Source organism: Culex quinquefasciatus, chromosome 2, assembly GCF_015732765.1.
Source record: "Culex quinquefasciatus strain JHB chromosome 2, VPISU_Cqui_1.0_pri_paternal, whole genome shotgun sequence".
NCBI lineage: Eukaryota > Metazoa > Arthropoda > Insecta > Diptera > Culicidae > Culex > Culex quinquefasciatus.
This window is the reverse complement of record NC_051862.1, coordinates 94828688-94900511: the sequence shown is the minus strand read 5'-3', so window position 1 is coordinate 94900511 and position 71824 is coordinate 94828688. Positions and strand designations below refer to the sequence as shown.

Below are 71824 nucleotides of genomic sequence, written 5' to 3'. Positions count from 1 at the left end.
CACCAAATTCTCCGTCTGTGCAAATAATAACTGCACACAAAATATTTGCATACTGAAAATCACTCGCTAGTTTGAAACTGATCTAAACTGGTCGAAAGCATCAAAGCTCAGTCGAAATACGCACAACTCTAGGCGAGCAGCTTTAATTTTTGGTTATCTTATGCTGATCAATAATTGTAACAAAACTTCGTGACAGAAGAAATAGCAACAGATAAACACGATCTACGCGATGGAAGATTGTAGGTGCCCAAATGGTTTGTCACCAGTTCTGGAGCAACATTTGAAAACGACGCATAAGCATTTTGACCGAGGGGCGTGACATTTCACATTTAATATATTAAGGAATAAAATTTCTCGCGCCATTTGATATTTGACAGCACCACACCTGCTTTGAAAACATTGATTTGCCTCGTGTCACTTTCGCTGGCAGAACTGTCAAGTTTGTTTTGATTTAGTTTTAGAAAGAAAAAAGACACGAGTTTAATTAGGAATTTTTATGAAAACTTGCGATTCGAGGACGGTGCCACAATTCTTTTGCTTGGAAACGCATCTAGTGGAGCATTGCGGAGGCGAATGCATCGGCAGTATGCCAGACGATTTGGAGTTCGACGAGCTGAACGACTGGGAAGAGTGCACGAGGATTTGGACCGGTTGAAACAAAGGGAAGCGAGGTTGTAGCTGGATCTGAACGTGTTGATGATGCCGAACATGCCAGAAACTCAGCGGCCACAGCATCCGACGTCACATCCGGCGATGCAGCAGCATCATTTGGAGAGTTCGCAGCAGCGGGGAGAAAAGTAAGGAGGGGATTTTGAATGATGGGAGATTGTTGATTAATTTTATGTTTATTGTAGGTGGCTCCTTCATCGGTCTTCCGCCAAACTTCCCGTTGTCATTCGACAACGGGAAGTTTGGCGGAAGTCCGATGAACCGGCTTAGATGCGTATCTGTTCGGCGGACGATTTCCCGGCATAACAAACCAGCCGACGTTGACGATTCCAGTAAACTTTTCTCGGCCGTTTAACATGGTTGCCGCCGTTGCACTGTAACCAGAGGCTGGTTCAGGAGGTTCAGCAAAATCATCAGCAGCAGCCCAAAAACTGCAAAATTACCCGCAGAACCAGAAAAAGGTGCAGCACCACGATGGCAGGCTGTACTGCTCCGGGGAGTACGAAGCGTACGCGATTGATCCATTGTTATAAATAAATACAAGTTATTTAAAATACCTTAGTATATTACAAAGCAATTTCATTCACCATATTTTGGTCATCTTGATGCGATATTCGAGCGGTCGTTGAGTACCTTTAACTACCGGGGCGTTTTCCGGCAGCGCTCGTTGAACAGAAGATCGTCCGGCGCGTTGGCGAGTTTGGGAGTAGACTGATCCTTCCGTCGCAGTCATTCCAGCGTCTACCCACCCACATCGGTTCCTATACCCACCGCAAATCCGCCCCCGTTGGCCAGGGTTTCCTGCTAGAGTCATTTTTCGGCTGACGGTTATCAAGAAAACTTTGGGGCCGCCCGAGAACCATTATGCCAGTTTTCACCCTTTACTGGTGGTGGTGTTGCTGCTGGGGAACATCATCGTTAAAGGTTTGCCGACGGGAAGGCTGTCACTACCACTTTCCGGAAACTCATTTGGTGGCTAATGATCCTGAAACGAGAAAGTATCAATTATGTACACATAAAAATAGGAGCAAACCTGCCGGATTGTGCACACGTTTCACCGAAGTTAGTGATACAATCACCTGCCGCAATCAAACGCTCACCTAGCACAACTCCTGCTGCAGGTGCTGCTGCTGATCCGGATGTCCACCACTGCCAACGCCGTCGCGATTGTTGTAGCAACCACCTCGGCTGTAGTTATTATTGCGACCGATTAGCTGCCCCCGCCACTGCCTCCAAATATTGCAAGAATATAGTGTCTCCGCCGCCGGAATGTCCACCGGAGTGATCTCGCGATGCACCATCACCGGGAGAAAGCATTCCCGTAAGACCGACTTTACGGCGACAAACAAATTGCACCAAACACAACAACAGCAACACTCGCAATGTCAAACTGTCAAATCAATGTGGTGGAAAAAGAGGTGGCGATGTTTTGATCGTAAACAAATGATAATATCTCGTTAATTAATTTCAAAAATCAAATCAAATTATTCGCTCTACAGCATTGCCTTGGCGTTCTCGATTACGAGATTCCTACTCGAAACTAAGTGTCCGAAGGTTTGCTTGTTGAGGCAATTGCAAACCTCTTTTTACACCTTAGCTTCCATCCACCCCGGGATTCGAACTGACGACCTTTGGATTGTTAGTCCAACTGCCTGCCAGCGACTCCACCGAGACAGGACCCAGGGAGACGACTCCTACACCTGGATTGAGCTAACGACCTAACCTTTTTAGGTTAGTCCGGGGCCAACATTTACTTCCCGTCCGACGGAAGGCGTGATCAGACAAATCTCGTCTCGAAAAATGCCACCGGGACCTTCTGGGATCGAACCCAGGCCGACTGGGTGAGAGGCAATCACGCTTACCTCTACACCACGGGTCCCGGCAGTTAATTAATTAAATTATTAAATTATTTACTATTGTCGCGCGTATTTACTTGACAGCTTGAACTATATTGCATTTCCGAGACAACAGGCAACTATTTAACAAAAAGAACCCGTTCTGGTCCTGGACGAGGCAAAGGACCGATTTGAGCATCGATTCGGGAAAACTATCAGCCAGGCATCGATTTCCCGCATACTTCACGGCGCAGGTTTTAGGTAAAGGAGGTTGCCTTATACCACGGAGAGATATCGTCATTTCGTTGGGACTTGCACATGCTCATGTTTGAGGACGAAAATTTCGTGGATAACCTGGGAGTTTTTTTCTTCTTCTACAAAAAGCTTGCACTAAGTAAGAAAGTCGAAGCTTACCCGAGCAGAAATAGCGTTTGGACCATGCATCACCACCTGCATGAAAATCTGGTAAATTATCTTCGACACCTTGGGCTCAAGGTAGTATTTCTGCCCGGCTATGCGCTTTTCTATTCCCCGATCGAGTTTGTTTTTGATTCGTGAAGAAAATGTTGACAAGAGTACATAAGTAAAACGTCAATTCCATCCTCACCAGAGTCGCCTCAGTCCTGCAAAAATTCTCGCACTACGACTACATGACGCTGTTCGCAGAGCGTGATTTTTTCTGTATTTGACAAAGCACTTAGTCTTAAAGCTCTATCTGCGATGTCGATCCAAAAATGTTGGATATTGACGCATTGCCGTGTTGCAACCTACTTCTAGGTACTTGAAGTTCCCGTCCGTGTTTGGGAAGTATGCAACGCAACAAGTCATGTTGCGTGGAAGCGTTGCAACAAAAAGAAAATCAATAAAATCACAGCCGCATAACGTAATGATTCGAAATCCGGACACTTAGTACCATATTATTTTTGTTATAGCTAACAAAATATCATGTAATAAGTTGAAAATGAAGAAATATCATCAGGATGTAGTATTAACAGTTAGTTTTAAGAGAATGCATGCAACATATGTCTTTTCTAACAATTTTTCATCAGAATTTGAAAATTAAAATGACTTGTTGTGCTTCGAATCTCGGACACTGATAAAAGCTGATTCGAAATCCGGACACTTTTTCTTCGAATTCCGGACACTCATTTTTGCTAATGAATCGCACAAATTTGGACTGAAATGTTAGTCAATGACATTCTTTAGGTCCCAAATAAGCTGTCAAATCAATCGATATTTTATATAAAAATTTGCTTGAATTTAAGTAAATCAAAACCATACATTTCTGCTTTGCCTTCCCTGTGCTTCGGACGCCTATGAAATATTTCGCGTGAAATGTTTCGCATTTTTGGTAAACTTATAATTTTATTTTATTTAACTGTTTTGAATTTCAAATCATAAAATAAATGTCACGCATTGTGCAAAACATTGATTGTTCTTGGGTTTTATCGCTAAGTTTAAATACGTACACTAACGATGAATTCGAGTGCATGCAAAAAAACAACAATTCGCAAACAGAACAGGAAAATGATCTTTTTGAAGAGACCTGAGAGAAAAGAGAGTCAAAATGTACATTTCTTTCCAATAGGCGTCTAAAAATTCCAAAAACTAACTAACTGTACTAGAAGTGTAAACGTTTTCCTTGGTACGTGTTTTTAAACTTAGCCGTGCAATGCATAATATTAAAGTTTGTTTGTTTTGTTTTAATTTCCTTGGGAGTAGATTCTTGGGGTTTTATTTGCCCCTTTTCATTTAATTTTCAACAGATTTATGGCATTTGAAAAAAACTAGTAGGATTTTGAAACAATGATGGTATTCTACTAAAATGTTGGATTATCAATTTAATAAATATGTTAACAAAAACATATTTTTAAATCATTTCAATCCAGTTTCGGAATAATGACAAAGAAAGAAAAGTTATAAATTTGGTCCACAACACATGACCAAATTGCAAGATGGCCGCCATATCTGCGAGTTTCAACTCGGTTTCAACGGCACGTTTCGTTTTGGTCGTTTCATGCTAAGCACACATACACACAGCTCGCGTAGACATCGTAGATCATGTTTTTCTTCGAAATTTCATCATTCAACTTCTCAATGCCCTACCCCTCCGCGTCCCTTCCGCTAACATCACCCCCTACGTGTGAACACATTCAACCCACCCCCCAAAAACACAGTCCCGGGGCTTTCCGACCCTCTCTCTCTCCCTCTTCCCCTCTCGCCTCCTTGGCACCGCAAAGCCGCGAAAACCAAGCCAATCAGAGAGAGAGAGAGCGGCGGGAAGCCGTTTAATACCCTGCTCTTTATCATTTACGAGGGCCCTCGACGGCGAGACTACCCCGAAGTTTTACCGTCTCTTGATGATATTTTTGTGTTTTTCACATTTATTTATTTTCCAAATGGGGTTTCTACCACTGTTGTTTACATACACACACAGCTACACCAGGGGCAATATAAAAATAAATACATAAAACGGGAAGACCTACATAACTCGTCTTTGTGTAATAAAAACTGCTTTGAAAGGTTAATTGAAGGACAGCCAGGAAGACTAACCAAGAGAGGAAAAGCAATTTTCTAACTAAGTTACGAACATAATTTGCAATTAACCTAACATTTTGCAACTTAATGACCCTGCTCATTATTGCGTGGTTAAGTTTCTTATCCATATTTATTTTAGCGTTTTCCAATTTTCAAAAATGTATCTTACAAACACAGATACAAACCAATCAAGAAGAACCCCTTCAATCAAAGAGAGATTTGAGACATGTGTTTTGTTGTTTTGCTCTCGTCATCGTGTCGTGTTTCTTGCCCATTTTTGTCTATGTGCATGTGAACAACCTCGTTGTCTTCCCATAGATCACGCTCCGCTTGAGTCGTACTGTACTTTTTTTAACGCAAGAGGTTTGTAACGATGCCAACTTGATACTTAACCGGAGCCTACCCGGCGAGACTAGGGCCCCACCGTTAACTTGACTTTTTTGTTACCAACCAGTGTATTGAGTGGGATTTTTTTTTCGGTTCGGTTGATTGTAATCACTGCCTACTTGTTCACTGTTACTGCTCTTCTTATGTCTTTTGTTTGATTCTCTGTTCAGGCTTACTTGGTGATGATTAATATTCACTGGTTTATTCACGTGGAGGTTTGCAATGTTTCAATGTCCAGACTCGATTATCCGAAGGCATCGGAAAAAATCACTTTGGATAATTGAATCACGGAAAAAAATGTAGTCGAGCACAAAAAAGACCCCAACGCTATTCCAAAGTGATTTAGAGTGTTAAATCTAAAATGGCGGTGATGTAATATTGAAAAAAATGCTTTTTTAATTGAATAAGGCTTTCTAGTCAGAAATTTACCAACACATTCAAAGTATGTTTACATGGCAGCTGGGGGTCTGTTTGCATCAGATTTGCTATCTTTTTCTAGCAAAAGCTTTTTTGTCATGCAACTAGCTGTTTTTTTTTTTTATCGATTACCCGATATGTCAGCCAACATTTTTCGCGGGGCTGTGACAGCTCGAGCTCGATCATTGTTTGCATCAGGACACTGACGAGAAGTGCGTCATTTTTGAGTTAAATTCGAGGGGGGCGTCACTCCGCGATAACATACTAAAACGTACAATAACGAGCTCGAAAAGCATCAGCGCTACTCATCGTGCTGAGTTATCGCAAGTTAACGCGCGTTAAAGCGAGTTAAAGCGACCAGCGTCTGCTCGACTTTTGTGCCAGGGAAATATATCTTGCAACATTGCCGTCGAGCAGTTTTTGGTCATGTTTGGCAACTCGGTCGCCTTGATCGCCTTGATACAACATTTATTTCAAATTGATAATTGATTTTGTCATAATTTTAATTTTTTTTTATCGTGGTACTTTAGTTATTATTTCGTTCAAATTAAACTAAAAGGCATATTTTGGGGTTTAAATTTGTTTAATCCTTTAAGATTTGCATTCATACACAAAAATAAGAGTGATTATTCTACTAGACTGAAATTACAATGCCTGAAGTACTCTTTACCTTTGAAAATGTGCAAGTTAATAGCAATTAAATCGATTTCCTCTACATTTCTCAAATAGGTTTGTTCGTCAGTTCGCTTAACTTTATATGATTGCAAATGTTCGTTGAACAAAACAAAACTAAGAAGAAACCCAAGGTGTCTACTGCCAGATTTCGAAAAATAAACAAAGTGCAGAGACGTTTTTGAAATTATGTTCTTTTTCACATGTTACACTTGCTGCATGTCCAGGACTCTTTTAAGAATGATACTTCCGAGTGAATTCCAAGAAATTTTCGATCCCCGGTCCCAGATTTTCCCGGTTGAATCGGATTTTTGCTTTAAATTGGTTCTCCGGCTGCTCATCCCGCCATCCGATTCAAGAGCTCCTTCGACTCCTTCAGCATTGTAGACACACATTATATGTCCGGAAATCTGCCCGAGATAAACAGCACCACTCGCGTGACCACTTAAATCGAATTTTGTATTAAATTTACACCAAAATATTATTTTCGCCATTTACTTATTTTGATGTAAACAATCAGAAGACACCAATACAACTTCATGCAAAGCTTTGTTGATGGTGGGCTCTTCACAAATACTAATGCACATTCCCTATCCAATGCATTGTTTATGATGGGCTCTTCACACATACTAATGCGTGGGCTCTTCGGGGTTTTGGTGACTGTCAAACGTTCTAGACATTTACAGTGGTGCCAGAGGGTTGGACAAACACTAAAACGCGTTTTTCTCGGATTACTTGATTTTGCATAATAGCCGAATTTTCAATTATGGGCAGTGTAACGCTCCATACATTTTTTTAAAATTTGTATGGAAATTTTGTGACGAGGGGGGGGGGGGGTCTAAAAATCTGATTTTCTGCGTTACGTAATAAAAGAACGCTCCCTGTGCACGGCTTACTTCTGGTGCTGCAGAATGTAGCGGCCGAATGTGGCGCTGCGGCCGGATGTGGTGCTGCGGCCGGATGTGGCGCTGCGGTCGGATGTGGCGCTGCGGCCGGAAGAGGCGCTGCGGCCGGATGTGGCGCTGCGGCCGGATGAGGCGCTGCGGCCGGATGTGGCGCTGCGGCCGGATGTGGCGCTGCGGCCGGGTGTTGCACTGCGGCCGGATGTGCGCCTGATGCCGGTTGTGCCGCTGCTGGATGTTCACAACAAGAAATTGCTGGAATCTCCTGAAGGTGGGAATAAAATATTAAAATTATGTTGAACAAATCCAGATCTTTGATAAATGACCTGCTGTGTGTTGAGGCACTTCGTTCGATCGGCAAGAAACGGTGGCTGAAGAAGTTCCTCCACCTCCTTCCTCTAGATGATTTTCAATGTTTCCAAGCGGTAGCCTGTTGGCGTCCGCGCACATTTTGGTTTATTTGTTTACTTTTTGGCTGATACATGGAAACACGTGCACGCGAAAAATTATCCAGTGATAAGTATGTTTATCAAAGCAATAATTAAGTTTGTCGTTTCGATAATTAAAGGTTATCAAAATGATGAATTATTGTAATCAAAATGATAATTATAGTTTATTAATGTCAATAATTTTATTTATCAATTTGATGATGCCGAATTCTTCTGCGTGCTGTCTCTCCTCGTATTCTCCTTTTCACGTTCTCTATCATGAACGTCCGGATGACCAATGTCCTTCAGCGTTCGCACCGCTTTTGCCATGGCCACCCCAGCTCTCCTTTCATCCAGGCTTCTCGAAAAGCTGCGCAACAACGGCTTTGTGAACTGTGACGTTTATCACGTTGCTGGACTATTATATCCACGGTCTCAGCGGAGCGGAATTTTGTCGAGAAGGCTCGGTTTCTGCACGATGTGTATCGGTTTATACGTCAATCTGCAGTTTCCTCCGGACAATGTGATCTCCACAAATCGACTAGTGTCATCTAAGACTGCCCAGGTAGCTTTCACCACCGCCTTGCCGGCGGTGCTGATAAGCACCTCCCGTTCTACGTAGCTGGAAACCTTTTGCCAGAGGTCAGAAACAATGCTTTTGGTGTTATTTCCTTGGATGACGATTTGTTTTTTGTCGAACTTTTGACGCTGGTTTTTAAATTCTCTTCCATACAAAGTGCAACTGATGTTGTAAGCCGCCTGGAATAAAATAAAAAGAATAAATATGGATGTAGATGTGTAGTTCACATCCATGTTACGGAAGCGGTGGGGTTTTGGGGGTCTAGATAGTTTTTAAAACAAGGGTAGTAATAGGCATCAAGTCACCTTGGTTCGTCGTCCTTGAAGCGCCGGCTGATGCGAGCGCTGCGTGACCGGCAACGGCGGGACTCAGCTTCAGACTCAGACTCAGACAATGACGGCGCCGGCTGATGCGAGCGCTGCGTGACCGGCAACGGCGGGAGGCCTGGTGACCTGCTCCGGGGGGACTCAGCTTCAGACTCAGACGATAACGGCGACGGCAGACGCGAGCGCTGCCTGACCGGCGACAGGTACTCTCGCCGTCGCCGTCGGTGACATGCGCCGGGGGGACTCAGCCGACGATGACGGCGACGGCAGACGTGAGCGCTGCCTGACCGGCGACGGCGAGAATACTGGTGACCTGCTCCGGGGGGACTCAGCCGACGATGACGGCGACGGCAGACGTGAGCGCTGCCTGACCGGCGACGGCGAGAGTACTGGCGACATGCGCCGGGGGGACTCAGCCGACAATGACGGCGACGGCAGACGTGAGCGCTGCCTGACCGGCGACGGCGAGAATACTGGTCACCTGCTCCGGGGGGACTCAGCCGACGATGACGGCGACGGCAGACGTGAGCGCTGCCTGACCGGCGACGGCGAGAATACTGGCGACATGCGCCGGGGGGACTCAGCCGACAATGACGGCGACGGCAGACGTGAGCGCTGCCTGACCGGCGACGGCGAGAATACTGGTGACCTGCTCCGGGGGGACTCAGCCGACGATGACGGCAACGGCAGATGTGAGCGCTGCCTGACCGACGACGGCGATTTGTCCAGTTCTTTCCAGGTTTTATTTTGGAGCTGTGAAAAATAACAATTACTATTTTTAGCTAGTTATTTAAATATCGCTTTCCCTTCTCTTGCGCTCTTGAAGAACTGTTGAGAGTGAGAGGGGGGAGTTACCTGCTCTTGCAACGGAATGACGGAATGAAGCCAGGACTCCTGCAGCGGCGGATTGATAGGACTCTGTACGAGCATAATGACGGATACCACCCGATTGGAAGGACCTTGCCCGGACTCCTGCTGGTCGTTGTCGGTCATCGTGGTTGTATTGGCGTGCTGCAGAACCTGGCCTGCGTGACTCCGCACAGCAAGCGCCTCGTTGGCGGAATTGCACACGGCTTGCTTTGGCGATGGATTGACCTGTGGGCGCTTGGTCGCTTGCTGGTTTTCGTTGTGCGGTTTGAGAGCCTGATCGATGAGAGATGGGAAAAATTTAGCGAATCGTTCATATGAACCGGCTCCAGCAAAAGAACGAATGAGCGACCGCTCAGGGACAATGTCCATTAAAGTGACAATAGAGTGTTACCAGGATTAACAAGGGGGAGGACGGGAAGGAAATGGTGGTTTTGAAGGTTACCTGATGACGCTGATTTGTGGCCTTCGTGGTTGTAGTATTGGCGGGCTGCAGAACCGAACTCCGCACGGTTTGGTGAATGACGTTCTTCGGCGATGGATTGCCCTGTGGGCGCGTCTGGCTGATATGCTTCACCGCTAGCTGCGAGTACATTTTTTTTGTTCGATGCCACTATCCACTGCGACCAGTAGGTTGATCTATTGCGGACTTGCGATTCTATTTATAGAATCACAAAGGCTTCATCTGTTATTAGGCAAATGGGACACGCACACACGCTATTGTTGAGCAAGTGTGTCGAGCGATCCAAAGCCGTAACTTTGCCGCCGAAGAGGTTTGAATGTTTTTTTTCCTTCCTCTTTGGCTCAGCCTTTTCCACTCTGTACTGTCCAAATGTATCGCTAGAACCGAAGTGCACATTTACGTTTTACTTATACCCAGTCCCCCACTTTAAACTCTGGTTTCTGAAAACTCGTCCCTTTCAAAGCACATTTTTGCGATCGGGCCGTGGAACTCTGCAGACGCAAATATACAGAGAACAGTATGGTCCTTCTACATGTGAAGAGTACAGGGGAAAGGACTTGCCAAGCCATGTGGGTTTGAAACCACGACCTTCCACTCATAAAGCGAAACCTGTAACCATTAGACCACAGGAGCTCGGTAGCTGCGAGTACATGGTCTTGTTTGGGAAGTGATCCTCGAAGACGGTGCCCAGGGGATAGCAGCGTTTGATATCGGTGAGGCTGACGACGGCGATGGTTTGACAGGCGTACAGTTCCCTACGAATGCCATGGGCCTTGCAGCAGAACTTGAGATAGGACAGGTCCCAGCTGGAAAGGTAATCGGCTTTGAGCTTAAGATTATCAGTCTCTCCCCGAAGTAGAACAGGTGACACCATGGTGTAAAAAAACTGTCAATGAATTATTTAGATAAATTAAATTTAATATATTTGAGAATAAAAAATATAAAACTTTGTCGTTTTTACAGCAAAGTGCTATCAGAGTGCTTATGACCGTGATTTGAATCAAATCATTATGTTCTTCATTTTTTTTGTTAAACGTTTAAAAGTTTACGAAATGTCAAGTTTGCTTATCGTTCTTAGCTGGGTGCTGAAAAGACAGAATGCGTAACGTGATTTCCGAATGATCCCCACTGCTCCTCCCTTATACAACTGAACTACAGCTGTAAACATAAACAAAGTAGAAGGCTTTGTTCAAGCTCAAGCGTGACATATTTTTTGCTGTTGTAGTGACTCATTTTGAAACATTTGGGATCTGATGATACATATTAAAGTTTTCGGTGGAAAATTAAGTTCTTCGTGCTTTTTTGTAGACTAAACGATGGGCGGTTAAAAGAGTTCTTCTTTGTTTTAAACGTGATGAAATATTGCGTCAGAAGTGGGGGAATTTCGTGAATCAGAAGAGCAACCGGATGGAAGTTACGAGATTATGTATCTTTGAAGCGCAGTGATAATACAGGAGTAAGATTATTCAATGTTATTTGGCAGGTGCCATTCACAGTTACTGATAATTCGTCTTAAACAATTTGTAAACATAGGTTTTGAGTGGAAATGTTAGCAACAAATTAAGACAATCTCGATTTCATCCCTTTTCTTAAGACTGACTCAAAACTCTCGACGCCCTCGACTTTTTTATTCCTGACAAAATAAATTAAAGATCGATTACAATACTTGCCAATTCATGGCATCATTTTCCAAACAGTAAATTGGTTCCGCTTTGACAGTTCTAAATTGAGGCCGCTTTGCGGACAACTATTCTGCACCCAGGTTCTTAGTGTTTTCACGAACAATTTTCAAGAGTTTTTTTTTTATTAAAAATGTCTTAAAACATGTAAAACACAACAGTTTATAGGACCTTTAAAAAACACTCTAGATTTGTTAATTCAAATGTTTAAATGTTTTCACAAATTTTAGAAAGTCTTTGGAAATGGATAAATATATTTAGTAAGGAATTTCTAAAAGAACAATTCTAGAGTTTTTTTTTAAATGTCCTATCAACATATGAAAGACAATAGTTCAAAAACTCTAGAATTATTGATAATCAAGTTTGAATTGAGGAAACCCCAGAAAACTCTCCCTTTTTAAATCAAACTCACAGAAAAATAAAAATTTCTATTTAACAAAAGCTTCGACCAAATCAAAAAAGCAATTTAATGATTAAAAAGTTGTTAAAATTCCGTACAAATCCGTATTATGCGTAAAATTCCCTACAAAAATTCCGGCCTGTTAAAAATCCGCGAAGAGGTTCGAAAATCCGTATGATAAGGAAAAAATCCGTACAGTTGGTAGCCTTAATCATAGAAGATGATGATGTGACCCAATAATCAATAAATTTTGTTTAATGGTGTGATGTATTATGCATTCTCAAGGCAATCAGTCGGAGTATGCGGATGAGACTATTCCCGGTTATTTGGTGTTGAGTTTAGCATAAATGATTTAATCTTAGACAGCCGGCTGTGAAAAGATAAAACGAAATTAAATGCGAAAACGCGAAACCGCCCGGATCGAAATACACGCACAATCGGGGGGACAACAAAGACGGAAACGGCAACGAAAATTCCGCGTAATGACCGCGACGCACACCGTTCAAATTCTCCAACGCAACTGTCAAACATCCCGAAACCGCCCGGATCGAAATACACACACAATCGGGGGGACAACAAAGACGGAAACGGCAACGAAAATCCTGCGTAATGACCGCGACGCACACCGTTCAAATTCTCCAACGCAACTGTCAAACATCCCGAAACCGCCCGGATCGAAATACACACACAATCGGGGGGACAACAAAGACGGAAACGGCAACGAAAATCCTGCGTAATGACCGTGACGCACACCGTTCAAATTCTCCAACGCAACTGTCAAACATCCCGAAACCGCCCGGATCGAAATACACACACAATCGGGGGGACAACAAAGACGGAAACGGCAACGAAAATCCTGCGCGAGGACCGCGACGCACACCGTTCAAATTCTCCAACGCAACTGTCAAACATCCCGAAACCGCCCGGATCGAAATACACACACAATCGGGGGGACAACAAAGACGGAAACGGCAACGAAAATCCTGCGCGAGGACCGCGACGCACACCGTTCAAATTCTCCAACGCAACTGTCAAACATCCCGAAACCGCCCGGATCGAAATACACACACAATCGGGGAGACAACAAAGACGGAAACGGCAACGAAAATCCTGCGTAACGACCGCGACGCACACCGTTCAAATTCTCCAACGCAACTGTCAAACATCCCGAAACCGCCCGGATCGAAATACACACACAACCGGGGGGACAACAAAGACGGAAACGGCAACGAAAATCCTGCGCGAGGACCGCGACGCACACCGTTCAAATTCTCCAACGCAACTGTCAAACATCCCGAAACCGCCCGGATCGAAATACACACACAATCGGGGGGACAACAAAGACGGAAACGGCAACGAAAATCCTGCGTAATGACCGTGACGCACACCGTTCAAATTCTCCAACGCAACTCACATGGAGTGAAACTTTCGCAGCTTTCATGGTAAACTTCACACAGCAACTGGACATGTAGGTTTAATCCATGGTGCAATAGGGTGTAATATGGTGTTGTATGGAAAAAAATAAAGTTGCCCAAATTTAGTGAGCACAGCTTTTTTTCAGTCCCTTTTGGGGTCCTAAACAAGTCTTCAAAGTTTGGGAACGATTGGTTTAGTCCTCACTTTGCGCAAAGCGATTCAATTGGGTACTAAAGCCCTATGTTTTTATGTACAACGGTAAAAAACACGATTAAAAACCATTTCTGATCACTTTTTTTCATTTTAATGCCAATTTTTTTTTTGACAAGACAACATTTTTTCGATGGATCAACTATGGTCCCCTTGGAACGAGCTGTCAAGTAGAACCTTTTCTGTCAAGAAGGACCGCGAGATTATTTTTTAAAAATTGATTTTAAAATCCATTTTAAACTCTTTGTGGTCGTACAAAGGGTCATTGTACTCAGAAAAATAAGCTTTATCGCTGTAACAAATAATATCAGCAATCTAAGCTTCATTTTAGGACCCAATTGTCAATATAAATTTGCATGGAAAAAACCTTTTTTTTATTTTGATTTTTATTAAATACACGTTTCACGCTGTACTTAAACCGGTTTTATAATTGGATGCTCTGGAAATGCTCTTCAATTTTCCCGAAGAGAGTATGGTGCTAGCTTGCCCCTAACAAAAGATGCAGTGTGTTCAAACCTCGTCTAAAACGTGTTTTTGCTCGAGTTTTGAGGACACTATATCTTCTTTCAGGAGCAAGTTAGTACCGTACTCTCTTCGGCAAAGTTGTAGAGTGCATTCCAGAGCATCCGAATATGAGTCCAGTTTTGATATAGCATAAAACCCTGATTTGATAAATATCAAAATCCAAAATAATGGGTTTCTCCATACAAATTGAGTGAGTTCCCAAACTTTAAGGAGTTGTTTAGAACCCCCAAAAGGAACTGAAAAAGCGCTGTGCTGGCAAATCGGTTTGGATATCACACCCTATGGGTTAAAATTGTGTTGATGTTATAAAATGTAAAATTCATTATTGAAAAATAAATAGAATAAAAAAACAAATTTGAAGATGGATAAAATCTAAACTTGTTTCAAAAATAAAATAACAAAAGGTTGAAAATCGTTAACAAAGTAAAAAAAAATCAAAGCAAAAGTCTCATCTGCCTCTGCGTGCAGTTTGATTGCCTGATGATGCCACAGGGCCAGGGGGTCTGACACGAAGCTCACAACGAAAGATCGCAACACGCGGTGGAACGAACCGCGCTGGCTAGAGGCTGCTTCTGGGCCGCCAAGGTTGCGTTCCACTGCCAGAGAGTGAGTCACGGAGAGGGAGCTCAAAAACAGAGCAAGAGAAAGGAATCGGTGGGGTGGAGGGTGGACTCCCATCTCTGCTCCAACCTCCAACCCTGCCGTGCAGCTTCCCATCCCACACTCCGATTTTGGAGTTTCAGAGTAATCCGTAGACATCCCCATTGTTGCATGTTTCCAAGGATTCAAAGCATAAGCCTTGTAGCTGCGAGAGTTGGCCCGGGATTTGACCCGGGAATTTTAGAAAACTAGTGGCCACTTTCTGAGCAGAGTCCCCGGTTTGGTACTTTTCCAAACCGGTCCCCAGTCGCGGCCAACAAACGACACGGACAGACGGAGTATAGTCTCGCATCGAAAGCCAGGCCCCGGCTCAACACAGCAGGCCATTTATATTTATACACACGTGACTGTGTGTCTGTACGTGTGTTTGCATCATGAAATGGATTTTAAGTTTTTGTACTTTTTCGAGCTCTCTTGCCTCCGGCGCCGAATCTGACGACGACGGTGTGTTGTTTTTGTATGATAAACACATGGAATTCATATGTATGTTTGTGTTGTGCTATGATGTATATGTGTAGATGTAGATAGAGCAGTTCGTCAGAGCTAGAGGAGAATTACGAGGTGGATAGCATTTGGTTTTGTGTCTATTCGTTTTGATATGGGTTCCGGTGGAACGGCGCGACCGCGAATCGCCATGGAAAAGTTTAAACTGATTTTCCCTTTCAAAATCAGGTACTATCGAAACGCATTTCGTATTGTATGTACACTAGGATGGCTCGAGATGGTCGATTTTCCAGAACATGTTTTTTTGATTGCTTTTAGGCCCCTAAACAATTCCCAAAAAATCGGGAGCGATTGGTTGCGTCTACACTTTGCGCATTGCATTTCAATTTTGTATGGGAATTATTGTCAATTTTGCACCTAATTCGACGCACAGCCAGAAAATATTCACACCTTAAATATGCACAAATCAGACTGCACACCCCCTCTCTCCCCCCCCCCCCCGCTTGCCTATTGTGGTGAGTGTCTAGGATAAAAGCTGTCATCGATTTGAGGCAAAGCTTTTGGGTGTGTGTCTTAGACAGTTATTTTCTGCTGTAGTTTGAGGTGTGCACATTTGTGAAGAGCTTTCCACAAATAGCTCGATTGTCTAAAAATGGAAAAACCCTCTTTTTTACATTTTGATTTAGAAAAATCTCTAAAACTTTCCCGAAAAATGTATTGTGCTATCTTGCTCCTGTCAAAAGATACAGCGTCCTAAAAACTGGTCTAAAACGTGATTTCCGAGCAAAAAAACACGTTTTAGACCAGTTTTGAGGACGTTGTATGTAAGATAGCACATTGCTTTCTTCGAGAAAGTTTAAAAATTTAGTGGAAAAAATAAATGACAAAACCCAAAATGCAAAAAGGGGTTTTCATACTAATTCCCACCAATCGCAATCGCTCCCAAACTATAGGGGATTGTTTAGAGGCCCAATGGCATCAACAAAACTTTGTTCTGGTTTTATTTGATCATTTTTTAAATTTTCCATATAACGACGAGCCATGAAGGTTATTTAAATTTTTATCATGCTTTTGTTACACTAAAAATATAACGTTTTAGCTGAAATTGTTCAAGTTGTTTGTTCGAGTGGTAAATTTATCAAACCAACTTTTTGTTATTTGCTGTTTGTTGTTATTTGCTGTGAATAAGTTGCAGGTTTTAGAGCACTTAAAAGCTTGAAATTTGGAAATCGATGCACTATATGTGTTCATGCCTGTAAGTTTGATCCACCAGAACAATAAATACCAAAAGTTTTCATTTAGCCTTTTTGACAGGTTGCTAAACAGTGGTTTCTGTTTTTTTACCTATACTTTAAAAAACGTGGGTTTCGTAGATAATCTAGATATTTAGGTACCTAATCTTCAATGCTCTAAAGGCTATTTTTTTTAAATTGATTTTAGAATCCATTTCAGATCATTTGCAGTCGTACAAAGTGTCATAGTACTCACAAAAATAATTTTATCGTTTTGAACAATAATATTAGAAATTTAAGCTTCATTTTAGGACCCAATTATCGAGAACGGATTCGCTAATTCGACTACAGTTCCATTCTTATCGAGAGATTTAAAAAAAATCGAATCATTGACAACCTAAAAAAAAGTTTAGCTACCGTTTTCAGACCACAAAAACTACAGTCTAAATAATAACACCCACACACCATGGCTATTTCCCACCCCCTCCACTAGCCATCCTTCCTTCCCGTTCCATTCCATCCCATTTAGCTGCATGCAACGGTTTTGATACAGGTCCTCCTTTATATATATATAAAACCAAAAGCATTATTATGTACGTTGATTTCACTATCTCGAAAGGTACTTGCAGAAATACTACTATCATCATGTATTTTATACGATGCATCGTAAAAACGGAACTAAAACTGAGCGAGAAGAAAGGGAAGCTGCAGTGCTGCCCCGGGATCAGAGTTTTGCCACCGGCCAGACTGGGAAGAAGTTGGGAGAAGTTGTGGAGTTGTGTTGGAGTATAGTTAGGCGTGAGTGAAACAGCAGCAGCAACAGTCCAACAAGACGGGAAACACGAAACCCGGGACATAACATGCAATGACCGCCAAACAAACCCCGCCAACAACCCAACTGCTACCACCCAAACCCAACCCGAAGGCAACCAACCGGCTCTGACAAGGGGCTAAGTACGGTGTGCCGATCTCATGAAACATTCAGCCATTTTTCGATTATTGACGAGGGCCTTGCTCGGAAGCAGCGAGACTATCGAGGCAAAGATGTTCTCTTCCGTTATTCCGTGAAATTGTGGAAAGAAACAACTAGAGCAATAATTCTATTAATGTAAGGAAAATGTTTTAAACAGCTTCAAACTTATCTAAATAAAAGCTAGAATCGAAATCGCACTTCCCAAACACGGAGTTGAACCTCCATTGCTTCAAGACAATGCGTCATTCAGTGTAATCCAGCCTTCGTTCTGGTTTGGATCAATTCGGTTATGCCCAGGGTTGAGCCGACTAAATGTTGAGGTTAGTATGTTTTCGGAAAAGGTCCCGCTAAATATATGAGTAAATAGCTGAGTTTTTTGTTAATAACAGTACAATGCATTTTTAATTAGAACATTTGCCCCATACAGAGCGGTTTCGTGAATTCGAATTTCACTTCTTCAAATATCCGCTTATTCGAATGCTCGTTAAATCAAACATATTCGAATTAAAAAGCACTCAAACGTCAAAACAATTTGTCAAACCCCACTGATACCCCGATGGTTTGACACCAATTGTTGTCAACCGAACGGGGTCATTTTTTTAGTTGGACACCCTCTTTACACGGAGCTCACACACTACCAAATGTTTGGTATGATAGTAAGTGTGAGTCCCGTGTAAAAAGTGACAGTTCGTCACTTTGACTTTGACCAACCAACGAGGCACAAACTAAAAAAATGTCAAACGAAAAAATGACCAACCACTGGGGGTTGAGTGTCGTTTCAAGATATTGACAGCTGTCAGTCGTTCCAATTAGCGAATTCGCAGTTTCTTTCGAATTAGTGAATTCTTTCTGTACCATTATGTAGAATTCTGGAACAACACGAGAAAAGGACGGATAAGCATTTTGACAGCAGGAACTTTTTGGTAATTTCAAAGGTAACTTTTTCACAAAACTCGAAATGTGAAGCAACAGCCAGCTACCAGTTAATACTTAGTGTTTTGTTAAATACACTCAAAGCCCGATGGTTTGACACCAGCTGTTTTCAAAATAACGGGGTCACTTTTTAGTTTGACACCCCTTTTACATGGAGCTCTCACACACTACCAAATGTTTGTTTTGATAGTGTGCGTGAGCGCCGTGTAAAAAGTGACAGTTCGTCACTTTTTAGTTTGTACCATAAACTAAAACGTTACTTAATCCACCCTTAGGTGGTTAGAGCCTTCCTCACATTTAGAGGGAAATGCTATCCAAAATAGATACAAAAGGGCTGTTCTATCAACTTGATTCATTATTCATACCATGAGGGCCTCGTGGCGCGGTGGTTAGCGGCTTCGGCTGCCGATCCCTAAGTTGCTATGGGGCGGGGGTTCGATTCCCGTCTTATCCTCCTGGGCTTCTATCGGATGGGGAAGTAAAATGTCGGTCCATTTGCGTAAAAGAGGTTTTGGGTGACTCACCCAAAACCTTCGGACGCCTAGAAATGAACAGAAACTTGCAACAGAGCCCACAAAAGACCCGGAGGTCGTTAAAGTGGATTGCTTTGCTTTTACCATGAGATTGAGTATTCAGATCTTCATAATTCAGGGCACTTATGTGCTTATAACTTTTGATAGGGTTGTCAGATCTGCAATCTAATGAACTCGTCGGAAAGGTCTTTTGATTACCTACCCAACGACAGGTTGCATGATAGATCCGGACAACGTTTTTATCGAAATATATGAGATCCGGTCTCTGAAAAGTGCATAAATAACACTTAAGTGGGACCGCAAGACGGATCGAATGAGACCAAAACGGTCCAAATCGGTTCAGCCAATGCCGAGATAATCCAGTGCAATTTTTTATCAACATCCCACCACACACACAGACATTTGCTCAGAATGTGATTCTGAGCCGATAAGTATACATGAAGGTGGGTCTAGGAGGTCAAATTAAGAATTTCGTTTTTTGAGTGATTTCATAGCCTTTCCTCAGTAAGGTGATTTCTAGGCTTAGTGATTTTTCACGCTCGAAAATAGCAAATTTCACGGGGACCTCAATTTCAAAACACCAAATTTCACGCAAATTTCGCGGAACGTGAAAAATTTTATAATAACTCTGAAAATCTTTTGCTTAAATCACATAAACTACTTTTCATGCTTCAATATATATAATTCATCAATAAACAAAAAAAAAACTTCACTAAATTTGAAAAAAAAAATCCTAAATTTCAAAAAAAGTTTCCATCTGGTTTATGGATGGGCTCTATTTATATTTTGGAACAAAATGCGTATTCTCATTTATTCAACTGCTTTTCGAATCGAATACTAATAATTAAGCTAAAAAGTTTTCGCTGATTTGCTTCTGTTTTATCACTTTACATTTTATTAAATTTCATATCAAAGCAAGATTTAACAATCCTTTCCAACCAAAATGAGTAAAATAAATTTTCTGCGATATTTAGCCTATTAAAAAAAGTTTTTAAGGTTTTCATCTCACTTTTCTAAAACTAAATTTAAAATCAATAAGAAAAATACTATAATTTGTAACGGAATCGAAATTTGTATTCGAAATGATAACAGAAATTAAAAAAAGGTGGTATTTTTTAACTTTCACGGGAATCATCCACCCACATAATCAAATATCGTAAAAATTAAACAGGACTCTGAAAAAAGTCAGAAATGTTTTTTAAATGTGATTTCACAGATAAAACACTCAAAGCGTGTTTCTTTAAAATTCTTTTGAAATTATACGATTCAAATAAAATAATAGTAAAATTTCTACTCCAGCGAATGAAAAATTGCTAAAATTAGTAAGTTTCTTAAAAAACTGAAAAATCTAAACAATTCTTCAAATGGTTCATATCAAGCTTTTCAGTTGAAAACTAATAAAATTTACTTAAATAGTCTTAATGATTGAAATATTTCATATGATGTTATTTGAAAAGAAAATTGGAGAAATTGATGAATTTCAAGAATTTCACAAAGTCCGCAAAATTGTTAAAATTCACTACCCCTTCATAGTAGTTGAACAAGGGTATTCACTGGCTTAATTCTACAGCAGTTCCTAAGATTAGTTTTATTCCTATTTGAGTTTGATAGAATATATTGAGATAATCGTTACAGTTTCACACAAACATAAAATTTCACGGGATTTCGCGGAAAAAGCCAAATTTCACGGATTTCACGCTGTCCGCGAAATCGTGAAATTTCACTAACCCTAGTGATTTCCTTTTGGCTTTCCTTTCGGCTCAGAATGGTGGTTTCCTTTTGGTTCAGAATTTGCAAAATAGTTCCAGCATGCTCATGTGCCATATTAAAATGTTGCTCCAGAATTACTCTCTAAACGACAAAGGTTGATACATTTATATTTTTTACTTTCAAAATGAATTTTATGTAAAAAACTAAACTTCGGCAGTACAATTTGAAACTGAACGAACAAGAAAACGTTACTTAATCCACCCTTAATTTGTTGATGCCTTCCTCACATTCAGAGGGTAATGCTATCCAAAATAATTACAAAAGGGCGGACCTTTCAGTGTTCTATCACTTTGATTCATTTTTCATACCATCAGATTGGTTAGTCAGATCTTCATAATTCAGGGCACTTATGTGCTTATAACTTTTGATAGGGTTGTCAGATCTGCAATCTATCGAACTCGTTGCAAAGGTCTTTTGATTACCTATCCATCGACAGGTCGCATGATAGAAACGGACAACGTTTTCATCGAAATATATGAGATCCGGTCTCTAAAAAGTTCATAAATAACACTTAAGTGCCTATAACTTTTGATAGGGTTGTCAGATCTTCAATCTTTTGAACTCGTTGGAAAGGTCTTTCGAATGCCTTTCTAAAAATGCATAACATGGCAAGGTTTCTGACAAAAACCACCCTTCTACAATCTTCCGGACTTCTGATAGAATAGTTTTTTTAGGATAACTTTTGAAGTACTTTACTAAACTTTATAATTTTTAATAGCGACTTATGGAACCCCAAGACGGATCGATTGAGACCAGTACGGTCCAAATCGGTTCAGCCAGTGCCGAGATAAATCCAGTGCAATTTTTTTTGATCAGCATCCCACCACACACACAGACATTTGATTCTGAGTTGATATGTATACATGAAGGTGGGTCTATGAGGTGAAATTAAGAATTTCGTTTTTCGAGTAATTTTATAGCCTTTCCTCAGTAAGGTGAGGAAGGCAAAAATAATACAATTCATGTTAAGACGTTCGAAACGTAAAATTTACTTTTATTCCCAAATTTCCAGAAAGAGTTTGAAAAGTATCGAGCATAGGAAATTCCTCAAAGGTTTTTCGCAAAACTTACTAAGAACTGGTTAGTTGATTTTTGGACGCGCGTGCGTGTAGGCAGTACAGTCCAGACTCGATTATCCGAAGGTTTGCATGGGACATTAGGATAATTGAATCATGAACAAAAAAAAAATAGAATTTCGTATTTGTTTTATTTTCTTATCTTCAACATCAACTTCAAATTTTGCGACCCCACTTTAGTCAAATTTGAATCGTTGATTGCCCTAAAAATTACCAAATGCATGTTCCCACGATGGAACTGCCTTCGAATAAACAAATCCGAATTCGCGGATTGGAACGACTGACAGCTATCAAAAGCACGAAACTACGTGCTCGAGATCGTCAACAGGATTTGTTCTAGGAACGAGAATTTTCAGCGAAGTCATCTTAAGATGTCCCCTACACAACCCTTTTAACAGAATTCAGTTTCATTGAGAAGAACCTGAGAAATGGTAAAATCCGTAAAAAATCACTTTGGCTTCATCCATAAAGTACGTCACGCTAAAATCAGCCAAAATTTACCCCCCCCCCCCTTTGTCACGCGTTCCCTATACTTATAACACGCACTGTCACACTTTCTCAGACCCCCCTCCCCCCTAGAGCGTAACATACTTTATGGATGACGCCTTTGACCCAATCTCACCCCCAAACCCAATGTCACCCCCACTGACGGTAGTTGAACTATAATGCCACTTCGAAAGCTTGTTAGAAAAAAAAACCTGAATTAATAGGAATCAAATGGAACATAAATCTTACCATCTATCTAGCTATCTGACTTAAAAACGATGTAAAGTTTACAAGTTAATATCAAATATGAATGTTAATGTTGAATAACAAACTAAAGTTATGTTCACATTTGAGTGACCCACTTTTCCCTCATGCAAAAGTTAACCTCAAATTCATGCAAATGCCGTCCTCGCAAGAGGCAAAAGTATTGATTATTGGAAATATCCCAGGCTCCAATCACCATCTGTATAGATGCGATCTTTTTTGCCCTGCTGCCTTGTAGATAGGTCCTACGTTCACAATAGTGGGCTCTTGGATTCTGTACGCGCTCTAGTGCGGCTCTTGATACAACACAGAAGGCACGCAGCAGCAGCAGCACATAGCAGCATCATCATTGCTGGATGCTGCTGCTGTTGCAACAGTCAAACGGAATGGTACATGCTACCGCGCTCCTTCCCTCTCCCTAACCTGTATGTACCGAAACTGCTTATGTTCGCTGCGCTCGGTTACTTTTCCGCGGTGAAAAACCGCGTTTGAGCGCGATTTGGAATTTTCCAGCAGCAGTGAACGAGTCACGCGACAGCTCGAGCAACAACGCGTTTTGAAAGAGATTCTGCTGCCTCATGGCCTCCCCCTCCTCCTCCCCCTTCTATTTCGCGTCGCCTACTGTGCCGTGACTCCTTTCACTCCCACGAGTCGCGGCGGCGGCGACCGTCGCTTGGCTTGTGCTTTGCTTGATGTTTGAGCTGTGTGTTTTGAAATTCGTCGTCCCCGAACCCGAGAGCCGAACCGGAGCCGAACAGAGGAGCCCCGACTTTGGGTGCGAGACTATTCCTGTTTTTGAGAGTTTCTATTATACACACCAGCGGCGGCGGCGACGCTTCAACAGGGTGCTTTTAATTGTAGGTGCTTGTGGGGTATGATGGCTTTACTTTGACCCTTTGGTTGGTGGCAAACACACACACACACACTGGGCCATTAATTTAAGTTCATCCACTATCGCGCGCTGGCATCACAGTGTTTCTTAATACTGATAATAAATATATTTTTCAGATGTTGTTGTTTGTGTATCATGCATATTATATTGAAAACGTGAAAACAGTACACAGAAACAGGTTTTTGCTGGCACGTTTATTGCCGTCGTTTCACACATACACACACACATACATAAATACAGATCACGTTTGGCATCAGATTGTGAGGTTTCTGGCTAAATTGAAAACGGTTTATGGCTGCGAACGATGATTGAACGGTTGTGGCTGGTAATAAATCAAATATTGTGAAATTATTCGCTGTGATAAACTATATAAATCTTTGTAAAGCAGAAATACTATTCATGGCCACAATAATATTATTCTACCATCGTTGAAAGTATGAATGATTGAAGAATTGCAGTTCATAGATACAGGCACATGTACAGACCATTAGTAGCATCAACTTTCAAAACAATATTGTATCATCAAAATTCATGTAATTGGGTACTAAAGCCCTATGTCAATTTTTATGTACAACGGTAAAAAACACGATTAAAAACCATTTCTACTCACTTTTTTTCATTTTAATGCAATTTTTTTTTTGACAAGACAACATTTTATCGATGGATTAACTATGGTCCTCTTGGAACGAACTGTCAAGTAGGAGCTTTTCTGTCAAGAAGGACCGCGAGGATAATTTTTCAAAATTGATCTAAAAATCCATTTTAAACTCATTGTGGTCGTACAAAGGGTCATTGTACTCAAAAAAATAAGCTTTATCGCTGTAAACAATAATATCAGCAATCCAAGCTTCATTTTAGGACCCAATTCTAAGCCAGACTTGCGCTTCTCAAATGCGGACGTGAACTTCAATACTCTTTGGCTTTACCTTCTCTTGCAGAGTTGCAGGAAAGTACGAGAATGCGCTGCAAAAAAGTTACTTCTCCTGGCTGCCGAATTCTGCAAGCTTGTCCAAGACTTTGGTTGATAAATGGAAGTGGACCTAAAGGCGGAACCGGTAGTGGAGATGCAGGGATGTGGTTGATGACCGGGAAAAAGATGCTACGGCTTTCACCATGCTCTGAATTTGTTCGACCCGGAACGGTGTTTGCATCTTGATATTCGACAAGATGGTTATGCAGAACGGGTTTGCGCCTCGTCGGCGGAACTCCACACGGTTTGCTGAATTTTAACGATGGATTGACCTGTGGGCGCTTCTGGTTGAGGGGCTTGACCGCTAGCTGAGAGTAGATGGTCTTACCTGGAATGTAATCCTCGAAAACGGTGCCCAGGGGATAGCAGCGCAAAGACAAACAGACGTTAATCATTAAACAAATTTTATGAAATTCCATCAATCACAAAAAAATGGAAGTTAAACAACAACCAGCTCAATCTGGTGGCCGATACAAACACTCAGCATTCGGAGTTTACCCACGTGCACACGGTCTCATCCTTGTAGTAATGAGTGTACAAAGATTTGTTTACTAACAATTGGGTACTAAAGCCCTATGAAATTTTTTTAAGTACAACGGTAAAAAAACACGATTAAAAACCATTGCTGATCACTTTTTTTTCATTTTAATGCATGCAAACATAAAATTTGACAAGACAACATTTTTTCGATGGATCAACTATGGTCCCCTTGGAACAAGCTGTCAAGAAGGACCGCGAGGTTAATTTTTCAAAATTGATTTAAAAATCAATTTTAAACTCTTTGTGGTCGTACAAAAAGTCATTGTACTCAGAAAAATAAGCTTTATCGCTGTAAACAATAATATCAGCAATCCAAGCTTCATTTTAGGACCCAATTCTAAAGTTTTTTTTTAAATTGTCCTATAAGCACGGGTATGGATCTTCAAGCAATTTCAATATGGCGACTTGTATCAGAAGAAAGTTGGGCATTTTTGCTAGTTCTCACTGTTCTGTGTTCTGCTTGCACGTCCGCAAACATCGACATTACACATACTAATACAAAGCGCCACCAAGAGGCAAAAAATAATTACAAATATTTTTGGCACTTTCGTTAAAAAAACATGCGGTTTTGGAAAAAGAAATAACAGAAATAACTTTCAAGTGTAGTTTGACTATCAAACTTGTAAATTGTTGCTGATTTGTTCGAAAATTTAATAAAATAAGTTTTTTGCAGCACCCCTTTTAGACGGATCTGTTGCCACCTTTTGGTCCCTTGGATTGGCCATGGATAATTTCACAGTGTAATAAACAGGGCAGCTACCACCACGCGGCGCCACCGTTTGGAAGGAGAAAATGATACAGGTTTTACAGACGAGTTTCAATCCCCTGCTATAAGCTATTGTCTTTCATAGATCCTTTTCAAATAAAACTCTAGAATTGAGCAAAGAAAGTATCAAAGCAAGCTGTTAGCAAAGATTGAAGAAACCATCAACAGAAAAAGGAATAATGATAAAGCAAAGATTGACAACCAGTGGGCCGACTGTAAATAAAAAATATAAATGACGTCACATACCTGAAGATGGGTTATTACCTATCTTACTACTGGAAAAAAGCTTTTCTCGGGCACCGTTTTGCTCGAAAATCCATATGCCTTGGTGAAATCCAAATCGAATTTTCGATTTAAAACAGCCGCATCAGGGGCATCAACCTTGCTCATGGTCCTTCATGTGTTTAGTTCCTCGTCGGCCTTCCTTCTTGAGTAAGCTGTTTTCTTTTGATGTTCATGTTCACGTTGATTTTTGAATCCATGTAAGATCTGAAACTGGTTCGAAAAGAACAGAAAAAAACAGGAGAGCAGAATCTTCCGGGCATAAATAACAATGAAATTTTGTCGCGCATCGTAGCTTATCGTGTAAGTACACGCGCTAGTACTACAGAGTAAAAGCACTTTCCATCATGTGGTGATCTGGTTCACGTGGGTACTTTTCTTCAAAGAGGTCGTTTTGTTCTTCTACTTGCAAGAACATCTTTGTAAGTTTTGCCCATAGGATAGGTTAATGTTTTGAAGACTGCTGAGGATCCGGATCCCTTGCAGCCTGTCACGACAAAAAACTATTCCCTTTATATTCCATCGACCAACCGGTGGCACGCACCGTAAGGCTGCTAAGATCCAGTCGACCTTCAAGATCCGGGAAAACTAATCTTATCGTCCCTAAGCGGAAAGACTTTAAGACTAGATTTCATCACCAAGCCTACACAGCAAAAAATTGTGTAAAAATGGAAGCTTTAAAATGGAATGTTGAATAAAAGAATGTGTGATATTACATCTGTTTTAGACGAATTTCATCTTCTAATTTAGTCAAACACCTTTTACCCCAAAACAGGAGTAATATTTCGATGGAAGGTGTAATTTTCGAACGATTTCGATGCAATATTGCATACAACAGTTTTTCGAACATTACTTTCGACATCATATTTGACAACTGTCAAATCGTGTTCTGGATGTTTTGAAAAAGTGGCTTTCGGCAGTTTCCATCAAAACATCAACCGCGGACGGATTATTTGCGACAAAAATGCTTCCTCTCGGGTGGCCAAGGAATAATCGTCGTGATGCTGCGTGTCACCCATCCGGTTGAAAGTGTGGTTCCCGTTGGAAATGTTGTGGTGCGAATCTGGGACTGTTTGCAGCGCAGCAAATAGGACACGGAACATTTTTGCCTGATGATCTGCAGCTGGCAGATTCTGGGACTCATCAGGATGAGGAGGAAGAACGAAGTGGACAGCGGAGGAGTAGTTTATTTGTGCATAAGAGGAAGAACTACTTAAAGGAAAAGAAATGCACGTACCAGCTTGTCGTGTCGTGAGATCGACGGATTTCCGAGGATCTTCGTGCGACGGACGGAGGGTTCAGAACTGACCGAGCGAGATGCGATATTTCGAGGTGTGCGATCAAGCGGTCGGGGTTGCGAGACATTCAGAGACGACTGGAAGAGGAAGTGTACGTGGTTCGATGAAAAGTGGTTCCCATACGCCGAGATCACGAGGCAATAGTAATTGTCGAGGCGGATTTGTATTTGTGCTGGTAAGGCTTCCGGGAAAAGGCAGGAAGAGGAGGAGAGGAGAGGAGGGGAGCAAAATAAATCTAGAAATAAGTCACGGTCTGCATTATTCAAACTCCGTTGTTTAGCAGCACCGGCGGGCCATCCCGATCTGGCCATTGGCAACGGGGGAACATCCGCTGTCAATTCGGTAAGTTTTCGTTAAAATTCAAGCTTCCTTCTGTCGCATCCAATGATTATCTATCCTACAGACAATCTTCTCGGTCTCGGTAGAACATTCCCGGAAGAACAACTTGGCCATCGGCGCAACGAGCACAAAAGCACCATCAGCCCACCAGCAACCGCATCCACGAGTTTACCAAAACTTGAACGTTGGCAGAGCGGGTACTGCCACGATCGACTTATTCAACCAGCTTGCCCTGACCGAATCAACGGCGATTAACTAGCGGAAGTCAGGACTTCATTAACCCGCAGAACCCCCCTCCCGATAAGTTCTCTCTTCAGTGAAGGTCTGCACGATCGACTCTGAAGGTCCTAGACCCTGGACCCGGGAAGATGCGCTGGCTTGCTGAATAATGCCTTGTACGACAAGGTAAGTTCTGGTGGCGCTAATCACAAGTACAAAGATCAGTCGATCTTGCTGAGTTTGAAGTTTATTAACACTGACTTATTTGTCCCGCAGGTCACAATCTACAAAATCGACGTTACAATGTTCCTCCAGCAGCAGCAGCAGCAGCAAACGTCGCCTGTTTCCACTGGTGTTCCCGTGCTGGTGCGAGAGCCGAACATTCGATAGATGTTCTGAGAATGTAAGTTTGACGCATCAGATACAAACCGTATCCACTTCATTCACGGTAATGACGGTATCACCACTTCACCGCATTGGCCGCTGCTGGAAACCAGCTGTTCATCTATGTACCCCAGTACCGTAAGTGTTTTTCGTTGTGATTCATTGTTTTGGTAGAAGCTGGAATTTTATTTTTTATGTTTGTGATAACAAAATAAATTAAAAAATAAAATAAAAATGTTCGATAAAAATTAGTTGTTTACATTCCTTGTTATTGATGACAATTCGATATCTATCCCATCATCCACATCAACTCATCCGCAAAACACAACTTTTGAGATACAATATTCCACTGTAATAGGTAAATTTGATCATTTTCTGTGGAAAATTTACCTCATATATGAGGTAAATTTTCATCATATATGAGGTAATTTTACACATTTTTAGAGGTAAAATTAAAGCTTTTTTCTGACATAAAAGATGTACCCCTTTCCAGATGTAATATTACCACGATTTTTTTTTCTGTGTACGGGTACAGCAGCCATTGATCTTCTTGTAACAAAAGTCCAAGAACTGGTACGACTTGTGGACTTCCGAAAGCCGCACGACCGCATCCTTGACTGTGAACATTTTAAACTGGGAGTCGCAGCAGATCGTGTTGATCTTGTTGAACAGTTTGCTCTCGGCCTCGGTCATGTGGAACGCCTGAACACAGGCCATGTAGCAAATATCCTGATGCAGGTAGTTCAGAAACCTGTTGACCAGTTTCAGTTCGATAATTCGCAAATAAAACAAACATAGCCGCCAAATGGCCGATCTGGAATGATGCCATTCAGAGCCTTACCTTACCTTTCTGAAAAGGTTTAGCACGACGGGGTTTCTTACAAAAAAACACCTTTTCTATAATCTTCCGGACTTCCCGTAAAAACACTTTGGAATGAACCGGTCAAGGAGAATTTTAAATCGGCAGCTGCAGCACCGAAACACGGGATTGAAACTCGTCTGAAAAACCTGTATCATTTTCTCATTCGAAACAGTGGCGCCACGTGGTGGTAGCTGCCCTGTTTATTACACAGTGAAATTATCCATGGTCAATCCAAGGAACCAGAAGGTGATAACAGAAATTTCCGTCCAAAAGGGGTGCTGCAAAAAAAACTTATTATTTCTAACAAATTTTCGACCAAATCAGCAACGAATTACAAGTTTGGCAGTCCAACTACTGTTAAAAGTGGGTTTTGTTATTTGTTTTTGCAAAACCGCATATTTTTAATGAAAGTGCCAAAAATATTCGTAATCACCTTTTGCCTCTTGGTGGCGCTTTGTGTTAGTATGTGTGTGGTCGATGTTTGCGGACGTGCACGCAGAACACAGAACAGTGAGAACTAGCGAAAATGCCTCACTTTCTTCTGATACAAGTCGCCATATTGAATTTGCTTGAAGATTCATACCCGTGACCGAAAGCAAGCCAGAGAGAGTAAAGAAAAGCCCCAAGAAATCGCTCCCTCTCCTTTGTTCTACTGTTCGTACAGCTGTTTCGGATCGAATGTGGCAAAAACGGTCCAAATCGGTGCATTTTTTCGGTGCACGGACTTACAGACATACACATGCATATTGACTCAGAATTTGATTTTGAGTCGATAAGTATAAAAAAAAACTCGTTTTCACAATCTTTCGGACATACTCACTTCTTGTTTCGTTTGTTATTTTTTCACTTTTCACTATTATTTTTTCACGAGCGATTTCACTCCCGCCAGCAAACACTCTGACTCACCTTCCCTCGTCAGCTACTAGTTTGGCGCCCGACGCTGCGAAAGTGCACGATGTTTGCAATGCCCTATCGGCATTTCTGTTTTGCAGTTAGAGTGGGTACAACCCACTCAAGCAGAATTGTTGGGATGTGAGCCGGTATAAAGGAGCGTTCTTTTATTACGTAACGCAGTTAGGTGGGGGAAGGGTGTCGGTGTCTGTTACGAAAATGGGGGGGGGGGGAGGGTGTGATGGAAAATTATGTAACGTAACGCAAAATTTTCATATAAGCACTCATAAAAATTTGCCAAAAAACAAGGACGGGAAAACAGTCGAAGCACGTGAGCGTTTTGGTATCGACCAGAACGAGTTTGCGTTACAACCTTGGTTACAACAAGGGTGCATCATGCGCGGAATCCGGGTGTACGTCCCACCAGAGCTGCGGCGGAACGTGCTCGCGGAGCTGCACTCTACACACTTTGGGGGCACACGCTTGAAGTCGCTCGCCAGAGGATACGTGTGGTGGGAGCGGATCGACAAGGACATCGAGGAGCTGATCCGGAACTGCGCGGCCTGTCAGGTGACACGGGCCGATCCTGCGAAAGTGCCTCTACACTGCTGGGAAACGCCGAAGGGACCATTCGACAGAGTGCACGTGGATTTCGCTGGACCATTTATTGGTACGTACTTCATCGTATTTGTTGACGCGTACTCCAAGTGGCCAGAAGTGAAGATCTTGCGAGACATCACTACGAGTACGACCATCCACGCCTGTCGTGAATTCTTTGCTGCCTACGGGATACCTGCCGTGCTCGTGAGCGACCACGGAGTGCAATTCACGTCGGCCGAGTTTCAGCACTTCCTGAAAAAAAAATGGATTCTTCCACAAGATGGGCGCACCGCGGAACTGTGCAACATCCTACTCAGTTACCGCAAGACCATACACCCTGCCACCGGGAAATCGCCTTCGATGATGCTGTTCAACAGGCACATCCGGTCTCGACTTGACCTGGTGGTCCCGAACGCTGCAGTGGTGGAAGAAAAAGCCGAAGTAGCCGTTCGATCGCTTCCCGAGGGGGCGAGAGTTGCTGCTCGTGACTTCCTGAGCAAGGACAAGTGGAAGTACGGTCACGTTGCTGAAAAGTTGGGCAAACTCCACTACAACATCAAGCTGGACGATGGTCGACTCTGGAATCGACCAGCTGCGAGAAGTCGGAGCGAACCTGCCGTCTGGACGTCCTGAGATACCAGCTGAGTGTTTCGAGCCAGACATCGGGCCAGTTGTTCCACGAACCAATCTAGTACAACACACGCCACAAGCTGCTGCCGCTGTACCTACACCGGCGGCCAACCCGATTGCTGAACCGCAATCAGCGCGGAGTGCTGCGGCTACTCCCAAACCGCCGGAACCATCTGCGGTACCGAAGCCGAAATCGCAAGGACCACTTGCGGTGCCGAAGCTGAAACCGACGAACGCTGCTGGAAGATCTGAGGCAAACAACCAGCAATCACCGCGACGATCGACAAGAGTCATCAAGCCGCCTCGGAGACTGGACCTGTAGAGAGAAGTACAAACCCAATGGGGGAAGAGTTGTTATAATTCCGCTTCAGAGTGTACCTTGCCAAGCTCCCTTTCCCTCTACTTTGGGTAATACCTTTTAGTTGTGTAAGACCCTCGCTAGAATAAACACGCGTCGCATCGCGCTCTCTCCAACAACGTGTTTCCTTATTGGCCACAACCTCGCGGCTACAACAGTACAGCAGTCCTTGAGCTTCTTGTAACAAAAGTCCAAGAACTGGTAGGACTTGTAGACTTCCGAAAGCCGCACGACCGCATCCTTGAGTGTGAACATTTTAAACTGGGTGCTGAATAGTGGTTCGCAAAACGGCCTCAATTTTGAACTGTCAAAGTGGAACCAATTTACTGTTCGCTAGAAGTAGAGAGTATTGTTATCGATCATTTAAATAAAAGTTTTTTTGTTCAAGAATGAAAAAACTCAAATGGCTTTTGAGGACCTGAAATTGAAGTTAAGAAATCTTTACAAAGTTGAAGGCGAGATCGCCATTTTTTAAAATTGTGAATATAAATTGTTTATGGAGTCGATGCGGTTATATCTATCCAGAAGCTGTCTTAATCTTGATTCGATTGACACACACAATTTTCCAGCAAAAAAATATCAAAATCCTTACCAAAATGAAACACAAACAACTAAACATAAAACAGCTCAATTATCAGTAAGAAAAAAGTCATGCTTGTGCTTGAACATCTTCCTAATTTGTAGATGTAAACAAAGTGGGATCATTCGGAAATCACGTTACGCATTCGCTCTATCGAGAAATTAAAAGTGCAACATGGAGTTAAACTTTTTGTCAAGATGCTGTGAAGTTTTCCATGACAGCTGCGAAAGTTTCACTCCATGTTACCGGCTCACATCTCTCTTTTTAATTTCTCGATTCATCACCCAGATTTTAAACAGGGAGTCGCAGCACATTGTGTTGATCTCGTTGAACAGCTTGCTCTCGGCCTCGGTGATGTGGAACGCCTGAACACAGGCCATGTTGTATATATCCTGATGCAGGTAGTTTTTTTAATATCGAGAAATTCGGCCTTTGGATTGGAAGTCAAACTGCCTACCAGCGACTCCACCGGGACAGGACTCAGGGAGACGACTGGACATAAATGTAGCTCTGAACGAGTGGTCTGATTGAATGTGATTGATCGCCATCTTGGTAGAAAAAAAGGAATAAGGCATTAAATTTGATTAAAATAGATGAAAACCCTTGAAGCAATGCATTTAAGAAATTTCTTACTCACATACAATTGCCTTGCCAGAAATTTTCTCACGAATCAGTCACTCGTCGTCGGTTATTCTTGGTTTATTCTTAATTTTTCTACCATGAAAGACAGTAAAGTTTGAAAGATAAACCCTTCCAAATAACGCCCTTAATTTCATTCAGATTGAAATAAATCAGTAAGTCTAGCTTATCGAGAAATTAAAAAGAGAGATGTGAGCCGGTAACATGGAGTTAAACCACTGACGAACTGACGGGCCACCAAGAGCTCAAATTTGACCGCACATTCCCATCTTCCTTCTCACTCACCCTCAGCGATCAGCGATTGTCAAACACACGGTTTGACAGATGCGCTGCTGCTGCTGCTGAGAAGCTCTCTGAAGCAACATGTGAAAAGGGCGGAAATTATTCTTGATCTATTTTATTTTTGCAAAATCTTGGAAAAACGTATTTATTCGAGTATTTATTTCACAAATTATCCAATGTTAAATGATAGTTAGCAGTAGCATAATCAATCTTATTCAAATCAGCTCTTTTCACTTGTTGTTCCTGCATTTTTCGCAGCACGGGAACAGCTGCGGTGGCTAAATGTCAAACTCGAATTTTGATATTCACTCAAGAAGAGGAAAGTAGGAAGAAAGAGAAGAAGAATGCAGTCAGAAATGAACGAGAAATTTGTCAGTGGTTATACTTTCCCAACTTTCGTGGTAAACTTCACAGAGGCTTGACCTAAGGCTTGACAGAAAGTTTAACTTCATGTTGCACTTTAAATTTCTCGATTCCCAAATCTAATGGTACGTTCGTTTGAACTCGCATGAAACTGAAAAAAAACGAGTGCGGTTCTAGAGTTCCAGTTTCAAGATGGTGGCAAAACTCGTGCGGCACTCTCGCGAGTTTCTGCAAAAAACAGCTCTGTGTGCGGCATTCAGTGCGGAACTATAGCCCTCAATCGAACGTACCATGAGATAAAAACCCTAATTAAACGTACCATAAGATAAAAACCCCACATCAGGGATGGAATAATCGCAAAAAATCAATTTCGCTAGCGAACTTTCTTCACCCGCGAAAGCGAGAGGAGGCAAATCACGCAAAAGAAAATCGCTCCCAAAATTCTCCAAGCAAATCAATCTGCGGGTGATTTTTTGTGAATTTCCTTGTCAGCACCACTTAAAAATGTTTATTTCACTTTGTTTACACACATTGCTCATCTACAAAATGTGACAGGTCATTTTAAGACGTGTGACGTTACACTTGCAAATGCAGTAGTGAAAAAGATGTTCCGCCGAATAATCAAGATGATGATTTTTTTAGATTCATTTTACCGATCTTTCGTGCGCGAGAGAGGAGAGCCATGCTCCCTTCGGATTTTTTCTCTTGATGAACGTCCAATGATTTTCTTTTGATGATGATTATTCCATCGCTGCCCCACATTAAACGTAGTCCTACGCAATTGGGTCCGGTGGCACCAGGGGGCGACATCTATATCTCACTACAGGCAGCTCGCCCGTAGCCAACACTTCGGCACAAGAACAAAAGGGAAATGTCAACTTCGGCTCCAGCACAAAAGAACAGCTGTTCGTTACGGAACCAAAACAAAGCAACTGCGCACTGTAAAAAATAGTACAAAAACTGCAGGCATAAAATGGAAATAAAGTAATTATTGGTTCTATGTAAAATTTTACCGCAATGTACGTTTAAAAGTTAGTGTATGTTTGTGAGGTGATTTTTATCATTTTTTTGCAAAATAAACTACTAAAGCACACATCGGGCTGATGACCTCATTTAAAGTTGTACTTTTATCACATGAAACGTTTAACTTAACTACACTCAACCCCCGGTGGTTGGTCACTTTTTCGTTTGACACTTTTTTAGTTTGTACCCCGTTGGTTGGTCAAAGTCAAACTAAAAAGTGACGAACTGTCACTTTTTACACGGCGCTCACGAACACTATCAAAACAAACGTTTCACACAAAGTGTGTGTGAACTCCGTGTAAAAGGGGTGTCAAACTAAAAAAGTGACCCCGTTCGTTTGACAACAGTTGGTGTCAAACCATCGGGGTTTGAGTGTACTATGTAATTTGACTTTTACTAAAGTAATTCTTATAACAAAAATTGAATTATTAAAAAAAGAAATTTTATTGTTTTCACTGTGCGCAGTTTGCGAGCGTTATCAATCTCAATCACCCAAGATGGCTGCCGTTAGCATCCCCCTGGGTGGCACAGTGGTTAGCGTGGTAGCCTCTCACCCCAGAATGGCCTGGGTTCAATCCTAGACGGACCCGGTGGCTTTTTCGAGTCGAGATTTGTCTGATCACGTCTTCTATCGGATGGGGAAGTAAAACATCGGTCCATTAGCGTAAAAAGAGGTTTTGAGTGTCTCACCACACATAACCTTCGGACGCCTAGAAATGAGCAGAAACTTGCAAAAGAGACCGCAAAAGACCCGGGGTCGTTAAAGTGGATTGTTTTACTTTTTTTTCTCAGAACGTTTTAGCGCATGCGCTATTCGATTCGCTGAAAGCGCGTGCCAATTTAAGCTGACTTCAACAATACATTGCATGTAAACATTGGCGCGAAGCAAGAGGGAAGAGAGAAAAATCGGTTGACAGATTGTTCGCTAGAAGCAAAAACGCCAAACAAGAAGAAGACAACTGCGGTCAAAAGTGACATCTATATCTCACTACAGGCAGCTCGCCCGTAGCCAACACAAGCTGTCAACTTCGGCACAAGAACAAAAGGGAAATGTCAACTTCGGCTCCAGCACAAAAGAACAGCTGTTCGTTACGGAACCAAAACAAAGCAACTGCGCACTGTAAAAAAAAAGTACAAAAACTGCAGGCATAAAATGGAAATAAAGTAATTATTGGTTCTATGTAAAATTTTACCGCAATGTACGTTTAAAAGTTAGTGTATGTTTGTGAGGTGATTTTTATCATTTTTTTGCAAAATAAACTACTAAAGCACACATCGGGCTGATGACCTCATTTAAAGTTGTACTTTTATCACATGAAACGTTTAACTTAACTACACTCAACCCCCGGTGGTTGGTCACTTTTTCGTTTGACACTTTTTTAGTTTGTACCCCGTTGGTTGGTCAAAGTCAAACTAAAAAGTGACGAACTGTCACTTTTTACACGGCGCTCACGAACACTATCAAAACAAACGTTTCACACAAAGTGTGTGTGAACTCCGTGTAAAAGGGGTGTCAAACTAAAAAGTGACCCCGTTCGTTTGACAACAGTTGGTGTCAAACCATCGGGGTTTGAGTGTACTATGTAATTTGACTTTTACTAAAGTAATTCTTATAACAAAAATTGAATTATTAAAAAAAGAAATTTTATTGTTTTCACTGTGCGCAATTTGCGAGCGTTATCAATCTCAATCACCCAAGATGGCTGCCGTTAGCATCCCCCTGGGTGGCACAGTGGTTAGCGTGGTAGCCTCTCACCCCAGAATGGCCTGGGTTCAATCCTAGACAGACCCGGTGGCTTTTTTCGAGTCGAGATTTGTCTGATCACGTCTTCTATCGGATGGGGAAGTAAAACATCGGTCCATTAGCGTAAAAAGAGGTTTTGAGTGTCTCACCACACATAACCTTCGGACGCCTAGAAATGAGCAGAAACTTGCAAAAGAGACCGCAAAAGACCCGGGGTCGTTAAAGTGGATTGTTTTACTTTTTTTTCTCAGAACGTTTTAGCGCATGCGCTATTCGATTCGCTGAAAGCGCGTGCCAATTTAAGCTGACTTCAACAATACATTGCATGTAAACATTGGCGCGAAGCAAGAGGGAAGAGAGAAAAATCGGTTGACAGATTGTTCGCTAGAAGCAAAAACGCCAAACAAGAAGAAGACAACTGCGGTCAAAAGTGGTTTGCTCGTGGCACGTCAGTTCGTCAGTGCCCTAACATCCCAAACCCACATTAAACGTAGTCCTACGCAATTCAGGTTATGTTTGTGACATAACTACTTTAACTTTTTATAATTTCAATGTGTCCCTCGCGCCCGTCGTAAAAAAATCATCGAATTCATCGCTTACCTTTTTCACGCCCGTCACTCGCTAACACACATATGCAATCAAAACAATCCAGGAACTTTTCTTTATAATCACTGGAATGACATTTTGTGAATGAATGGGGGATGGTTTAGAAAAATGGTGTGATTGGAAAAGGGTGGCTGGTGAAACACGTCTTGAAGAATTTTTAATACGTCATCATAATTGTCTATGCTATTTTGTTTAAATTTATCTGAAACATATTTATTTTTAATGTGCTAAAATAAAACATTAATTTTTAAATCTTGGTCCGTTGCCAAAAGCTGTTCTTGAATGCACCCCAACCAACCCAACTGACAGCTGATGGGTAGTTTATTTACGTTTTAAGATGGCTCCCGTCGTGACAGACGGCGCGCACTGGTGTTTGTGCCATAATCTTGCGATGTTTTTCATCTGACGTTCAGCTGTACGCACACACACACAACCCCACGAAAACGTCAGTTTTAGTTCAGTCAGTCCGTCATCAGGGAAAAAAGAAAGAAGGCTGCGAAAAGTTTCGTTCGTTTGCCCGAAATTTCAGCTTTTATTTTGGAAAAGGTTTTCTCCCCGTTTCGAGTCGCGCTAGTTTCGAACTCCCGCGAATCTGGTCCCGCCGTCAAATTGTGCGTGTGTGCTGCAGTGGCCCCGGAAGTGGGTGAAAATTGCGGAAAAGTGCTGGCACCTTCGGGTGTGGAAAATTATTATTCGACCGTGAGAGTGGGTGAGGGAGGAGCGAAGAGGAGAAGGAGGTGGTGGAGCAGCAGCAGTGCAGGAAAGAAAAAGAAGGCCAAATTTTTACAGTGTGGTGGCAGCCTACTTGTCTTGTTTCGTGCCTGGGAGAGAGGGTGACGACGACGTTGTTGTTTTTCTGCCTGCTGCCTCTGCTTCTGCCCCTTGGTGACGAATCCGAGTGTGCTGTGAGAGTGAAAATCCGAGTGTGAAATACTTATTTTGCTGCTAAACAAAAGTCATCGCGACTGGGAACAAAGCAAGCGAGTTCTCGAGTAAAGCAAGAGGAACCTTTTTGCGTCTTTTATTGCCTCAGAACCCGCGTTCCGGAGTGACCACAACAGGAAGAAGTTAGGTAGATCGAGCAAAAAAAAAAAAAAAAAGATGGATTCCGACGATGAGAGTTTCGACGAGCACGACTCGGGTAATGTGTCCAGCGGGGACGACGATTTTGCGATGGATGTGGACATAAACCAACCCGCCCGGAGCCAGCAGGAAGAGGACTACCCGTTCGAGGTGCTGACCACGGAGGAGATCGTCCAGCATATGGTGGATTGCATCAAGGACGTCAACACCGTGGTCGAGGTGACGCATCGATTCTGCCCGAATCAACTCTGTTTTTGTTGTTATTATTATTTATTTTTTGTCTGTGCTGAGTGTCTGTGTGTGTGTTTTTGTATGTGATTGCGTATTTTCCAACGACTCGGTCGATTTCGCAGTGGCCACAGCTCTCGAGAAATCCAATTTGTGTGTTGAAATTCCCCCCCTTTAGCTTCAACTGTGGAGGAATAGTGCTTTTCTGTTTGCACGGTTGCTGTTGTTGTTTTTGGCACAAACAGCGACGATTTTTCATATGAGCAAACACAACGGCCAAAGACGGGTTATTCTCTATCCCGTCATGTCTCATTTCATAAGGTTGCACCGAAACGCACAAATCTATGGGGAAAATCAGCTTCAATCGATTGAAACTGTTTTTGTTATTGCATAAACACTTGATGAGAGTAGGAATCATACCTGTCACAAAAAAATGTGGAAATGTTGTGCAAACTTTTTTTTGGTGACACGCCATTATGCGAAAAAAAAATCTTTAGAAGAAATCATCAAACATGAGGCAAGCAGAAAACACTTAAGACAAAATGTTTCACATGGGATAATCAAAACAGCTGTTTAACCTTCTATTAAAGGCTTTTTTTCTGATTCTCAACAAAGGTTTTCAACTTTCTAGCACTCCAGGGACCATCCATAAACCTCGTGGACTCTTTTTGCCTTCCTCACCATACTTAGGAATGGATATAACATCACTTGAAAAATGAACTTCTCAATTAGACCTCTTAGTTTTCAAAAAATGTTAAGTGCTCAAACCAAACTCTAACATTTTTGCCGATATACATGTACTGCCGCTCCAATCTAGTCCGTCCCATATGTAAAAAGTGAGTGCTGAGATATAGAGGAGAAAATCGTGACGTCAGAAATGAACTCAAATCACTCAAACTTCGTTTTTTGAGTGACTTTAACATATTGGCCTAGTTTGACAGCTACCTCGTTCCCAGGTTTTCTGTGGGAGAGAAAAGGAGGCGAATACTTTATGAAAATCATACCTGTCAAAATTCTTAGCCTCAAAATTTTGTCGCGAGTTGCTTTTCTCCTCTATTGCCGTGAGAAGCCCAAAAAATGTTTCACCTTTTTTTACATTTCTAAACACAAATTTTTGCATACTTTTTCAACAACTATTTCAATATTGGTTCAAAAAGTACCCCTTTCCTAAAATTGATTAAAAAAATGAAATTTTAAGGTAAATTTGGTAAATTTTCGTGCTGGGACTGACTTGACTTTATTTATCCATCAATAAAGACAAGTCTGTCTGTTTATCAAGGTAGGCTTGAACATTCACAACAGAAATTTGCCTGTCATTTGTTGGTTTGTTTTGGTAGTTTTCCAAGTTTTTTTTATCAAAGATTTAAAAGTTTGATTGTTTCAGGTTAATTTAATTCGGCAGATGATTTTAGAAAATTTCCTGGCTACAAAAATGTAACCAGCAACGTTGTATTATTTGTTTACCTTTTGTAGCAGAACAAATTAATATTTGATTGCATGTATCAACATCTGGATCCTTGAATTGAGTAACCCAGAATCGTTGAACGGAAGAGGAACCTAATCCAGAACCAGACCATGGATATTTATCAAGAAGGAATAGTACAGATTTTTCTGAATATTAGCTCAATGGTATGTAGTTTTTTTATTACTGTGGTTATCCCAAGCATGAGGAAAATAAAGGCAGTTTTCGATTATCGACAAAATTCTAAATATATCGTAAACATGACAACTTTATGTGTTTTGAAGTTCTGCTAGTACTTAGGTACATAGTCTGTATAAAAAAAATAACTACACAATTTTTTCTATTGATTTGTGAGACATTTCCATACAAGGAACTGACTTGCCTTTATTTTGCATATGGGACAGCACCAAAGTGATTTTTGTTTTGGAATTTTTAGAACAAACATAACTTTTTTATTCAATAGGCTTAAAGTAGATGTTAAAACAAGACAATTCTTAGGTTTATCTCAAAATCGACAAAAATACATATGGGACGGACTTGCTTCGAGCGGCAGTGTACTGCCCCTGATCGCATAAATGTCCCATATGCATTTTCCTCAATTTCGAGTTATTGATGCAGTTTGGTTCAAAATTGTGTGCTCTTTCAAAAGAGCCTATAACATCCAGTACTTTGTTCTAGAAATCAGGAGGAAATCCAGTTTTTTTGTGAAAAATAAACACGTAGCCTTATGTATGGGACAAACTTTAACTGCGTTTTTCTCAGCTTGCTGTTTTTGCATATGGGACATTTATGCGAACATGTGCAGTGTATGTAACACCTTAAATTTGTGATATTATTGCTCACAACGATGAATCTTATTTTTCTGAGTACAATGACCCTTTGTACGACCGCAAAGGATTTAAAATTGATTTTTAAACCAATTTAAAAAAAAATGACTTCGCGGTCCTTCTCAACAGGGAAGGTCCTACGTGACAGCTCGTTCTAAGTTGTCAATTTATTTTTTTGCATTAAAAATTTAAAAAAGTGATCAGAAATGGTTTTATTCGTGTTTTTTACCACTGTACATAAAAATTTACATAGGACCTTAAAAATATATAATACATTTATCAAATAGCTCCTAAAAGCACAACAAAGCTTGAGTTTCATTGGTTTCAGCGCGACTTCAAGTCATTGTTATGTTGACGTTTTTAAAATTTGGCAGACGGTCGATTGAAAAATCACAAGATAAGCTTTTGATTGTGTCACGTTCCCCAGGAAAGTTTCTTTCTCGAAAAATATTAGGAATGGATGCAGTAATTTCAAAGATTAAAGATTGGAGTTTCTTAAAAAATATAAAAATTGAACAAAGTAATTTTATCCATTCCAAGAAATTTTCCTTTCTTTTTTTGACAACAATTCTTGAGAAAATAACAGAATATGTTAACTCGGCCTATAACTCGTTCTATTATTCTTAGAAATTTTCCCTTCTTTTTGTTAAATTTGTTATACAAATGCCGAATAAATTGCATTTTTTTTTGTTTTTTCCATGAATGCTATTTTTATTTTGCAAAGAAGAAAAATGATTGTTAAAATTAAAATTTTATTACGGGTGTAATTTGGTATAATTCCATTTGACATATTGGACCTTTGGCATATTGCTCATTTGGCATGATGATTTAAATTTTCAACAAAATATTAATAGAATCGCTTTAAAGAAGACTTTTTATGTTTGTTTTAAGGTGACAAAATTTTAATTTTCCTTTTTTTGGGGAGGAAAACTCTCTTGACTGACAATTGACATTGACAATAACTGCTGACTATAATGATTAATTTTTCCTTCCTTTCCTTCTGACACAAGTTGAATTTCACCAGCTTTAAAGAAGGGAAAACTGTCTTGACTGACTTGTGATAACTGCCAACAGGGGTTGAATTTTCGCTTTAAACTTTTTTTTCTCCCTTGAATAATAACAAATTTAAAAAGTTATGTAAGTGGTCAAGATTTTTTCTCTTACTTAAAGAAGGGAAAATAAGCCTTGTGTCAGCAGGCTATAAATGTCCTCCCTTTTTAGGTTAAAATTCAACTCGTGTCAGTCAACAGAGTTTAATAATCACGCCCGAGTAATCACTGCACTCGGGCGTAATATTTCAATCTTTATTTCACGCATCACGATCGAGATTTCTCGATCCTTAGCTTCAAAAATGTCTTAAATTAAAAACATTTTCAAAATTCTCCTAGTATCTTGAAATTTTGAAAATTTTAGAAATTCCGGAAATGTTGAAAATCTAAGATTTTTGCAAAATTTGGAATTTTTTTAAATTTTGAAAAGTATAATTTTTTTAAAAATTTTAGAAATTTTCAAAATTTTGGCAATTTTTGAAATTTTGAAGAGTTTGGCATTTTGAAAATTTTAAAAATTTTGTAAATTTTAAATTTTTTTATTGGAAACTTTGAAAGTTATGAATTTTTTGGAAATTTTGGAAATAATAATAATTGCCACAATAAATTTTTCTGGGGAACGGTACATTCTGGGGAATGGTTTTCTGGGGAACGTGACACAATCTAAGCTTTTGAAATTTAAATGAAGGTTAAAGCTAAATTATGTTTAACTGCTGGCCAGACTCGATTATACGCAGTCTTAGGCAACATTTGAAACGGACGGTACGCGTTGCTCTTACTGCCTTTCGTCCCATATCATACGCGGCATAATATTCACGCAGTATGCCTAGGCTGCATACCGCATGGACTCCAATATTGGCTTCATATTGGTTCATTATCAAAAGCAGAGGCGACTCGTGCCCGAATGAAGTACCTGTTCAATGGCTTCCAATGGTTTCCAATGGCTTTTATTTTTACGTTTTATTATTTTGATACTATTATAATTTTCTGTTTATGCAAATAATTAATTAAAATTATGATTAAGACTTTTTTTATCTCGTTAAATAGTAGTTTATGAGCAGTTCTCTAGGATTTCGGTCATTCGATTTTTTTTTGTATTTTTTAATCCGACTGAAACTTTTTTGGTGCCTTCGGTATGCCCAAAGAAGCCATTTTGCATCATTAGTTTGTCCATATATACAAATTCAGCTGTCCATACAAAAATGATGTGAAAATTCCTGAAGGAATTTTTGATCGATTTGTCTTCGGCAATGTAGGTATGGATACGGACTACACTGGAAAATAATACACGGTAAAATTTGGTGATTTTTTATTTAACTTTTTATCACTAAAACTTGATTTACAAAAAACACTATTTTTAATTTTTTATTTTGATATGTTTTAGAAGGCATAAATGCTTTTCAGAAATTTGTTGTAAAAATACTGACCGAGTTATGAATTTTTCAATACTGATTTTTCAAAAATCGAAATTTTGTCGTAAAATTTTCAACTTCATTTTTCGATGTAAAATCAAATTTGCAATCAAAAAGCACTTTACTTAAATTTTGATAGTGTACCGTTTTCGTTATAGCCATATTGTGATTTTGAAATAGTCGCAGTTTTTCATTTTTTAAATTAGTGCACATGTTTGCCCAGTTTTGAAAAAATATTTCTATTTTTGCTTATTTGGACTTTGTTGATACGACCTTTAGTTGCTGAGATTGCAAAGGTTTAAAAACAGGAAAATTGATGTTTTGTTTCAAACAACCCACCATTTTCTATCGTCAATATCTCAGCAACTAATGGTCCGATTTTCAATGTTAATATATGAAACATTTGTGAAATTTTCCGATCTCTTCGAAAAATATTTTTGAATTTTCAAATCAAGACTAACATTTCACAAAGGCCAAACATTCAATATTACGCCCTTTTAAAATGTTTGTCTTGATTTGAAAATTCCAAAAATATTTTTTCGAAAAGATCGGAAAATTTCACAATTGTTTCATATATTAACATTGAAAATCGGACCATTAGTTGCTGAGATATTGACGATAGAAAATGGTGGGTTGTTTGGGTGAAACTTAGAAAACATCAATTTTCCTGTTTTTAAACCTTTGCATTGCAATATCTCAGCAACTAAAGGTCGTATCAACATAGTCCGAATAAGCAAAATATAGAGAATTTTCTCAGCTTTTCAAAAATATTTTTTCAAAACTGGGCAAACATGTGCACTAATTTAAAAATGAAAACTGCGACTATTTTCAAAAAGTCACTTAAATATGGCTATAACTTGAAAACGGTGCACTTTATCAAAATTTTAGTAAAGTACTTTTGATTGCAAATTTGATTTTACATCGAAAAATGAAGTTGAAAAATTTACGACCAAAATTTCGATTTTTGAAAAATCAGTATTGATTAAAAATTCATAACTCGGTCAGTGATTTTTGCACAACCTGGAAATTTCTGAAAAGTTGGCATTTTATGTCTTCTAAAACATATCAAAAAATAAAAAAAATTAAAAATAGTGTTTTTTTGTAAAACAAGTTTTAGTGATAAAAAGTTAAATAAAAAAATCACCAAATTTTTTTTTACCGTGTATTATTTTTTCCAGTGTAGTCCGTATCCATACCTACAACATTGCCGAAGACACCAAATCGATCAAAAAATTCCTTCAAAAGATACAGATTTTTGAATTTTCATACATCATTTTTGTATGGACAGCTGCCGAATTTGTATGGAAAATTATATGGACAAACTAATGATGCAAAATGGCTTCTTTGGGCATACCGAAGGCACCAAAAAAGTTTCAGCCGGATTAAAAAAATACAAAAATTAAAATTGAAGAAAAAAGACCGATTTCGTAGAGAATTGCTCTATGCAACAAGTTGCAAAAAGAGGATTTTTTCAGCACGAGTCGTACATTTATCCAACGAGGTTCACCGAGTTGGATAAATACGAAAAGTGCTGAAAAAATCAAGTTTTGCAACGAGTTCCATATAACATTTTTTGCAATTCCAAAAAACACACACTGAGTGAAATTTTAAGTCAAATTTTATGTATTTTGTCAATAAATCGTTTAAATCAAAAAAATGTTGAAAAGTGTTACTTTTCGAAACAAGTGCTAAAAAGTTCAACTTTTCAGCACACATTTGAGTGCTGAAAAGTAGAACTTTTCAGCATTTATATTGAAAAGTGTTGCTATTCGATTCTGTTATTTTTGGTACAGAAAAGTAGGCTATTTCGTCGTTCAAGAATGACAGGAAAAGTGAGTAGTTTCATGACGGAATTGCAAAAATGTATTTTTAAGACTTAATCATTAGCGTGGGGAATGTGGAAAAATAGAGCAATCGCTCTGCCATCCTTATCGAAATTCAAGGGAAGTTATTGAATATTATACTGAATTTTAAAACTATTCATCAGGATGTTAAAAAAAATACCACATCTTTAACAAAAGAAAACTGTTTGTTGGGCTTTTTTAAGCCCAACTAATATTGAGCTAACTTTGTTTAAAAATTAATTTGACATTTTACTCTATACTTTTAAGAACCAGGTCGTATCGCTTTTGATCCTTTGTCAAATTTTTAAGAGAATTTAATTGAAGGGCTTTTGATGTTAAAAACAAAGCTATATTGACATGAATCCGAGATAATTAAATTTTTTGTTTTTAGCATCAGTGAAAAAAAAGTTTTCAGAACAAATTCATGCTACAATATATGATAATACCGGGAACCGGGACTACATTCTGATAAACACAGTCGTTTTTGGAGCATTCAATGGCATCAAATCTTAAACTTTTTGAGGACTGCATCCGCTTTAACCCTCCTAAGGTCTTAGGGTCTATATGACCCAGACGGCTTATAAAATGTGCTGTATCTTTTATTCATTGTAACTTACAGACTTGAAACTTTCTGACTTTTCCTAACTTTGTAAAATAAACATTTTACAACCGGAAGCAACCTCCAGCGCCACCTAGAAAGGGCACTACAAAAAAACTTACGTTAAAGGTCTTAAGGGGTCTATATGACCCCGGAATAAATAATGCTGGCAAAAATCCATTTTGCAACCGATTTTCGTTCTATTGGCCGCAAATGAAAGGTATGGATGTCTAGAAGAGCACCTATGCTACGAGGATCCGATGTGGCCACTTTGGTCCCAGGGAATCGGTTTCAAAGGAACAAACTTTCCGGCAAACCTGTTTTCATATGTTTTGTTTGATTTAGGTATGGATTAATGCAAATTAAACTATATTTAATCTCTAAAAATAAAATTCATACTCTCCGGAACAGATTCAATGCCATTTGGAACAGATCTGGCCACTCCGGAACCGGTTTCGGATACCCTGGAAGTGGTCAGATTGCTATTTTTGTAAAAGCGTATCGTGCGACATATCAAACTTCATGAAATTGCAAGCCATGCACACTGGAATCAGTAAAAAGCCAATTGGACCATATATGGCCACTCCGGAACCGGTTCCGGATACCCTGGAAGTGGCCAGATTGCTATTTTTGTAAACGCGTATCGTGCGACATATCAAACTTCATGGAAGTTCAAGCCATGCACTCTGGAACCAGTAAACAACCGAATGGACCATATTTGACCACTCCGGAACCGGTTCCGGATACCCTGGAAGAGGCCAAACTGCTAATTTGGTAATAGCCTATCGTGCGGCATATCAATCTTCATGGAATTTCAAGCCATGCACTCTGGAACCAGTTAACAACCGATTGGACCATATTTGACCACTCCGGAACCGGTTCCGGATACCCTGGAAGAGGCAAAATTGCTATTTTGGTAAAAGCGTTTCGTGCGGCATATCAAACTTCATGAAACTACAAGCCATGCACTCTGGAACCAGTCAAAAGCCAATTGTACCATATCTGACCACTTCGGAACCTGTTTTGGGTACCCTAGAAATGGTCAATTGGCCATGTGTGTAGAAGCCTACCGGCGGCATATTAGTCATCGTTTTCGGATATATTTTCAAAGAATTTTTTGTTTGACAATATTAGTGGATTTATTGAATTCAGTTTCCCACCTCGTATTTGATTTAAAAAAAAAATAGATCAGTTCATACCGTGTTAGTTTAGCTTAGTTATGATTTCACTTTGTACCGAGACAAATAAAAATAAATATGCGTCGACCTATGCTTCGCAATTCGGGCAAATAATCAAGCTGTGCTTTTTGCAGATGTATGATTCGCATTTGCTGCATTTGGTGTTATGCTTGTTGTCCGACTTAGTACAAAATAGACAACGTCTGCGTTTCCGGCGGATATCTGCAGGAAGTGGACTTGTTTCGGAAGATTCTGGGCAGTCGTTATCCGTTTGAGGACAACTTGTTCCGGATGGTCCTGGTAGCGTGTCGTCAGAGGAATGTTTCGCCCGCGCCGTCTTGACAATTTCGGCAGCAAACATCGATCTTGGAATCCTTTGCCGAGTTGCGATCAGTGGGTTGACCAAGTTAGTTCCAAGGTTTTGGAGAAAATCCTTTTACGGCTCAAGGACTTGTTCCAGCCTGAGAAAATATCGTCGAAAAGGATGAAGGCATTATTGAGCGACAAATCGATTGCGTTGGAGACGACGACATTCTTCCAATTACGGGTTGATCGCTTCACCGAATACGACGCCAGTCGACGGTCAACCGTGTCAACTGCACCTTTGTTGGAGTTGTAAAATTGATGATTTCAGGCTTTTTCTTGGTAGATTCGGTGAGTTTTTGATCATAATGAACCGTGCTCATGAGCAGCAGATTCTTTCCCTTCCTCGGAATGTATGAGGCAAGCGTCGTGTCGGATGTATGGGCGAACATTGTAGAAAAAACCTCTCGGCCTTTTTTGTTCAGCAAAGCTGGTGGAATGCACGTTCGGTTGTTCCGTAGTGTACCTACTAATCCGATCTTATTCTTCAGCAGATTTGCGGCAAGTGGGGCAGAAGTAAACCAATTATCCATGGTAGCAGTCCGACCTTCGAAACCCCTGTTCAGCAATAGATCTTCGGACACCCTCTGAGACTGATTCTTTCCGTTTTGCCATCACGTTTGCCCAAATAGAGTTGCGAATGAAGAACAAATCCGGTTTTACTGCAACACGCGTTGAAAACTTGAGGCCATACTTCGCTGGCTTGTTGGGCATGTACTGTCTGCAGAATACTTACCTCGGAAGGCCACTAACTGCTCGTCGATAGTGATGACTTCGTGCGGCGTGAACAGGAGTGCTTGCTGCAGGTTCCAGAGGTCCCAGAAATCTTTGATACCGGCGCCTTTCTCCGTTGATCGTGTGGTCTTGTCATCAGTCCGTAGCATTCGAAGGATGGTTTTAAATCGTTTCAGCGACATGGTGGCTCGGAAAACGGGTCTCCCCATGTTTTCGTCCCAAAGAGTCTCCAACGATTCCTTGTTCGACTTCAGCACGGCGCACAAAATTAGTAGGCCAAGAAATCCATCGAACTCGCACTCATCGAGCACCTTCCACGTGTTACCCATTTTTTCCAGTCCTTTCTCATTCGTGTGATTGATCACCATGGAAATCAGATTCTGATCAAATGATACCTTGAAGGCATCGATCTCGTTGCTTATTCTCGAGGTGGCGTAGCTTGTAACTCCCGGTTTGTTGCGAAGAATTTCGTGAGCTTTTTTACGTCCCACAGCCATCTTCAGCGGCTGGCTTTCCCAAACTGTTCCGTCCTTAGAAATCCATGACTTGGGGTCAATTTGCTCGTCCAAATCCGAATCGTCGGAATCCGAATCCGAAACCTCACTTCCCTCGCTGTCTTCGCTTTGATCGCCGAGTTCGGAAGTTACGGACTCGTCGTCAGATGAGCCGTACTCAAATTCCTCATCCATCGTTAACCTAATGCGAAAATACAAATAAGTTTGATTTTTGTAATAATAACTTGGTATAACTACCGTTGGAAGGAATTAGTTCCGGATGAGTAATTCGTGAAAGACTTGACACGAACGGTCCTGTTCGACGATCGCCAAAGTGCGCTTGCTCGAAACACAAAACACTCGAGCTTGTCACTTTTCGCGCGTTTTTGTTCCTCTTCAGCGGCCGTTATTTTTGTTCTTTCGCAAGTGTGTTTTGACAGATACACGCTAACATGACTTAGCACAGAACGTGGCTAAACTCTAACACTCTTGGGAGCACCCAGTCAACACAATTCGAATTATGAAACAGTACGGTAATTCGGATCGTATACGAATTCCGTTTGGTGTTCATACCGGTTGTTGCGTTTGAAACGGAAGTCGTACACGATTCGTATTGAACTCCGTTTCAGAATACAAATTGAGTTGAATGTGGGCGCCACCACGATTTGAGCTTTCATACAAGTTTGTCTTTTTTATTTGGTTTCGGTTCCGGAGTGGTCAGGTGTGGTTCGATATTATGTTCACAAGTTTCAAATGTTCGTGGCTTATAATTTCTATACCAACACGAGGAAAAGGGTGGATAAACGTTTGACAGTTTGAACTATTTTTCCAATTCTGCCCAAAATAATATTTACGCAAAATTCGATGTGTAAAGCGGAGTGGCTAGATATGATCCAATTGGGTCAATTGAGTGGCCAGATATGGTCCAATGGGATTTTTCAGATTCCCGAAATAAATAAATCAAAAGGCCATTTGGCCGTGTCAAGAGCACTAACAACCGGTTCCGAAGTGGTCAGATATGGTACAATTGGCTTTTGACTGGTTCCAGAGTGCATGGCTTGTAGTTTCATGAAGTTTGATATGCCGCACGAAACGCTTTTACCAAAATAGCAATTTTGCCTCTTCCAGGGTATCCGGAACCGGTTCCGGAGTGGTCAAATATGGTCCAATCGGTTGTTTACTGGTTCCAAAGTGCATGGCTTGAAATTCCATGAAGATTGATATGCCGCACGATAGGCTATTACCAAATTAGCAGTTTGGCCTCTTCCAGGGTATCCGGAACCGGTTCCGGAGTGGTCAAATATGGTCCAATCGGTTGTTTACTGGTTCCAAAGTGCATGGCTTGAAATTCCATGAAGATTGATATGCCGCACGATAGGCTATTACCAAATTAGCAGTTTGGCCTCTTCCAGGGTATCCGGAACCGGTTCCGGAGTGGCCATATATGGTCCAATTGGCTTTTTACTGATTCCAGTGTGCATGGCTTGCAATTTCATGAAGTTTGATATGTCGCACGATACGCTTTTACAAAAATAGCAATCTGACCACTTCCAGGGTATCCGAAACCGGTTCCGGAGTGGCCAGATCTGTTCCAAATGGCATTGAATCTGTTCCGGAGAGTATGAATTTTATTTTTAGAGATTAAATATATTTTAATTTGCATTAATCCATACCTAAATCTAACAAAACCTATGAAAACAGGTTTGCCGGAAAGTTTGTTCCTTTGACACCGATTCCCTGGGACCAAAGTGGCCACATCAGATCCTCGTAGCATAGGTGCTCTTCTAGACATCCATACCTTTCATTTGCAGCCAATAGAACGAAAATCGGTTGCAAAATAGATTTTTGCCAGCATTTTCAATTCCGGGGTCATATAGACCCCTTAAGACCTTAAACGTAAGTTTTTCTTAAGATCCCAGGAAGGTTAAATAGAACCATCCAAAAAATAAAATAATGATCATGGTTGTTGAATAAAATAAAAATTGTAGATCATAATTCTTCTCATGTGTCCCGATTCTGGAAAAGCACAGTACTTTTTTGTTTCAATTGTTTCAATTCAATCTATTAGTCATACTATATTAACTTAACATTACATCACTTTCCAGTGGAGCAAGAATCCACTAGTAATCAAGAAGATCGAAGAGGTTCAACGCGCGCAGTTGAACATTCCAGTTTTAAAACGAGCCATCGCCAGTCTGCACAAAACAGCCTGATGCCTAAAAGTGCGCCAAATGTAGAGCAATATCTGTGGTGCTCTCGCGCTCTCTCATTTATTCATGCTCTTAACGTGCTGTCAACGCGCTGGCTTGTTTACCTTTTGCAAGCAGCTCCCTGCAGAGCTAAGCGAGCTAAGTCAGCTGGGGCCTGGGGGTGGCATTTTGCTCTCTCCCAAAAATGCTGTCAGTTCACGCTCTCAGATTAAACCAGATTTACCAACACATCGATAATGCCGCTGCATATGAATAGGAAGCTCTTTACATGTGTTGAATTTTTTCCATATGGAGATTTTTTCCCTGACGTTCAGAGGGTCGGTGTGAACGCGACGAGCATCTGCGCGTGGCCGCCAGGCTGGCTCGCTTTAGTATTGGTGGGTTGTAAAGAGAGGTAAAGAGTAAAGGGCCAATGCTTTTTTGGTGCATGCAGCGCTGCTGAACATAGGGCGTTGATTTTGTTAACGTATATTCAAACAAAAATTGTAATAAACAATTATTGTATGTTGCTGGTTTAAAAAGCACCGTGGTACTTAAAATAAAAAAAATATTCGCTTGAAATCGGATACCTGTTCAATGAACAGGTTGAACAGGTGGACGAGTCGCCTCTGCAAGATTTATATTTCCTATACGTTCTCGTTGGGAGCAGATGGTAATCGAACCCAGGACCATTCGCTTACAAAGCAAACACCGTGACCAGTCAGCCACGGCCGCTCCTCGGGTGAACATATCGTGGTTGAGCAATTCCAGCCCAAAACAGGAATTTTTTAGGTACTTTTTTCTCGACCCTCTCCGATTTTGAATGAAACTTTGTATACATGTTATCCTAGGCATATATAAGCCATTTTTGTGTATATGGCGCCAGTAACACTCGATAATGACATTTTAGAAGGGCGTACGTGTTTTCAATATTTTTGTATTTCGTAATTTAAACATTGCTGTATCTCGAAGCCGTTGCATCGTATCAAAAAGTGGTCAAAGACAAACTTATAGGAAATTTGACGGGCTTTCCGAAAAAAATACACTGAAAGAAAAAAACACTCCACTTTTATGAGATTTTTTGATTTTTAGGTTTAAAAGTCAAATTTGAAGTTGAGCCCACGATTTTTTTTTGTTCAAAATTTTTGTAAAAATAGCCTGAGATGTTACAAAAAGACTCACGAAAAATGCAGGATGGAGCAACTCACCTAAAAAAATACAAAAATCATTTACTGAAACTGTTTTTTTTAAAGTGCTCTAAACGTCAAAATTTTCAAAAACTGAATACGGGAATCGATTCTCCAGACAATTTTACATAAAAGTCTCCATAATGACCATTGCCCTAAGTCCAATGCTTGTGAAGTTACAGCGGTTTTAAAAATAAAAATGTTGAAAAAATGGTTTTTTGATGGTTTTTGGCAATTTCTATATGACGGACTTGATACTTCAGTTTCGAAAATATTTTTACCGAAAAGCTCGTCCAATTTCCCATAAGTTTGTCTTTGACCACATTTCAATTGGATGTATGCGCTTACAGATATAAGCTTATTTATTATCCAGGTTACTTTACTACACTGAAAAAATGTTATGTTTGAATTATGAGCAATGTAATTAGCTTATCTCTGTAAGCCCATACATCCAAATGAAATGTGGTCAAAGAAAAACTTATGGGAAATTTGACGAGCTTTTCGGTAAAAATATTTTCGAAACTGAAAAATCAAGTCCGTCATATAGAAATTGCCAAAAACCATCAAAAACCCTATTTTTTCAACATTTTTATTTTTAAAACCGCTGTAACTTCACAAGGATTGGACTTAGGACAATGGTCATTATGGAGACTTTTATGTAAAATTGTCTAGAGAATCGACTCTCGAGTTCGGTTTTTGAAAATTTTTACGTTTAGAGCACTTTTCAAAAAAAAAAAAAAAACAGTTTCAGTAAATGATTTTTGTATTTTTTTTAGGTGAGTTGCTCCATCCTGCATTTTTCGTGAGTCTTTTTGTAACATCTTAGGCTATTTTCACAAAAATTTTGAACGAAAAACCCGATTTAATCCCACCTGGGGTGAGATAGAGCCTTTCTTACAAAAGGAAGTTAACGGCAGTTGATTTTGTTTTTCAAAGAAATAGCAAAATAAAGAATGGTCCATTCATTAATCAATTCGAAACTCAACCATATTTTTTCATATAACTGAAAAGCGCTGGTTTTTGCCCCATTTGCCATGGCCGGTTGTAAGCTGTGCTCGCACACAAGCATTTTCGATTTTTAAAATCAGAACACATTGTTTTTGCGACAGAGATTTAGCTCACAATTTGCGATGTTCATAATGTTTTCTGCATATCGCTAAATTGTTCGTATTCTCTGAGTGTTTTTTTGCACTTTTCAAAATATTAAAAATTAACGAGAAAACAAAATAATTCCGTCTTGCTCCAGAGCGTTAAAGTGGTAACAAAATGACTGGCAGAAAGTGTTTCAATACCCGAGAATTTGCCGTGTTGTAAACAACGATGTAACGGTAAAGCCGCATAAATGTTCTTGAAAGCTTTGAAACGCCTACTGTAATTCACTAAACTGTCATTTAGGCGTTAGGCAAAATTATGAGCTTTCAATAAGCAAGCCAGAGTATGCATTTAGGCGTTTTTGGGATTGGGAAGCAAACAACGACTGAGCGCTCGGTGGGACTTCACTACGACAAACGCAAACGTACCGAATAAACCACCTTGGTGCGCTGGTACGATGAACAAAAATACTAATACACAAAAAGGCTAGTACCGAAGCTAGAAAACCAAACCCGCGATGTGCGTTGTCACTGGCACATGGGAAGCTTAGACGTTTCCCAGAAATTCGTTCGCTCAGAGTTCGATCAGAGAATGAGCAAAACAAAAAAGAAAGGCAAAAGAATGAGCATGAGGCTTCAGAACAGATAGCTAATTGCGTCTAGTTTGCGTTCACTGAAGCTTAGCATAGAAAATAATGATAGGCGATGTGTGATGACCGAGCAATCGATAAAGCAACGTGCACTAAAAGGGGGTAATCTAGTATCAAAACTCTATACGCGCCAGCATCACGCGCCAGCATTGCTCGCGTCTGCATGTGAAGCTCAACTTGACAACTTGTCGACGAAGCGACGAAAATCGATCGTCCATGATTTTTTGCAGATTTTTCGAATGAATATTGCTCGAGAAATGATTTGGGAACGAAGCTTGATTTGGCGTCGGAGCCAAAAGAATCCTATACCTTTCTTTAGTAAGAAAGGCAAAAATGGAAATTTTCTAAAATCTGAACGGTAAATCCGAATGAGGTCAAATTTGTTTCAGAACATCGAGTATGGTCTAGATTATGATGTGGAGAAAAAATTAGATAAAATGCCAAAGGAATAGTTTTGGCATTTGGTGAAAATTGGCTTTTACCTTTTTAGGGTTTTTCCTCACAGTGAATTGGTCCACAAGCTGTAAATCAAGAACCACATTACCGACATAGATGAAAATTTGGGAGGATGTAGGGCTGGAAAATGCAATTTTGGATAAATAAACGATTTCAATACTTCAATTTTCGACCGAATTTTCATTTGAAAACCGCCTGATTTGGTGAAAACACACTCCGAGTCCCCATAAAAATGGATAAATTCAAATTTGGTATGGAACTGGTTCAGGTTCAGCACATCCCCTTTCAAATGCGCCCAAGAGAGCTTAAATCCATAATGTGGGCTCTGAGAAACCCCTACCACAAAATTGAGCACTTTTTACCACACACGGACGTCACGCGTGCTTTACAGTAAATTAAGCGCCAAAATTCGGATATTGGAGGTAGACCAATTCTGTCATTGTCAATCGATCGGGCGTCGAAAATCGATCGTCCATGATTTTTTGCAGATTTTTCGAATGAATATTGCTCGAGAAATGATTTGGGCCAAAAGCAAATCCTATACCTTTCTTTAGTAAGAAAGGCAAAAAAATCGTGGGCTCAACTTCAAATTTGACTTTTAAACTTAAAAATCAAAAAATCTCATAAAAGTGGAGTGTTTTTTTCTTTCAGTGTATTTTTTTCGGAAAGCCCGTCAAATTTCCTAGAAGTTTGTCTTTGACCACTTTTTGATACGATGCAACGGGTACGCCCTTCTAAAATGTCATTATCGAGTGTTACTGGCGCCATATACACAAAAATGGCTTATATATGCCTAGGATAACATGTCTACAAAGTTTCATTGAAATCGGAGAGGGTCGGGTACAACCGATTCCCTATTTGACATGGAATTGCTCGGTTCTCAACAGTAAACAAAAGAGGGTGTGTGTAACCAACCAAACGGGACCACGCGTCCGCTTCTTTCAAATTGAGTTGTTTCCATGTATTTTAGATTTTAACATTCTTTACATGCAAATAACTCGCATAGGCATTTGGATAGTGTTAGCTCTGCCGAGCTTCGGTGACCCATTTCTACGCTGGCTAGCCGAGCGCAAGGTGCCTCAGATTGAATCGATAAGCCCCGCCCTGAAGAACATTTGCATCAATCGGATTCAAATACTTTAATTAATTTATTTGTTGACACTTGTTGGCAACTTTGTCCAAGACACGACTTCTACGTCTAATTCAAAATAATTTTCTAGAAGAGAAAAAAAATCCCAAAAATATTCCTGGAATATTCCTAATTTCCCAACTTTCAAACACTTGTGTTGTAAAGTAATACTTTTCGACACTGTTTCGGCTAAGACGAGGAATCAAACATCAAGAAATCCAATACAATCGGAATTGCAAAAAATGTTTATGCAATGATGAAATGACTCGTACAATATAGAAAGTGCTGAAATTTAAATTTTAAAAACTTTAAAAACTTGGCCAATTTAAATATTACATTGTGTATGCTAATTTTTCAACGTATGTTTAGCAAGTCTCGAAGAATTTCATGAATTTATTAACAGCAATTCACGTATCATTTAGCCAGTCATCATACTGTCTAACGTTGACGTTGACGCATCACCGTTTACGATTTGTATATCCATCATTACGTTGCGGTCATTTTTTGTCACGAGGAAGTTCGACAGTTTATTCAGTTTATTAGCTGCTTTGTTAATATATTTTTAATTGCCTTTAGCATCAATTTGACGGGCTCCAATTTTAATGTTTGTGTGAATTGATTGATTAAAATAAGACTTGCTAATTGTCAAAAAAAAAAAAAAAAAAATGGTCGTGTTAAGAAAAAAGGGAGCCAATTAGTCAGAAAGTAAATTAATTTCATTTCGTTTCCTTTTTTTATCCTCCAGATTCCCGCCACCACGACCCGCATCCTGCTGAACCACTTCAAGTGGGACAAGGAAAAGCTGATGGAGCGGTTCTACGACGGCGACCAGGAGAAGCTGTTCAAGGATGCACACGTGATCAACCCGTTCCGGAAGCCCAGCACAGTCAGCAAGCCAAAGGTGCGAGTCTTGAAAAACGAAATTTGGGCCAACCACACGCCGACGACGACGACGACGACGAACGGACGAGGAGCAAATGCAATTGACCCAATTTAACACAACTGTTTGTTCTTCTTCTTTCTCTTTTTTTGCGCCCTTCAGATCAAAAAATCTGGAACGGAAGATTGTGAGATCTGCTACTCGTCATTTCCGCCCAGTGTAAGTAGTACCCTTGTGTAAAAGTTTCATTTTCATTTCCTTCGTCGCCACTCGACGAAACCAATGTCGTCCTGTTTCATATAAAGGTACATGCAACGTTCGTTCGTTCATTCCTCTCGTCTCGTGCTCCAATTTTGTGTTCCCTTCTTCAAGGTTTATTTTGGGCGTCGCGTCCCTGAAAAAATAGCGCTGCTGCAATGTTTTGGTTTTGGTTTGGCACTTTTCCTTCCCTATTGGAGGTGGCGCGAGGTCGAGGAGGCAAGAAAAGAAAAACGGCACACGATCGAGGTTAAAATAGAGCTTCCTCGCAATCAAATAGCTTCACTTTCATTCGAAACAAACACACAAGCTCGAAATAAGAGACGAAATTGAGAGTCCGTGTAATCAGCTGGGGCCGCCGACGGCGACGACGACGACGACAGTCATGTCGCACGCTGACCTTTTGCGCGTGAACCCGTTTTAACGTTAATTGAAAATAAAGTGGGATTTCGGGATGCGATTAAATGTGAATCGACCCAATTGATAAAGCTAGCTAGCCAAACAAGCTGCCAATTCACGCTGCCACGCTCTGTCGGGAGCGGGTTCAAGGTCAGACGGCGCTGCTGTATGTTCTGCTCAGTGCAGCAGGCAGACAGCAGTTCGGGTCGATTATTTAGCTCGGTCTGTTGTTTACTTGGTTAGCTGCTCTCTCACCTTGTGGTGTTGGTAGTGGTGATGATTCCGAGAGGCGCGTGGGAAACATTCTATTGGTTGGATGATTGCCCGTTGCAATTCCGATGTTCGATTTCAAGATCAAGTTGGCTTAGAAATTAATTATTATTAAATCGAGAACCGAGGTGAGGCCATTAACTATAAGTTAGGACATACTGGAAATGTCAAATGTTTGCATTAGTCCGCATTTTTAAAGCAAACTTATTAAAACCAAATTCTCTTAACCTTAACTCTCTAACGTCCAGTACAGTCATCCCGCTTATTCGGAACAGTTTTCAGATCGGCCAATGTTCAAAAAACCATTTGTAGAACCACAAAGAGTTTAAAATGGATTTTTAAATCAATTGGGTCCTAAAATGAAGCTTAGATTGCTGATATTATTGTTTGCAGCGATAAAGCTTATTTTTCTGAGTACAATGAACCTTTGTACGACCACAAAGAGTTTAAAATGGATTTTTAAATCAATTTTGAAAAATTAACCTCGCGGTCCTTCTTGACAGAAAAGTTCCTACTTGACAGCTCGTTCCAAGGGGACCATAGTTGATCCATCGAAAAAATGTTGTCCAGTCAAAAAAAAATTTTGCATTAAAATGAAAAAAAGTGATCAGAAATTGTTTTTAATCGTGTTATTTACCGTTGTACATAAAAATTGACATAGGGCTTTAGTACCCAATTAAACATAATGATTTACTTTTGCCTTCATGTGAAAGCTTTTCTTGTGATCTTTCGATTGATGCATAGACCAACTGTACATTTTTACGTTTTATGTCAAGTATTTAAAGAAAAACATTAACCCTTGAAATCCACTAATTCGGAACACTATTTCATACAATGTAAACAAGCTTTTTTTTCTTTCCATGAGTACATATTTTTTTCAAAATAATGACTTCACACTCGGAAAACAATAAAACTCATGCTTAGTAAAGTTTTATGAATGGTCTGATAACTTTTTTTTTAAATGTCAGTTAAATTCAGGTGGTCCACAATTGTGGGAGGCACAATAACATCCCACAGTCATGGAACAGGCAATTTGGAAGCAGTGTTTTGCTGCACTTGATAAAATAATCTTTAAATGCATTTTATTGTTTAAAAAGCTCTACTTTTACTAGTGAAATAGCAAGAGAATGTCTAAATAAAGCTCGACAGAAAAGTTGCATTTTGCATACTATTGACAAATTACCACTAAAGTGTTCCGCATTTTTGGGTGTTCCGGATATGTGGGATGACCAGAGCTCCAAAATTTAGAATTTCTCGCAGATGAGATTTTTTTTGGAAAGGTCCAATAAACCAAATTTCCAATTTTAGCTTTTTGGCTGTTTTTGAAACCGACTTGAGTCAGAGGAAAAAAAACACACAAAAATCAAAAAAATAAAATTTGGTTTATTGGACCTTTTCAAAAAAAACTCCAGAACTGTTTCTTTTCGCACTTATTTAAGAGACATATAAACTAACTTCTAGCCAAGTTTATTTCAAGTGCGTTAAAATAAATAATTCAATGAGATTTAAGTTTGGGATGTTCAGAGCTAATGAAAAACAAGACATCTGGAGCAACATTTGAAAAGGGTGCATTAGCACCCTGCTAAAACTGTTTGCAAATTCTCAGCCAACAGATCGCTATTTTACAAACCCCGCAGTGTTGAAAGGTAGCTGGGAAGGTCAGCTATCGTTTAACAATTCTTGACATTTTATTGATAAGGTCCTATAAACAAATGTAAACATAGAGTTTATCCCTTTCACACCTTATGCCAATGTCCATCGGAGTAAGAGGGATGCACACAATGTTTACATTTGTTTATAGGAGCTAATAAAAAAAAGTCTAGAATAAATGTTTTGTGAAGAGCTACCAGTTGGCTCGGAATTTACACTTACCTTTTAATGGAGAAAAGCTCGGAAATTTACCGTTTCTAGGATTTTTAAATTTAAATTTGCCTATACAGTTTGCGTTAAACGACCATACAAGTCTCCATACAATTTTGGCAGCTGTCTATACAAAAATTGTACGTATATATTAAAATACTTGTAACTCTTGAGTGAATTTTCTGATCAATTTGGTGTCTTCGGCAAAGTTTTAGGTATTGTTGAGGACTATTGAGAAAAAATAGTTACACGGAAAAAGTGCAGATTTTTAATCAACTTTTATTTCACAAAAACTCAATTTCCAAAAATACGTATTTTTTATTTTCGAGATTTTTTGATATGTTTTGGGGGACAAAACCCGCAACTTTTGAGCCATAGAGAAACATGGTCAAAAAAATCTGCCGCCGAGTTATGAATTTTTTGAAAAATAGTGATTTTTGAAAAAAAAAAAATCTAAATTTCATGCAAAAGCAAATTTGACGTAATTTTTCAATGTAAAATTGAATTTCCAATCGAAAAGTACTTTACAGATTTTTTTATAAAGGGCTCTGTTTTCAAGATATAGCTACCGAATGTTTGATTTTAGCGAAATATTTGCAGTATTTTGATTTTTAAAAATAGTGACCATGAGTTTCTGAAAACATTTTTTTTTTAAAACATCAGAAAATTTTCTATGAAATTGTCTAAGAGACATTGAAGATTGGACCTCTGGTTGCTGAGATACAGCGGCTTAATGAAAAAGAAACATGAAAATTGAAGTTTTCTAAGTTTCACTAAAAAACCCACAATTTTCTAATGTCGATATCTCCGCAACTAATGGTCCAATTTTCAATGTTAAAACATGAAACAATCGTTAAATTTTCCAATCTATTCAAAAAAAAAAAATAATCAAGACTAGTATTTTAAATGGGCGTAATTTTCAATGTTTGGCCCTTTTAAAATGTTAGTCTTGATTTATTTTTTTCAGAATATTTTTTTCGAAAAGATCGGAAAATTTCACGAATGTTTCATTTACCATTTACCACCTCAAGGTGATTCAAGTAACGATTTTTTCATGTTGTAAAAAGTATCGTTTTTGAGCGAGCCAAATAAAAATATCCAAAATATATACTTTCCCATTTGTAAACATAGTAGCCAAAATTTTATCCTAAAACGGTAATATACTAAGAATTTTGAAAATTCGTCACTTTTTATGTAAATATCTCGGCTTTGAGTGGACATAAAATCTTGCTCTTAAAGTACTACCCTTTTTAGGACGCACTGCCCATGATCGCATAAACGTCCCATATTCAAAAACCGCAAGATGAGCAAACAAATGAAGAGTTTGTCCCATACATAAGGCTACGTGTTAAGTTTTCTAATCGAATCTAATGTAAACCTAGCGCAGCTATCCTTCCGGATCCTGGAGATGGTTGGGCGATAACATCCTAAAATCTTTCTTTTGTAACCGGCAAGGCCCACTGTGTAAAGTTAACCCCAAAGATGATACGTTGTTGCTCAAAGTAATAAGGCTAACTACGTGTTAAGTTTTCGCAAAAACACGGGATTTCCCCCAGTTTTAAAGAACAAAGTGCTGCATATTTTTAGTTTTCTGAAAGTGCACATGATCTTGAACCAAACAGCAAAATTTTCTCAAAAATGTAAAAATGCATACGGGACATTTATGCGACTACTTTTGGGGACATTTTTATCTGTCATACTTTACCGGAGAGCTCGTTCAATTTCTTACAAGTTTGGCTTTGACCGCATTTTGATTGCTGACTTGCAGCTAATTCACTATCCAGGTTAGGAGCGACCCATAAATCAAAAACAAAGAACACAGAGAATTGTTTGAATAGTCTAAAGAACCACTATTAAAAGCAAACAGAATATCCATAAAAAAATCAAATCTTAATGAGGTTATATCTTGCTTTTTTCTTAGGTCATTTAGTTGATTTGATCATAAGTGTTTGCCAAAATATGTCTTAACCTTTTAAAATATTTTTCTGCAATCGCCAGATGATGACTGGGCTGGAGTGTGGTCACCGGTTCTGCACCCAGTGCTGGCAGGAGTACCTGACCACGAAGATCGTCGAGGAGGGCCTCGGGCAGTCGATTGCCTGTGCCGCCCACGGCTGTGACATCCTCGTGGACGACGTGACCGTGATGCGGCTCGTCCAGGACTCGCGCGTCAAGCTCAAGTACCAGCACCTGATTACGAATAGCTTCGTCGAGGTGAGTTTGTTTTCTTGTGGAGTTTGAAACTGATAACCATGCTTCCCTTCCCCCTTCTTGACGCAGTGCAATCGACTCCTGCGCTGGTGCACGTCCGCCGACTGCAACTACGCGATCAAGGTGCAGTACGTGGACCCGCGTCCGGTGACCTGCAAGTGTAACCACATGTTCTGCTTCGAGTGCGGTGAAAACTGGCACGATCCGGTGCAGTGTCGCCTGCTGCGGAAGTGGATCAAAAAGTGCGACGACGACTCGGAGACGTCCAACTGGATCGCGGCCAACACGAAGGAATGTCCCAAGTGTAACGTCACGATCGAGAAGGACGGCGGCTGTAACCACATGGTGAGTTTGAGGGCTGCGAGCTTTGTCAAATTTTTAACACCTACTTCTTTTGCTGGAACCAGGTTTGCAAGAATCAAAACTGCAAGTACGATTTCTGCTGGGTTTGTTTAGGATCCTGGGAGCCACACGGTTCGTCCTGGTACAACTGCAACCGTTACGACGAGGACGAAGCACGCGCCGCTCGTGACGCCCAGGAAAAGTTTAGATCATCGTTAGCCAGGTAATGACGGCACACTACAGGGAGAGTCGTAAACAATATCATTACCTAACACTTGCGTAATTCTTTAGATACTTGCACTACTACAACCGTTACATGAATCACATGCAATCGCTGAAGTTTGAACACAAACTGTACGCCTCGGTCAAGGCCAAGATGGAAGAGATGCAGCAACACAACATGTCCTGGATTGAGGTAAGAAGATTTGATTTTTTTTAAATTTATTTGGGGAAGTGGTGCGAAGAGCGGGTTCCGGCACGGGAGGCACGATTTTCAACAAGTCGGTTTAATTAATTGCTCTTTCCGATTAGGGACCATCCATAAACCACGTGGACACTTTTTTGGGAATCTGATTTTGTCATCATTTTGGTGGCACACACATCCACACGCAAGATCAGAGGTTAACTGCTTAATGAAAGTCGCCATCAATATCTTTTCACTTGCGCTTACGATTTCAAAGCGCTTAAGATATAAAATTGCTTCCAACTACCGGCAACATGTTCTTCTGACCATTACTTAGTCACTCACTTGAAAAATAATCCCGAAAAATGTAAATAATTAGCAAGCACCATAAAAAAAAAACAAACGCGCTAAGAGTCTTTTGACGTTTCAATTTTGAATACCGATTCTAATCGAAGGCTGAAGAAAACCGGGCGAGAAGCGAAGGCAAATAAAGAACAAAGGGTGGCCACCAACACCACCAACATGCTGGTGCAGCGCCTGTTAGAGTGAGCAAGTGCTGCCAGGAAACTTTCGCTATGAATGCTACTTTTCGTGAGTGTTCGCTTAAAATTTCATCAATTTTGGCAGCACTAAGCAGACCCAAAAGGGCGCTGGAAGAAAAAAAAAATTATGCTGAAAATAGAAAAATGGACGTGGCCCAATGTACTCGACTGATTAGAAAGCTTTTTTAATATATATATTTTTTAAATGCTTGTAAAATGAATAGCATAAATTTTAATAAAAGTGAAAATAAACAGAATTGTTCACAAAAAGTTGCTCTACTTGGTGTACTTGGTTTTAGAGAATTTCAAGGAACAATCCAGATTATCCAGCATCATTCAAACACGACCGCTTATTAGGCTTAAAATAGGCATATTTCCCCTAGTGAAAAATTTAAATCACATGCCACGGTTTTAACATTAGAATGAAAAAAGTGTTTTAAAATGCATTTTACACTTGTTGTTTTGCAAACGTCAGTTTCAAAATATCTATGTGTTGACGTAATACTTTTAGCTTACAAAATTTGAAAATCAAGGCTAAATGCTCTTCATCTTTATTGTACTTTTCGTTCTATTATTTACTCTCGCTTACTTTTTCAAAAGGTCCTATGTACATAGGAAACACATGTCGCATTGGTTGTTTTGAAAAAGTTATCTATAACTGTTCACATTCATTTATTTACATCAAATTGTTTTACATTTTTGCACTGAATCGAATACATTTGGGGGAAAAAAATAACTTAAACAACAAATCCTAAAAAATAAATTCTTTGCAATATTCAAAATTATTAGAAATACGTCTGTATTGTAGTAGGTTAAGACAAGTAATGAAAGTTTATTAATGTGAAAATCGTGGCTTACTATACTGCCAACATCCCCCCTTAAGCTAGATTTTATGTACTCCCAAACTTCTTCTAGCTTCACTTAGCTTCGGGGCCGGAACCGCCTTTGTTAATACATCCGCCATCTGCTGCTCCGATGACACGTGTAACAGCTTAATGCACTTCATCTCAATCTGCTCACGTACGAAATGATGCCTAATGTCAATGTGCTTACTTCTTGGCGAGTATCCCATCTCCTTCTCGGCTAAACTGATAGCACTCTTGTTGTCACATCTTATCAGCATGGCCAGTTTCTGTCCCCAGAGCTCTCCAATGAAGCCTCTCCACCAGATTGATTCCTGCGTCGTTGCTGCTAAAGCCATGTACTCCGCTTCTGTAGTAGAAAGAGCAACCGTTGGCTGTCGTCGAGAACTCCACGTGATTGCCCCTCCATTCTTGATGAACACGTAACCACTCGTTGAACGCCTAGTATCGAGATCATTACCCCAATCTGCATCAGTGAACGCATCGAGCCGGTTTTCCGATTGCTTTGAGTAAACCAGTTTCAGGTCCTTTGTTCCCTTCAAGTAGCGTAATATCCTCTTCGCCGCCACCCAGTGTGCATCGCCAGGATTCTCACAGAAACTACTCACCACACTCAGCGCGTGACAAATGTCGGGTCGCGTACATTGCGCCAAGAACTGCAGGCTACCTATCAATTCCCGGAATGGTACTTGCTTCATCCGCTCTCGATCTTCTTCCGTTCTTGGACTCATCTCTCGGCTAAGCTTCTGATTAAGATCCATCGGAGTCAGCACTGGGTTGCATTCCGTCATCTTGAACTTCTCTAATAATTCGTTGATGTACCGTTCTTGATCAACTGCTACCGTTCCATTTCCTCTTGTAACACGAATTCCCAAAACCTGCTTGGCCATTCCGAGATCTTTCATTCGAAATTTCTTTGTGAGTGCACTCTTGACCGTGCTTACCATCTCGTCATCATTGGAAAATATTAGAAAATCATCCACATAAATAGTGACAATGACCATCTTGCCTTCCGTAATCCGGAAGTAAACACAAGTGTCGTACTTGGATCGCTGTAGTCCCATCCTCCGCAGTTCCTTGTCCAATTTCAGATTCCAAACACGACTCGCCTGTTTCAACCCTTAAAGTGCTTTCTTCAGCAGACACACTCTTTCCGTTCCGTCCTCGAATCCCTCGGGCTGCTGCATGAAGATTTGCTCCTCTCCTAGATCTCCTTGAAGAAACGCTGTGACCGCATCCATTTGATGGATTTCCAGACTCAACTCGGCCGCTTTGGACATCAGATACCGAATAGTTGCATATCGTACCACAGGGGAATACGTCTCGTTATAATCCACTCCTTCAACCTGAGAACATCCCTTGATGACGAGCCTAGCCTTGTACCGCTCGATGGATCCGTCCGACTTGACTTTGATTTTGTAAACCCACTTGTTTTTCAACGCCTTTCGTCCAGTTGGTAGCATTGTCATAGTCCAGGTCTTGTTCTCCATCAAGGCTTGATACTCAGAGTCCATCGCTTCAATCCAAAAACTCACGATCGGTTCGGTTCATGGCATCTCGAAACGTGCATGGTTCACCTGCGGGCTGTGGGATGATTAGCTGCAGAGATGGTTCGCCGTTCAAATTTGTATCAGGACACTTGCCTTTGATCTGGCGCTCCCAGTCACCAGACTTCGAATCATGTTGCGCTCCAACGGACTCTTTTGTTGGGTGTGACGGGAGCGCTGTGGCACGGCCATCCTGTTGACCTCGTGATCCATGCTGTTGAGAAACGGTTTTCTGAGGGTACATGCTGTACGTGACCTTAAAATCATTGTACTTGCCTGGTAACCGGCGCTCCCTCTCGCTGCGCCTCATCACACTTCCAGACAGTGATTGTTGTAATTGCGGAGGGAGCGCAGACGATGGTCCAGCAACAGGATCTACATCCGCGTCAACTGCATTTGCTTCAGCCAGTTCTTCAATCGCCGGCGTCACTCGATCCTCACCAGGTACTGCATCCGTATCGACCGCACGTATCTCAACCGTTTCTTCAGCTGCATCCAACGCCGAGTCTTTAACCGTCTCGTCCAAATCCTCAGCAACCGTTTCGTAACCATCAGTATCTGTGTCGCTATCACTATCTTCAATCTGCACGACATTTGCTGGTCGATCCTGCACCTGGTGCACGACTCCTTGGGTATAGAACTCCACACGATCTAGATCTGCAACTTCTCGTTCGTTTTCAGTCGGTTGTTGCTTCTCACACAGAAAGATAACATCTCGGCTAATTAGAAACTTCCTTGTCGTAGGATTGTACAACCGATATCCTTTCGCGTTGGTTGCGTAACCGACAAACACACATGCTTCAGACTTGGGGTCCCATTTTTGTCTCTTCACTTTCGGAACGTGCGCCATCGCTTTGGCGCCAAAAACTCTAAGGTGCGATAGATCAGGACGTTTTCCGGTGAACTGCTCTTCTGGTGTACACGTAAGCCCCTTGGCAGGTGAACGATTCATCAGATATACCGCCGTACCAACTGCTTCCGCCCAAAACGTTTATCAAGTCCAGCATCAAACAGCAACGCTCGCGCTTTTTCAACAATCGTTCGATTCCTCCTTTCAGCCAATCCATTCTGCTCCGGGTTGTACGGTACTGTGGTTTCGTGAATAATACCACTGGAACGAAGAAAATCCTCGAAATCCCTGCCAACGTACTCCTTTCCGTTGTCACTTCTTAACCGCTTAATCTTTCTACCAGTTTGATTCTCTGCTTGTGCCTTGTAATCCTTGAATGCCTCCAGTACTTCTTTCTTCGATCGCAGGAAATACACAATCGTCCTTCTACTTGCGTCATCGATAAAAGTCAAGAAATACTTGTTACCGCCGATCGAATTACTCTCCATTGGACCGCACAAATCCGTATGCACAAGCTCTAGCACCTCTTCAGCTCTCGTTCCAGTCCTCTTGAACGGTAACCGCTGATGTTTCCCTTTGATGCAAGGCACACACGGCGAGAGTTCACCGCAATTGATGCTCACCCCTGTAGACATTCTTGAGAGAATCTTCATGCTCTGCGAATTCATGTGACCAAGACGCCGATGCCACAACATCAGCTCATCCTCAGCAGTCGTCATACACGCAATCGCTCGGTTTACTTGCTTCAGCTGGTACAGTCCGTCCGACTCGACTCCAATCGCCACAACTTCTCCGTTCTCACAATTGATGACCTTGCAGATCTTGCTAGCGAACACCACTTCGTGTCCTTTCTTACAAATCTGACTCACAGAGAGCAGATTGATTGCCAGGTCTGGGACACAAATCGTACCGCTCAATGTGATACCAGAACACCTGCCTGCCACATCCGCGTCTAGATTCAACGCTCCAGCAGCAACTACTGGCACTGCAGCTCCGTTGGCCACATTTATATTATCCTTGATCCGCTTACTGCCCACAAGTTCGTCCGGGTTTCGACACATGTGTTTTGTGGCTCCTGAATCAAAAATCCACGGCTCCGCCTGTCCAGGTGCCCACGCACCGACACTGCAAGCTGAATGAGCTGTCCTTTCCTTCCGATTCGATGTCAAGCTTTGATCAGGTACCGATGACTGACATTCCTTCGCCGGTCTTCTCTGGCACCTTCCTGCTCCATCGACGTACCCCGTCGTCTTCTTCCAGTCCGCATTCGAACCATCTGAACCGCAAACGCTTGAAGTAGCTATGCCGGAACAGGTTTTAGAACCACTTCCACTTGAAACTTTGGAAGTTGGTTCTTCCAGTTCCATCTTCCCAAAACTTCTTCATAAAACAATCTTCGTTTGAAAAAAATAACTTTTTATCGATGGTCGCTATGGTGCCTGTCTGGGCCCATAACCTATTAGAAATACGTCTGTATTGTAGTAGGTTAAGACAAGTAATGAAAGTTTATTAATGTGAAAATCGTGGCTTACTATACTGCCAACAAAAATCATTAGAACGCGTAAACTACGGACTGTATTTTAAAAATGAATGCTCCAAGGCAGACATGCATCCGCTCTAACTCCTCTTTTAGGAGAACTTGTTTGACATTTCGCGTCATCATAAAGCTCCCGAGGACCCTAAGATGTAATATCGAAAACCAAGTGAGATACAGTCCAGACTCGATTTTCCGAAGTCTTGATTATCCGAAGGTTTGTATGGGACTTCGGATAATCGAATCACGAACAAAAACATTGTTTTCGTATTTTTTCAAAAGGCAAAATCTTACTAAATAAAGGTATAGGTTTTCCTTTATGGCTGGACATCATTTTCATATTCGTAAATATGACGATTCAGCATGAATTTTAAACGGAAAAATCGTTAAAAAATCACACTGCATCGATTTTCGACGCTTCGTCGCCAAGTCGTCAAGTCGTCAAGTCACCAAGTTGTCAAGTTGAGCTTCGAATACCGGCGCGAGAATGTTGGCGCATATAGTTTATGGCTCAAGATATACTCGTTTGTAGTAGCTTGTCTACCGATGTTTCCTTCAACATGTAAGATATCGTAGCTTTTCGGTTTCTTTTGCCCTGTCCGTTTTTGCATAACTGTCCAATGTTTATGCAAAAACTTTTGTGACATAGGACATTCATCCGGCTACAAACAATTCCCGTGTGCTCTTAAAATCGCCTTTAAGTAGGCGTTTTCATAGGTTATATCGTTTGCAAAGCTATCTACCTAAGGTATCGCGATTGAGTGTGTAGTGGTTCGGTTGTAAAAATAGCTATCGCTGACTCCCTCACTTTCGTAGATGCTGAATGGCAAGCTTCCCTGCACTGTGCGGCACACGCGCTTCATTTGTACCTCGGTTTTGCTTTGCGCCTGCTTTGTTCGGTTTATGGGCTCGTACCGAAACTAGAAATCCAAAACCGCGGTGTGCGTCGTCACTGGCGCATTGGACGCTTGCTATGCTCGCGTTTTTCATAAACGCATGTTATATTAAGAACTTGTATGATTAAAAATATTCTTTTGGTGAAAATTGCATTGTTCAATTTCTTTTGGAAAACACATAATTAATAATGTCTTGCTTTCATCATAAGATTTTTTGTATCATGTCACTTTCTTTTGTGCTGACGTTATTAATAAACAAAGTCGATGTTATGAATTGAAAGAAGTTATATTTTTTAGTAAGAATGGCTCTATCGCACCTCTATTCCAATGAACCAATGTTTTCTACACGTTATTCATGCCAAAAACAAGAGGTTTTTACCTGGCAACAAGCAAAACATTACTTTAAACGAAAATGCCATCTATAACACGCTGAGTGCCGTTAAGAAGAGCTCTTAGTGCCGATGCATGTCTGCTCCAAGGGTTCTTACTTGTTCCTGGCGAGTTTTGCACCAACGCAGAGTTGTTGTCATCTCGATGAAAATGTTCAGAACATTTTCTTATAAAAACACTTTGTTTATAGGCCTTTTAAAAAAAACCAGAAGGAAAAACTCCAGCAACCGTGGCCGTGAGGTTACGGGTTGCGGAAGGTGATGGGTTCGATTCCTGTCTAGCTTGGCAAAGTCAGATCCCTTCAAAGAGTAAAATCTACTCACTGGGAACACTGACCGGTATGGGTGGGCTTCGACTAACGGCATGTTGGATTTCCAATCCAGAGGTCGTGAGTTCGATTCTCGTACCGGGATGATGAAAATTTTAACTTAAATTGCTACGTTTAGAGATAAAACTTTGGTGTCTTCGACAAAGTTGTTTGGACAAGCCTAACAATTTTCTAGAAGACAAAAAAAGATCCCAAAAATATTCCTTAAAAGTTAGATTTTCTAAATCACCTTAATCGTGAACCACCTTAATTTTCAACCAAACCAAAAACAGTCCCTTCCCATTTGCAACAACGCTTCCGAAGGCACCAATTTTTTTCGGAAAATCCATTTTCACTTAATTTTGCGATCTGGACCCTGTGCAGTGGAGCGGCTCCCGGTGAGCTGGTGATGAAGTACCGTTTAGTAAGACTGTAATTTAGGTTCATCTGTTCTAATATATATATATTTTTAGAGAAGACTAAAACATACCCCCCGGTTTTGTGTACCCCGCAGGTCCAATTTCTGAAGAAGGCCGTCGACATTCTGTGCCAGTGCCGCCAGACGCTGATGTGCACGTACGTGTTCGCGTACTACCTGCGCAAGAACAATCAGTCGATGATATTCGAGGATAATCAAAAGGACCTGGAAACTGCCACGGAGAAGCTCTCCGAGTATCTGGAGCGGGACATTACGTCGGAGAATCTGGCCGACATCAAGCAGAAGGTGCAGGACAAGTACCGGTGAGTTAGAGTTTGGGACGTTTTTTTTTGTTGGTGCTGGTGTTGGTCGTTTCTGACTGGTTTCTGGTCTCGTTACAGATACTGCGAAAAGCGTCGGAAGGTTCTGCTCGATCACGTGCACGAGGGCTACGAAAAAGATTGGTGGGATTACACCGATTGATAAAGTGTTGTGAATCATCGGAAAATACACTCTCACACACACACACACACACTCGTAGAATATTTTGACGCACTCAAGAAAGCAGATGAGAGGTATATAAAAAAGCAGCAGCAGTTATGAAAAGATGAAAAAAATTACACACACATAAAAAATAAAACAAATCTATAGACAAATATCTATACTGGCGGCGATATCCAGCTGGATAAAACAATAGTAAAAAAGGTAAAAAAAACAAACAAAAATCTGTAAGTATTTCAACACTTAAACGGGGCGTACTTTTACGTTCGCAGCGTACGTCCTTCGTCAGATTATTTAGCCGAAGAGAAAGGAGAGACAACAAATAGTGTTTATGAAATAATAAAAAAAAATCGTTGTTATTTATCTGTTCTTTCTGATTCGTCTCTCATTTCGCTCTGTACCAAATTAGCGCTGGTTCCCAAACTCTTGTTGAAAGCGAAACACACTTTTCCTCCCGTAGTTGATCGAGGTTTAGAAGTAGAATGTCAATCACACATTTGAGAGAGACCTTCGGAAAGAAGCTTCCGTTGCAATAGGAACACGTACCGAATGTAATTGTGATCAGAAAAGAAAAACAAGCAACTGCAAGTCAAACATCTCCAACTTTTAATTTTCTAACCGTACGAAATAACTTTGCTCTGAAAAAAACAACAAACAAATTAACCTCCGGCTAATTTGGTATTTGCCCAAACTTGTAAACGTCTCACTCTCGCTGTGTTTGTTGAATAACTAAGAAGAAAAAAAATAGTCTTTTAGCTTTGCACCGTGTTATTATTATTTCTTTTATCTCTTAGCTCTTTTGAAATGATTTTCATATATTTATTACTAAACCAAATGCACTTTGCGGCATTTGCCTACCTTGCTCCCAATGCCCCATCCCCTCAAAACAGTTCTGTCTCTTTATTGCCCCCTCTGCCTAGCTTTAGCATGCTTGAAACGGATTTAAGCAGACAATGAAATCAAGTAAACAGAAAAAAAAATCAATAAAGAAAACTCTTTGAAAAGTGATATAAAATTTTAACGAAGAAAAAAAAACAGATAACAAAAACAGATTATATATTAAAGTGATGTGACAGAATATATAAAACAAAAACCGGAGAAAAGAGAAAAGTATGCATTATAGGAAGATGATGAAGCGGAAGACAGAAAAAAAAGTAACCAATTATATAACGGAATGGATATGTTAGAAAAAAAAACGGTAATTTTCTCATTATTTTGTCTCCTTTCGTTAACTCAGAAGGTAAGCAACAAGGACAAGGTTAAAAAATGAAACACACACACACGCAATGTTAAACCCGATCGGATCAAAGAGCAGAATAAATAAGAGCTAAATTGAATTAGTTTCCTAGCCGGTTGTGTTGTTGTTGTTCCCTTTTGTCCGAAATTGTCCGTAACGATAATGATTCAATCGTAACATCGATGGTGACCAACTGCCGTTGTAATTTCCTTTTGATCGCTTTATTGTTGTTTTGGTAATTTCAAAACAATTTGTCCGGAAAAACCTCGCTTTGAAAATACTCAAAAAACACGATGACTAAGGTGTTTGTTACAACGCGATGTAACAACAAATGAGGTTATTAAAGTTGGCCCTTGGATGGGTTTTCTGCGGAAAAAAAATCCGAGAATGTTTTCTAGAAAAATGCCTTACGCAACACAGACGTAAATTTCAAGTTCTTAAAAAACTGTCGTCCATATCTAGATTAAGTTTCCCCTTTAAAACGTTCAAACGTGTTTCCTGTCTGGCTCGGCAAAGTCAGATCCCTTGAAAGAGTGAATCTGCTCACTGGGATTACTGATCGGTATGGGATGGGTTTCGTATCCGACTTTCTTGAAAGCTACTTGGCATGTTCTGATGACCGAGTCCATCAATTCAACGAATTTTGATTGTGAGTAATCGCGACCCTTGAAATTTTGTAATGCGAAGAAACATGAAGAAGACGTGAATTTAATAGAGAAAAAATATTCGGGGAAGCATTTTAGAGCTGTGGTGTCAAACGGACATTTGTTCAGTACCTATAGAATTTTTCGTCTTTTAGTCATGTGGACACTAGGGTGGTGCTTAATTTTCTATATATTTTTTCAAAACTAGCTCCGAACCCTGATGAGGGGCTACAGCATTTTTTATGAAAAGTTCTTGGGTTACCCTAAAAAAGATGTTTTTATTCTATAATCTCCCTATATTGTTTTCGGGATTTTTTGTAATTTCCGGGATATATTTATAGCATTAAAAACGAGTCTTTAATAAGCCCTTTTCAAATGTTTGTACATATCTTATTTTGGTGGAAACTTGGCCTGACTGTGCACGACAACATAACTCTTTAGCTTGGAGTAGCTCGAATTCTTTACCACCAAAGATGGTGGTTTCTTGGCCACTGGAACCAATCGGTGTCAGCTGGGGGACGAATATGGTCCACTTTTACCGGAG

The 71824-nt window shown here is 40.5% G+C and overlaps 4 protein-coding genes and 1 long non-coding RNA gene across 5 annotated transcripts; 3 read left to right on the top strand and 2 right to left on the bottom strand.

The window, feature by feature from the left end:
* Positions 1-8054: 8054 nt before the first annotated feature.
* Positions 8055-9153, bottom strand: LOC119766113 (CLK4-associating serine/arginine rich protein-like). Its single transcript, XM_038250510.1, has 3 exons — positions 8949-9153; positions 8734-8795; positions 8055-8607 (listed from the first exon to the last, which is right to left on the bottom strand). Exons 1-3 carry the CDS (start codon positions 9151-9153, stop codon positions 8284-8286), a joined length of 591 nt encoding a protein of 196 aa, XP_038106438.1. The 3' UTR covers positions 8055-8283.
* LOC6036867 lies at positions 8984-10964 on the bottom strand. Its single transcript, XM_038257980.1, has 4 exons — positions 10737-10964; positions 10067-10216; positions 9610-9897; positions 8984-9507 (listed from the first exon to the last, which is right to left on the bottom strand). The coding sequence occupies exons 1-4, from the start codon at positions 10956-10958 to the stop codon at positions 9232-9234; spliced, it is 936 nt and encodes a 311-aa protein (XP_038113908.1). The 5' UTR covers positions 10959-10964; the 3' UTR covers positions 8984-9231.
* Positions 10965-27046: 16082 nt separating this feature from the next.
* Positions 27047-28831, top strand: LOC119768100. Its single transcript, XR_005277913.1, has 3 exons — positions 27047-27775; positions 27837-28177; positions 28268-28831. It is a non-coding gene; the product is annotated as an uncharacterized LOC119768100 (long non-coding RNA).
* Positions 28832-30524: 1693 nt separating this feature from the next.
* LOC119766112 (uncharacterized protein K02A2.6-like) lies at positions 30525-31361 on the top strand. Its single transcript, XM_038250508.1, has one exon. It carries the CDS (start codon positions 30525-30527, stop codon positions 31359-31361), a length of 837 nt encoding a protein of 278 aa, XP_038106436.1.
* A 6039-nt stretch (positions 31362-37400) lies between these two features.
* Positions 37401-70747, top strand: LOC6036869 (E3 ubiquitin-protein ligase ariadne-1). Its single transcript, XM_001846800.2, has 9 exons — positions 37401-38255; positions 55674-55829; positions 55971-56027; positions 60594-60809; positions 60876-61151; positions 61214-61371; positions 61440-61563; positions 68995-69221; positions 69300-70747. The coding sequence occupies exons 1-9, from the start codon at positions 38055-38057 to the stop codon at positions 69379-69381; spliced, it is 1497 nt and encodes a 498-aa protein (XP_001846852.1). The 5' UTR covers positions 37401-38054; the 3' UTR covers positions 69382-70747.
* Positions 70748-71824: the final 1077 nt, after the last annotated feature.

Excerpts from the sequence above, each read along its gene's own strand:
- LOC119766112 (XM_038250508.1), top strand. The coding sequence starts at position 30,525 with ATGCGCGGAATCCGGGTGTACGTCCCACCAGAGCTGCGGCGGAACGTG.
- LOC119766113 (XM_038250510.1), bottom strand. The coding sequence starts at position 9,153 with ATGTCGCCAGTACTCTCGCCGTCGCCGGTCAGGCAGCGCTCACGTCTG. Across the intron at positions 8,796-8,948 it reads GGCGAGAGTACCTGTCGCCG|TCCCGCCGTTGCCGGTCACG; the intron begins GTCAGGCAGCGC and ends TCTGAAGCTGAG. Across the intron at positions 8,608-8,733 it reads TTCAAGGACGACGAACCAAG|GCGGCTTACAACATCAGTTG; the intron begins GTGACTTGATGC and ends ATTTTATTCCAG.
- LOC6036869 (XM_001846800.2), top strand. The coding sequence starts at position 38,055 with ATGGATTCCGACGATGAGAGTTTCGACGAGCACGACTCGGGTAATGTG. Across the intron at positions 56,028-60,593 it reads ACTCGTCATTTCCGCCCAGT|ATGATGACTGGGCTGGAGTG; the intron begins GTAAGTAGTACC and ends TGCAATCGCCAG. Across the intron at positions 60,810-60,875 it reads TTACGAATAGCTTCGTCGAG|TGCAATCGACTCCTGCGCTG; the intron begins GTGAGTTTGTTT and ends TTCTTGACGCAG.
- LOC6036867 (XM_038257980.1), bottom strand. The coding sequence starts at position 10,958 with ATGGTGTCACCTGTTCTACTTCGGGGAGAGACTGATAATCTTAAGCTC. Across the intron at positions 10,217-10,736 it reads ATCACTTCCCAAACAAGACC|ATGTACTCGCAGCTAGCGGT; the intron begins ATGTACTCGCAG and ends CGAACAAAAAAA. Across the intron at positions 9,898-10,066 it reads CCACAAATCAGCGTCATCAG|GCTCTCAAACCGCACAACGA; the intron begins GTAACCTTCAAA and ends CTCATCGATCAG.